General features: G+C 45.8%; 1 protein-coding gene across 1 annotated transcript; it reads left to right on the top strand.

Moving 5' to 3' along the window:
* The first annotated feature begins 48,676 nt into the window (after positions 1 to 48,676).
* Positions 48,677 to 53,360, top strand: LOC146867972 (zinc finger MYM-type protein 1-like). The gene is made up of 2 exons (XM_085623843.1): positions 48,677 to 50,830; positions 52,954 to 53,360. The coding sequence occupies exon 1, from the start codon at positions 48,677 to 48,679 to the stop codon at positions 50,789 to 50,791; it is 2,115 nt and encodes a 704-aa protein (XP_085479969.1). The 3' UTR covers positions 50,792 to 50,830; positions 52,954 to 53,360.
* The last annotated feature ends 18,729 nt before the right edge of the window (positions 53,361 to 72,089 follow it).

The raw sequence follows: 72,089 nt of genomic DNA, 5'->3' as shown, positions 1-72,089 counted from the left end.
TCCAGGGTTCAGGTAACTGCAGTACAGCCTGGAAAGCCAGCTGGATCCCATGTCCAGCTCATACCCTTCAAGGAGGCAGTCCTCTCCACATTTGATATGGGCTACCTGTTTCTAACAACACTAATGTGGTGCCAGGTAAGAATGTAATTCCTTCTCTATCTTTTTCTCTCACTAAAAGCAAACCTACAATCACTCATCCAGATCTCCCCTTCACTCATACCTACATTGTTTGTCAAATATCACATATGTATTACTCTAAAACAACATCTAACGCAAGCCCTATCAATTACTACTATTTTTATAATTATTTGTGTATTTTTATCTATTTTCCATACAGCTACTCATTCTAGCAGCTTGCTAACTTCAACTTGGGCAGAAGCCATTATAACAGCAGTACAGCACAGGGCTGGTCTTCACGCACTTTTACACACACTGGTATGTCCTCAAGCTCGCAATTGAACTAATATATTATAGGCTACTTGTATCATGTGTTTTGGTAAACCCTAATAGTATGCTCACTGGAATTTTTTTGCCTTGTAGTGTAATGTAACCTTAACAATTATATTGTTGCACTGCAATATATTCAGACTTTTCTTTTAATCTGTTTAAGGCCTTGTGATGTTGTCCAATCTACCACTTGCAACAACAACTTCTGCTGCTAGAAGTGCTTCCGAAACAGGACCAGCGCCACACAGATGGATGGTAGAGGCTGGTGAGTTACATGTCTGCTCTTTTCCCTTTGGATCTAACTGCTTTGTTAACTATTGACAGGGTACCTGTATGTCTTTTGTTACACACGTCTATTGGCAACATGCTCAATATATTACTGGTTGGTGTTAGTTATTATCTATTTTTGTTTTTAATGGGCCTTAGACGTGACAATGCAATGGTAGATAGATAGCTATTGCTTATTATTTTAGCATGTTGAAAAGCAATCTTTGTAGGCCTACAAAATATTATTGTAACCCTTTATATAGAATCTTTTTCTATGTTTTTTGGATTGCTTATTACTCTATGTATTTCTCCTGTCAGCTTTTGTCATGCAGCAGCCCCTTTTGTTCACCGTATGAACATCAATGAATGATGATATCAGAGGGCATCCTCACAGCAGATATTTTGCACTCATCCATAATACATACCCTGGAGAGCATCATGTATTTTCCAATTCCAATTGTTCTTTATTTCGGTCGCTTGGACCATAAAAGAATTACAGCATAAAAGAAATTCATATCATTGGAATACAATAAAATTTACAGTTAATTTAACAATTTGTAAAACCATCATTCGTTCAATAACTTAATACACTGGGTGCGTCTGCGCCACATTGAAGTTAAAAATTTTGCCAGTGCAAAAACAATTGGGGCAGACAGATCACTTTTCAAGATCCTGTAGGCTGGATGATAGTGCCTAAAACCCAGATTCCTCAGTATTGGAACAAGCCAGTAGTTTCTTGCTTTCCTGTATGCTGGACAGAAGAGTATTATGTGTAAGTCGCATTCCCTCCAATAGTCGCACGCTGGGCATTGGAGTGAGCTCTCAACATTTGTCCATCGTGCAGTGTGCGCTTTAAGAGGAAGGGTGCCATACCGCCACTGCAGAAAAAGTTTCCTGGAAATTGGGGGCGCAATATTGTCAAGAACATCCTCCTGCATATATAAGTCTTTTACCTCCAAGAATTTGCCAGTCAAAGATCTCTCCTCTGCATTGGTTGTGTTGGTGCGCAGTTGATATTCATAATAGACTTTTGAGAGAGACTTTCGTGAAATTCCGGGGCAGATATTTTCTGGGTCGGACCATAGATTTTGCCTGCCCAATGCCTCACATATTTGCTTGACATGTCTGAGCCAAGGAAACCGTACAGGATTGCTCAGTTTCATTATTTCCTGAAGCTCGGCTCTGAAATTAGACAGTTCTGGTACCGACCATAGTCTCTGCCAATACAATAGCGGTTTCAAACTTAATTCTTCCAAAATCGGTCTTAGGCCTAAGTCCAGTCTCAGTGGTAAAAGAGGGGTGCTAGACGGGAGCCCTGCTAGTTGTCTGATAAAATTGTTCTCAGTGACCTGGAGAGTATGGGTGGCAGAATGCCCCCATAATTCAGCACCATAAATCACTGCCCCTTTAGCTTGCATCCTGTAGATCTGTAGCCGAGAAGAAAGTGGCTGATATGTCAAACCACGGGACATCCTTGCCAGACCACCTGTCATTTGGGTTAGTTTGAGTCTAGCCTTAGTGCAATGTGAGTCTCAAGTCATAGACTCATTTAGTGTTATCCCAAGGTATTCAAATTTGGAGACCCTTTCCAGCCTGATGGGTCCTAGTGTGGGGTTGGGACGTAATTTCTTGGGGGGGTTGAAGATCATGTACTTGGTCTTCGAAGCATTGATCTCCAACCCCCGGATCGCACAGAAATTTGCGAATCCATCAAGGATCCGCTGGATGCCCATTGGAGACTTTGAGAGCAACAGGGTGTCATCTGCAAAGAGAATAGCAGGTACCCCTGTGCCTCCGAGTCTAGGAGCATCAATGTTTTCCAGCGCATTTAAATGATCGATCACCCCGTTGACAAAGAGGCAGAACAGAGTCGGCGCCAGCACACAGCCCTGTCTAACCCCCCTGTCAACGGGGAATCGGTCAGTCAAGGTGCCCCCCCTTCCAAACCTCACCCTTGCATAATTCCCCGAGTGGAGTCTTTTTAAGATGACTAATATATCGTTGGGAACCCCCATGTCATCCAGAACGCCCCAAAGTTTGTCCCGAGGGACTAAATCAAATGCGGCACGTAAGTCAACGAAAATAGTATACAAAGTGCCACCTTCTATTAAAACAGTTTTCCAATGAATACAATTTAATCTAAAAATCTGATCAATGGTGGAGACTTTCCTCCTAAAGCCAGCCTGATATGTGCTCAAGATGTTTGATTCATCTATCCACTCTTGTAAGTGATTGAGAATCAGTCTCCCAAATAATTTTTGGGAGACGTCTATGAGACTAATTGGTCTGTAGTTGGCTGGGAGCAGAGGCGAACCCTTTTTGAAAATTGGGACGATCTCTGCTCCCAGCCAAGTATCAGGAAGCTTCATGCCCTTTAGAATAGAATTAAATAAAAACACAAAATATGGTGCCCATACTTCAGGTTCCTGTTTAAACAGGTCTCCCGGAAGGCCATCCAAACCCGGTGCCTTTCCTGACGCCAGACCCATAATGGCTACTTTGACTTCTTTAAGTGAGAGGGATAGGGACGAACTCAAGGGTATACTTGTTTGTGCCTGGACAGGATCGATCACCGTCCCCTCTGATGGCATATATAGGGACTGGAAATGGTCCTGCCAGGATTTAGCTGAAATGGGGGGTTCGACCGCAGAGACCAGCTCTTCTGAGCCTGTGTTTACACAGCGCCAAAATTTCCTTAAGTCTCTGCACGCCAGAGGTTTTGTTAATTTCTCCCACTTTTCCTGTTCCCATTCTAGCTTTGCATTCTTAATTAAGAATTTGTATGCCTTCCTTTGTTCGCTAATTTCGTCCCGGTCATGTCCATTCTTTATTAGAAATAGGAGGTCACTTTTGGCCTTCCTACAGGTGGAATTGTACCAGAGGGGACCAATAGTAGTCACACGGGCCCTGTGGGGATTACTAGTTAGAATTTCTGAGACAGATGTGGTGAGATCTGCATGTAGCTCACCCAGCTCCGTGAATAGACCCATCATGCTAGTACCACTATTTAAGACTTGAGCCTTCTCTAACAAGGGGGTAACTAAGGCGTACAACTTGGGGAGCAACCCTTGTTTCGTTAGTATCGTCTCCCATTTTATTCTTCGCCTATTGTTGGAAAGAAGTAACCCAGCATCTGGAGACTCTCCATTCTTTTTCAAGGGTTCAAGACCCGCGCAAAGAAGCTCAAGCTCCAGAGCATTATGGTCACTATCCTCTCTTAGCAATATACGAAAGTCACTTAACTTTGCCCATAATGCCAGTGGGACCAGAATGTAATCGAGGTTTGATGTTATATTTCCCCTGTGAAAGGTACATTTTGGAGGTATGTCTGATGGTAACCTTCCGTTGCAGGCCCTAAGTCCGTGTTTAAAAGTAAGTGATGAGATTTGCACCGCCAGAGGAGACCAGGCTCTTGGGGCCGGTAGCTGGGAGGGGGGTATAGACCAAACAAGGTCCTCCTCCTTGGTCAAGCTATCCGATGAGCCCATAAGGGGCTCAAAATGGCAGTTAAGATCTCCTCCTATTATGTAGGGGACGCCTTCAGGGATTGTATTAAGGGCAAGATCAAGCTCATCAATAGTACTTGATTCTTTCGAAAAACTAACTGGCCTTGAATAGACATTTATTACCAAGAAACGGTACAAGTCTGGCCATTCTAGGAGTACGGCCAAAATATCCTCCGAATTTAATGTCAACGGGGCAGCCCTGCAGCCTAGGTCTGTGGCTATCCAGATTGCCAGACCGCCAGAAGGGCGGCCCTTGCCACACCATTTAGCATTCTTCGAAAAAACAGCGAAGCCAGTGCGAGTAAAATCTTCCCTCGGCCAGGTTTCTTGGAACAAACAGATGTTCCTATTCTCTATGAAGGTATTCCAAGCCGGGCAATTTAATTTGTTGGACAAACCTGCCACGTTCCAGGATAAAATATTTAAAAGGGGAACTTTGATATTCCCTAGGTTGGGAGATAGTGGTATAGTGTCCATGGGATTTACATTCGGGTTGGCAAGGGGTTGGTCTTGTGCAAGGCTCCCCAGCACCGCACCACTAGATTCAGTGGGAGACACTTCACAGGGATGCAGATTCGTTTGCGTCTGCTGGAATCCAATAATCTGGGTAGAAATGTCAGGTGGGGCAACGTGTAGTGGGGGGCTGTTGCGATTCTCCACCTCCCCCGAGTTTTGCCTATCCAGTCAATCCACTCTATCTAAATAACTAAACCTATTGTATGTTGGAAAATAGTCATCCCTCATAATTCTAGGAATAGGGTGAATTTTTTGTACAATAGATCTCCTCCTCCAGTTCCTTCTGCTAGATACAAGTTCCCATCCCTCTCCCTCTCCCTCCCCCTCACATCCCTTTGAGGGATAAAAGAAAGACAGGGGGAGTGTTTGAATTGGCGACCCCTGCGTGTTCCGGGGCCAACTACAGATATACTTAACAGTGGCAGGGTCCCTGAAGTTTATCACTACACAGTCACCCTGGATAGACTTCCTAGTGGAGCCTATCCAGGGTGTTCTTCTCACCATAAGAACCTCGCTATGTGAGCCCTCAGGCAAAGGTCTGTTAATGGACAACCAGTGTATAATTTAATTTTTTAGTGCTCCCACTGATTCTCCGGAAGAAGTGGTTAGTTCCGGAATACCTGCCAGAATCACCACGTATGGAATAGCTTGAGGTGGGAGATTAACTATCCTGTGCTGTGGGGCCAGCGTTGGTGTCTCTGGAGGGGGAGGAGCCGAGGCTTCTTGTCGAATTGTGTTAGCGCTAATTGGATTGAGTGGTAAGGATTTCCCTGATGTACATGCAGAAGGTTGTTGCGTTGGAATAGGGATAGATGGGGGTGGGTGTTCAAAATTATTTTCCCTCTCCTTGTTAGTCTTGCCATTAGAAGACTCATTCCCCTCTACTGTAGATAGTAGACCCGTGTGAATTTTCACTAGAAGTGACTCTATCTTGGAGATGCGAGCCTCCAAGGGATTAAGAATTTCCCTTAGGAGGATTCGGATATCCAAGAGAGTGGGTACCTCATTCCCTGTTGTACAATTAGAAGTGGGGGGTGGCACAGGCATATTTTTAGCAGATGATGCCCCATTTTGCCCAGGTTGCCTTAATGACTTAGATTTTGGGATCTTGTGGGACGAATCGTTTTTGGTAGAACACTTGGGAGCGTTCACCTTGCGTCCGCCGAAGGAACCAACCTTTTTTGGGGATTTCTTTTTCGGTATTGCCCCCTCCCTTGACCTCCGTGTTAAATCTGAGGTGGAGATAGGATTGTCGGTGATTATGTCACCGGTAGGGAGGGTTGGAGTCCCCTTCAAGGGAAGTGATGGCGTTCTGGCGGAAGGGAGAGGCATGATGCTTAATTCCGTGATATCGGACATCTCGCAGTCAGTGGTATTTAAAATAGGACTGCACTGCTCAGCTAAATCAGGAATAACATTTGATCCTCCGGGGTCTACCGTGTTTGGGGCAACAGATTGTTCAGGCGTGGTAGCAAGTGCCAAGGGCCCTAGCGAGGATCTTCTAACCCAGTCAATTTCCTGGGATATTCGCCGTTCAAGGATGGAAATTTCGTCAATGATTAGAGAACCAGCTTTAGCAAAGTAGGTGTCTAAGGGGCCTTTCGGCGCTCCAGCGGCCCGATTAGCTCTGCTTCTAGTTTCCCTGGCCGACATTCTCATGCAGATCTTCCAGTACTAAATGCAGGGATTGGTAGCACGGTGGGGCCTTGGCCGTACCTCGGCCGTCCTCGAACGGCCTCAAACGGCCCGCTCTTTGCCCGGTCTTCGTTCCGCACGCGTTCCGCTAGCGCGGGTGTTAGTGCGGTATATGTAGAGCTTTAATGGCCAAGGGGAGGGGCTTGGAAGAGGACCCAGCTGCGCCGCTGCTTCTCCAGGCGCTGTGAGAGCTGGTCCTCGCAGTCCCGCCCTCCTCGATGTGCTGGTCGTAGTCGTAGTCCGGCGTGGAGCAAGGTGGAAGGTGAGTCAGGGCACAGGTAGAATTACTTCGGCACAGGCAGCCCTCTAGTGTGTGGTTCCGTCCACGTTAGGCTAGCCTCCTGCTTCGTTTAACAAACTTTCACTGCTCCCGCTGCATAGCTGCTGCGTAGCCCTCCCTGCTGGGCAGCACTGCTTCTGCCTCAGTGTTTAAGCTCTTGGTAAGCTTGCTTGCTTATGCTTGCTTACGCTCTTGTGCCTACCGCAGTCTATCGCGGCTCCGAATGCCTCCCCCCCCATAATAAAAGGCCGGTCACCTCACCTCTGATGAAGGGGGGCCAGGCTGGGGGCCAGATTCACTGATTCACTGTCTGCAGGGCTCAATCCGAGGCTCAGTCCACTGTTCAGCGTTTGCAGCTGTTCTTGCTGTGCTCTCGCTGCGTTCTGCTCACGGCTCACTCTACTCTGCTCCTCTCATCAGTAGTTCTCCTCAGTACCTTTTGTGCCCTTGCGCCCATGCGTCAGAGCCCTCCCGCAGCCTCCATGGCCTCCGGAGCCTCCCGCCGCACCAACGCGGCACCAACGCAGCACCAACGCGGCACTGAACGCACCAAAGCAGCTTCACGGATTTGTGGCCTTTTGGACCGTTTTGGACCGTTTTTGCGCCTTCTCGAAACCCCCCGCGATTCTCGGGTCCCGCACTGCCGTTCCTGCACTGCCGCTGCCGATGCCGCTACTCTCCTACTCTCCCGCTCTCACTCTCGCAGCGGGTCTCACGCAAAACCATGTATTTTCCATTCCTGAATTTTACCTTCACATCTGCCCACATGGCTCCCCTCTTTGTGCAGGACAACCTACTGTCCACAACAATTGGTTATGACTGTGCAGGGGGGTTGTGTTTGGCATGGGCTAATACCACCGTCTGGGAGGATCAATTTTTCCAACAATCGTGGAATACATGAGGGGCCTGTTTGTGCGAAATAGATACCTCCCTTAAAGGCCTCCAACAAATAATTGACAGACAGACCCATGCCTTCTATAATGTTGGGAAATGTTACCAAGCTATGGCAAAGATGCACCAAGAACAGTTTAGAACTTTTATGAAAGTGACTACAAGACAAGATGCCTTGGTCATGAAGATGGTAGAGGCAATAAGCAACAAATGCCAATGTCATTCTTCACGGCCAACACATGTAGGAGATTCTACAGTAGTTCAGCATATGAGGGACACACCATCATCAAAACTTGCACCTCTACCACAACTACCTGTACCACAACAACCTGCACCACCTCTGTTTGTACCGCCTCCACCACCTAAACCTCCAACAGCACAAACTCAGTCTCAGTCATTCTCACCATCAGCATTACGTAGGCGGAGTAGTAGGAAGAAAAAACTGTGTCAAGCTTTCAACTGTGTTGAATGTTTGATATTGCATTATCTAGATAGGCAAGCGTTATGTTTGTTCTGTTCTTAGTTTACCTTGAATGTGTAATGCATTTAGAAACTGTATTCTGATACAGAAAGCATTTCTAACTAACTAAATTTCCTTTGCCTATCATACAATGCATTACAAAGTAGGTAGCAGGGGAAACAAGAATCATAGACAAACTGGGAGATGGGAACAACAGGAGGTGAAGTGGGGTGGGGAGGCAGACATAGCATTAGGCCTGCTATTAAGAAGGTTATGAGGCCATATACCATTGGGAGCTATTCAGTGACTGTCTCTTGGTATATCCGGACCAACGAAACTAAGTGCTGAATATCCCAAGGCATCACTTGCTGAACCTCTCCAATAGGACTCGGGTCCTCTTTGCAGTCAGCCATGGACACATAATCATTGGGAAATGAGTGGGCTGCACAAGAGAGGTGTAGAGCATTGGGGATAGAAGTAACCCTCAACTCTAGTTCTGGGTGGTCACCAGGAGGAGGAGATCATGCCTGGGCAGGGGGTGCAGCTATTAGCCCCGATGGAATCGGGGCTTAGTAGCTACAGAAGGTCTGGGTGCTAGCCCAGTGAGTGTGGGGCCTGCGTTTGGGACACCATGGGTTGGTCTTGCTCAAGGCTAAGAGACAACCCAATATGTTTCTCCTCTTGGCTGGTGGTGTCCACATCCACCACCCTCCCCATGGCTGACTCTTCAACCTCTGTCCATAGTCTCTTGGTGACAGATCTAGTTATTTTCCGGGTGGCTGCAGTATCCCTGCTTGTCGTTCCTTCCTTCTCTTCACTGGTGGTAGAAAGTCTTTGTTACTGCATTTCAATAAGGTTCTTGTTTCTAGTCCTGGGTCCTAATGGGATGTTCTTTGGCCAGCCCAGTCCTCTGAAAAGTAATGTAAAAAAAGATCCATTTTGAATTAATTGTGTCAATTATATATATCTACATCACATTTGCTGAAAGGGAATTTTTTTCTATAATACAAATTACTGAAAATGTGGAGTATTTAACAAACATCTCACTGTCCACTGCTTTCATATTCACATTTGTTAATTACAAACAGTTAAACAAGGACATCACAAAATATCTGTGGGAGCAGGCAACCAAGGAGGAGAAAAGAAAGGTTGTATTAATATCTGATTTCAGTAAATAATACACTTTAAGGGGTTGAAAATGTTGGTTTTCACAATGTTCCAAACATTGCTAATCATTGAGGAGAGAGTTTTAAAACAAATAATTCCAAAGTATGTCGAACTGGTGTATATGTTCTTAAACAAACATTTCACATGTTAATAAATAATTGTGTGGATTTTTAATGAAAAAGTTTACTTGTATGTGGGGGTTAGGAAGTAAGGTTAAGGCACACAATGTCAGCATCCCAAAAAAATTAAAATAGGGAAGATGGAAATGCCACTGAATTGCAAATCGCTGTTTTGTAAATATATTTCCATTATGCCAAAGTCAGTTGATTAGTCAATCGAACTTAACAAACAATAAACATTCATGTTAGCAAAGAGTCTTTCAAAACTTTCATACCACAAATAACAACGTGTTAATAACTATGAAATGGAAGGTTATACGAAAGCTCACAATAAACACATGACAAGGCACTCTCCACAAACGCATGTGCACGTAAGTGATTAAACCTAATGTACACTTACTATCTCTCTGCTGTTCAAACTCTTTTAGCTGAGCATTGCGAGTAGGTCAGGCAACTCCCAGGAGCCTCCGGTAAAGTGGTGTCATGCGGGGGAGCTGAGAATGTGGTTGGGTGGACAAACCGATAATGTCCAGGGCCTTGTTTTTGGCTGAGCAACCAACGTCCTCCCAACCCTTACAGCAGACCTTCCCCTTTAGGTTGTGGACCCTCACTGCACTACAGCATGTGGCAATGTCCTTCTAGATTTCAGTCCACATTGCATTGCTCAGCTGGATCTCTGCACCCCCATAAAGCTAAGGGTACTTGTAGACCACCACATGGCCGAATATATATAGTTCAGCCTTAGAGAAGGGGCGGCTTCTCATCATGTCCTTCAGCCATGATTGGTGCAAGTAAAAGACAAGGAGCAGCAGTGTGGAGTACAATATGTTATGGCAAAGAAAGGATTGCTCAGAATCATTGCAAAACGGCGGACTTCCTCTTCCTGTATGTAATTTCCTGTTTGCAGCAGTAGGTGGAAGCCTTCTTCCTGAGTGCAGAGTCTTTGTCCCAAATGTGGGTCAGAGACGCAACACTCGGAGCAGAGAGCGGAGCGGAGTCTCTGCATGCTGGAAGGAACCCTGCCATATGGGGGAAATACCACCACATGCAGGAGGGAAAGGCCTGTGTATAGCAGGGTGACTCATTTTTTGAAATAATAATACAAAAATGTGTACCAAAAGCGTGTGTGTTAAGTAAGGATTTAAGTATGTTTGCTCTAAAATATGATTGTGGTAAGTTTGATTTTGTATTTATGTGTTGTTAATGATGAGTGTTAAAAGTTCCTAGAAAATGAAGATTAAACTAAGTTTTATCAAAAACATAGCATGTTCGTTATTGATATTATGTGAAATAAACAGAGTTGTCTCAATGTGATCTATATCGACAGTGTGTTTAGTAGTCAACCATTCATTATTGAAAGACTGTCCAACCACATAAATGTAGCAACCAAACTAGTAGCTCAGAAAAAAAGATTTAACGAGAAGAGCCAGCACCTATATACTCGGAACTCTCTTTTGTACCTCACCATGGGTACCTGGATGTGGGTGTAGAGCAAGAACAAGGTCTATATCCAAGCCCTGTTGCATGTTGATGTTATGTGGCAAGCAACAGGCTACAACAATTTTGCACACAATGCCTGGGGACTACACCAGCACCCCCCTCGTAGCCTTAAGACATCTGAATCACGACCGAAAGTGTATTCAATAATGGCTCATGTACATATGCGTGCCCTAATATGCCTTTGTTGAGGTAGTGTGGTTGAACGTCTGCATGGCGTGAAGCAATGGGGAGAGAGAGCACACCCTGAATTCTCTGTTACAAAGACATATGAAAAGTTTCAAACCCAGCCTCTGTTTTGCATGTAATGCATCATGCCGACTAACATGCAGTGACTGTGAGGGTAATATTTGCGTATCGTGTTGTGATGATTATGTTAGAGAAGGCAGCCCCGGATGCACAGATAGCCCCAGTGTGAGATGTTATTCATCAATAATGCTCATGTCATGGAATCCCCAGCAACCAAGCGATGAGCAAGAGGTGACTGTCAGCAGATGTAGCTGTTGTATTTCCTTCCAGGAAAGGCAGAGTACACATCAGTGAAGCCGCCCTTGGCATTGGAAACAGGTTTCACATTGAGGGAGTGCCAGTGGTGACTGTTGCGGAAAAAGTGTGCTGTGTGGTGAGGTGGCAGATGTGCCACATGTGTGCAGTCAATAGCACCTACCACACGAGGTAAGTGGGTAAAGGCATAGAATTGCCTTACCACACTTTGCATTTCTGCAAGTGAGTGTGACCAAGCGATCAATTGGTTGCCTATCTTCTGTTGATGCATTTCAGTACTTGATGCAAGCATTGAGACTGGCTTGCTTGGGAGATTCCAGTTTTGTCAGAGCTGGCCCTCTGGAAAGATCCATTTGCTCTGAAATGGAGTGCAGCTAGTATTTTGACATGGGCACGGGATAGCATGGGAGCGGGCTGTAACTTCTGCTCCCAGTTTTCCTGGTCATGCCAAAGGTGTTGATCCTTTTCCTGTAAATCCTCTCTCCTCCTCCTCTATGGTTAAGTATAGGTAAAAGTAAAAAAGTTTATTCAACTTGACAAAAATTACTAAAAATAGCAACATTAATAACTTATTTAATCTTGAAATTTAATTAATTTGAATATATTTAATTAAATGACAATAATTTTTGGAAGTTTAAAATAAAATTAATCCCGCCTATAGTATAAAAAAAAATCTTTATTAAGTAACAATAATTATTAAAAGCGATGCATATTTACTCTACTTTAATTATGTTTTAATAAAACATAATGTCACTTTGATTGTTAAATTAAAAAATGGCAATTAAAATATGTTAAAATTAAAACATGTTTTATTTTTAGATAATTTGCTTTACTTGAAATTAAATTATTACATCAATTAATTTAATTTAAGCTAACCATATTTGCTTTGGGGGGGGGGTCTATTTTAAGTTCCTACTTCCATTATATTATATGGGAGGGCTTTTCAGTACCGGTGGTTGGCCATGTGTGGTGCTGGATATACTCCTACTCTGCGCTAGAGTACATTTTCTACTATTTTGGATACTTTTTTGCAGTAGAAACTATAGAAGTGTAGTTTGTGAATAGGATTGAAGCTCACTCTTTTGTAGATGGATGCATGTCTCTTCCTATACTGCTCGCTAGCCCTCGCTTAACCCCTCCTAACTCCTTCCTTAGCCCCTCCCCTTTAGTTGTAAATATTTCCCATGTTTCAGCCACTCCCCCCAAAACGCCCACATATACTACTAAAATGTATAGTTGTGTGCAGAGATTCCGGTGTCGGTGGATATCTGTAGGCAGAAAAAGCTGGGAGGGGCGGAACCTCTGTATTTAGGTTTGTGAATATCATTGTGCAGTACACTTGTAGTTGTTTTGTGCTACTACAAAATGTACTACAGCATGCAGTTTGTGAATAGGCCCCTATGTGTCTAAACTGAGTGAAGATCACCCCAAAAAACACATATAAACCCTCTGCTCTCGAGGGATCCCTGCTGGTAGGATTTTTGGTCTCTCTATTAAATTGTTTTTTGAAGTCTTGGGCACAAGATATTCAGCAAGGACCAGGGATTGGACTTCATTTCATTCAATTCGTACAAATCGCTTCCATTCCTCTGGGGACTTCACTTCTTTTTTTTTTTTCCTCATACGACCTCCGTAGCTGTACCAACCTCTCGACCTGATCCACCTCTGTTGCTAATAGCTTGGTGGATTACAGTCTCAGACGGTATTTTTTTCTCTTTTTTTTTGGAGACCACCCAAAATACTCAACCTGAGCTGACCCAGAAGTTTTAATCATTGGAGCCAAACCGTATCCCTAATATGTTCTGTCTAATCGATATATACATTATCTAACAGATTCCAAAATAACCCAGTATCCGGTCTCTCTCTATGGGTATTTACTCTCTGGTCTAAAGCTCTAAAATATCTAACAGAGTTCCACCAGGCGCTCCATGAAGGGGGAGTCTCCTGACGCCACAGCTTGCATATCTCCCTCCTAGCCAAGAGTATCAAATAAAATATTAACTTCTGTTGTGCCCAGTTTAGAATATGCACACCCCCAACTTTAGATGCTACACCAAAAAATATGAAAGTTGGGCTTACCTCCACAGCGGAACCCAGCACCCATGCGATGGTCTTACCCACTCTTCCCCAAAATTCGTGAAGCTTGGGACAGGAAGCAAATATATGGATGTCATCTGCGTTCAGAGAACCACACCTAAGACATCTCGCTTCTCCACCGCCTTTTATTCTTGAGATTTTGAGAGGGAACCAATATAACCTGTGAATTGTAAAAAAGTGGTTCTTCCTGAGTGCAGCAGATTTTATTAACGGGTAGAGAGTATCTATAGATACTTGCCATATATCATCCAACTCCTCGCTCGGCAAGTCATTTTCCCAAACTCGATTTGGCTTCTTCATCTTACTGTCTGCTGCGGAGAGGAGATAGTTATACCATAGGGCCACTTCTTTTTTCCTCGGTGTGGGGTTTTGTAGATCACTTTCCATTGAGACCTCAACCGGAGAGGGCCAGCTTTGTGCCTTACACCACGAAGAGATCTGGTAAAATTTAAACCTTGAAAGTACGCCTCTGGTGATGGTTTTCCAATATTCCCAAGGATGACATTCACTACCCGTTATAATATCTTTCCAGTACGTAACTCCGACCTCGATAAAAGGGCGGGCTAGAGCATCTTATAAACACTCTGGGGTTCCGGGGGAGTCCCACACCGGGGCCCAGTCGCTATAATAGGGAAGTCCCAAACAGCCTCGACAAACCGACCATAACTTAGCCGCCGCACGCAGAGTCTTCAAACGTACTTTCTTAAAAAATTAAGAAGACCCAAATGTATACATAAACCCAGATTCCGCTATGCCAACTAACATAGCTTTAAACATGTTCCCGATTAATGAATCGTCCGGAGTTTGTAATAGCATCCTACAGTTTTTCAGTTGGTAGGCCCATGAGTATAACTGTAGGTCCGGCAAACCCATACCTCCACTCTGCAGTTTGCGCCTTAGTTTTTTCCAAGACAGCCGGATTCCTTTACTTGCCCAGATAAAGGAGGAGATCTTACCCTGGATTTTAAGCAGTTCTACCTTTGCAAACTCTAACGGGATATTGTTAAATAAGTAGGTGAATTTTGGGAGTATACACATTTTAACGAGGTTGACTCTTCCAAAATGAGAGAGCGGTATACTCTGCCACCTTTTTAATACGACATCCACCTCTTTAGAGACCCTGTCTAGATTAGTTTTTGGAATATTATCGGGGTTTTGAGTAATTATGACTCCAAGATATCTGAGCTGTTTTGCAAAAGTGTTCCCATGGTCAGGGATATTCTAGGCCATGATCTCGGTTTTGTCTTCATTGATCTTATATCCTGAGAGTTTCCCAAAGGGCTGAGCTTCAGCCAGGAGCTCTGGGAGAGTGACATTAACATTTGAGGAGAATAAAGCCAGGTCGTCTGCATATAGAGCTACTTTCCTTTCAAACCCATTCACTACAAAAGGCACTATCTTCATATTCTGCCGTAGGCTCTGGGCAAAAGATTCAATATATAAGTCAAAAAGAATAGGAGATAGTGGGCAGCCCTGCCAGGTTCCACGACCAATTCTAACCGTGGGGGAAAGACTGCCGTTCACAAGAATCTGGGATGTAGACGACTTATACATTTTTTAAAGCACTTCTCTGAACCCCTCATCAAACTCAAAGACCTTCAAAGCCCTATCCAGAAAGACCCAGCTCACACGGTCGAAGGCTTTGGCAGCGTCAACAGTATTAATAGAAAGGGGCAGACCCTGTGAAACTGCCAAGTCCGTCGCCCCTATTAGGGTGTATACTAATTCCGACATCTGTCTACCTGGGAGAAAACCCTTCTGATCTTGATGTATAAATGAACCTACTATCTTAGACAGCCGGTTATTCAGTATTCCCGCAAAAACCTTATAATCAACGTTTAATAACGAGATTGGCCGGTATGATTGGCACTGCATTGGGTACTTCCCAGGTTTTAATATCAGTGATATAACAGCGCCACTCCAAGAAGCTGGCATAGGAGATCTTCCAGCCAGGATATCATTAAATAACACCAACCAGACAGGGACAACCTCTTCCCTCAGTAGACCTCCATCGGGATTGAGTCTGGACCTGAAGCTTTACCGTTCTTAGCTTTATCAAGCACTGTCAATATCTCACTCCCTGTTATTTCAGCTTTAAGAGATTCTTGATTATCCTCAGATAATTTCGGCAGTTGTTTAGCTATAAGCCATCTATCAATATCTAGCTCGGCAGCAACTTCTTCCTCTTGATATAGGTCTTGGAAGAACTGTGCAAAAGCCTGCTCTATTTTATCTTTGGCCTCAATTACTTGTGCATTTATTTTAATCTTCCTTATATAGTTATGAGAACTATCAATTCTAGTCTTCATAGCTAATATTTTTCCGCAGTTCTCCCCCTGCTCGAATTCTCTCATCTTGCTGACTTCCCATTTTTGAAGCAAAATCTCTTCCGACTTGAGTCTAAATTGTAACTGCAGCTCTTCCAGCCTCTTCACTAGATTTTCATACTCTTTACCGAGAGGGGTCCTAAACTTTTAATCTCCTTCAGCTGTTTTTATTTGGGCTTCTAAGTCCGCCAGATCTTTCCTCTCTGCCTTATTCCAACACGATATTGCCCCCTTTAATATTCCCCTCAACCAGGCCTTAAAGGTATCCCAGACATTATTCAGAGATGTCGACCCCACATTGTCTTTTAAGAAACAGACTGTTGCAAGCTTAAAAAAAGCTGGAGTAGATGACTGCAATAAAAATCTCCTATTTAGAGTCCACCTCCTCAGGGGAAACTCTTGGGGGAGATCCAAGATAAGGGCTACAGCACCATGGTCAGAAATAAGCATAGGCAAATATTCAATTAAACTAACTTTATCAATTTCAGAATGGTCAAAAAATATATAGAATAAATATATAGCCTAGAATAGTGTGAGTTCTTTTTACTATAAAACGAATATTCCCTGTTCTGGCCCTTTATTTCCCGCCACACATCGCTCAGGTTTAAATTCTTAAGAGTAGACACAAGATGAGCTTCAACACGTGGTGCGGAAATCTGTACCCGGAGGGAAGATCTATCTAAATTATTATCCAGAAGTACATTAAAGTCTCCTCCCATTATCAGGGGCGACTCGAAGTCTGCCAGCGCAAGGCAAAGGTTGTTTAAAGGCCCCACGTCATCCTCATTAGGACCGTAGAAGGAAACTAAGGTATATTTACAACCCTGTATTTTAATCTCGGCAATAGCCCAACGTCCTCTGTCATCCACTTGGGACTTAATAAGGTCTATCCCTGAGTTAGATTTCAGTATAATAGCAACCCCCTTCGAACAACATAGCTGATCTGAGGCTATAATCTTGTCCACCCATCCTAATCTTCCAAACATCGCTTTACACTCCGATAGCATAAGATGGGTTTCCTGTATCAAAATAATACTGGCTGAGCTATTTTTTAAATACTGAAGGACTAAACGCTGTCTTCTTCTAACTCTCAGGCCAATAACGTTCCAGGTTAGGAGCCCCAAAGCCTGTTTTGCTCCGTACTGAAGACTACCCACCATTTTTAGCCTGATCCCACTCTCTATTCTGACTACTGGAGGTTATTATGTCACATGGGTATATTACTACACTATTTTTTTTCTTTTTTTTCCAATTGCTCCCCTCCAATCCTCCCCTGGGAACCCTCCCTGTCTAACCATTGGCAATATCTATTGCCTTATGAGTCGGAGTTCTCCCGTCCTAAAAGTAAAAGAAAAACTAAACCCTCGGAGCCAAGCTCTCTCAATCTCTAGTCAGTACCTATGAACTACAAACTGGTTTTAATTTGTGCCAGGAAACTATCTACTTCCTCCGGAAACCTAAAATTATGCATCTTATTGGCCCAGAGAACCTTCAAGAAGGCTGGGAACCTCAGCTGCACCTGCGCACCCTGTTCTCTTAAGGCATCCATCCACTTCCCTAGTTCCCATCTCCTGTCTTCTGTTACCCTAGATATATCAGACCGAATTCTGACAGAGGCATCCCCAACCTGTATGGATTTAAGTTTAAGAGCAGCCCCCAGAAGTTGTTCTTTCAGAAGGTAAGACTGAATAAAGACAAGGATCTTCCTTGGTTTCTTTTGTGCAGGGTTCAACTTGAAGGGATTTCTGTGAACCCGCTGAATTTCAGTTTCAAGACTGATACTGAGGCAAACTGGGGAAATGCTTTCATCAGTATGTCTATGGTGTAGGCTTTCAAATTATCGCCTTCCAGTCCTTCTTTTAGGTCTAGTATCCTTATATTATTCCTTCTTGAGGTGTTTTCAAGTCTCTCCAGCCTCTCAGCAAGATCCCGCTCTCTCTCTTTAAGCCTCATCACTTCCTGCGAATTATCCTTAACCTCCAAGCCCAATTCTCCCACTTTATTTTCCAGTACCTCCAACTGATGTGTTAATGCTATCAAAGTCTCCTCTAGACTTGTGCAGGTCTCTTGTATCTTTCTCTGATTGGCCTCTGAAGTGGAAAAACGAACACCAATCTCTGACGATAACTGTTTTAACATTCCTTGTAGTGTAACTGGACTCTGCTCTACCCCCCAGGGCTCGATACTCTCCCATCTGGAGATGCACCCCCTATCTCTTCTACCAATACTTGATTAACCCCTCCGTCCCACAAGTCTCAGAAACCTTCTCGCTTAATACGGAAAATCTATTTGAGAGTGGAACAGCAGATCTTGAAGCCAACAATTTACCTCCCTCTGCCATGGCCTGTTTATCGTGGTCCGTCTTAGTCTGTGATTTAGCTATAAAATAAGACCTAAGTGAATGCGTTATCTTTGGGAGGGTTTGATTTTTGTCTCTCTTTCTACCTTTCACGGGGATTATTTTCCCTGGTTTGTTTGGGGGTTTCTTACAGCTATTTATTGGAGTCTCAGTGATCTGGGGGGGCTGTGCCAACTGTGTTAATTGTGAAGAATGTAAAGGGGGTTGTGGAAGAAGCTCTTTCCCCAAGAAGTTTCTTGATCTTAATTTACACCTCCTACCCTGCGTAGACTCAATAGTAGGCCCACCAGGTGGCAAGTCAATAGTGTTTAACCCTGGCAGTGACCCCTTATGCACGTTTTTCCTTAACTGCCCTTTTACTCCTCCAAGCTGATCGAATTGCTGTCCTATGTGCGGGTTTTCTACCTCCATGTGATGATGGAAAAAAATCATTCCCTAAACTGACTGCAGTGTCTGACTGGCCCCTGTAGATGGCCGAGTTCCCCCAAAATCTAATTAGCCCCTGGATTGTTTTTACTTTAACCTCAGAACTATAATCAGGGGTATAGTTGGGCTGAAGATTAGGGGGGGCTGCAGTCTCAAATAGCAGGGCCGGCTGCTTTCAGGGGAAACCCACTAAGACAAGCCTACATATGACCAGGGCGCTGGAGGTACTCAAATCTCTGCGCACGCCGACATTCAGCTAGTGCCCCCGCTGCCCTTGGAAAAGATACCGCAGTCCCTCCGCACATTCAGGCTGGTGGTGTAGCAGGCAAACCAAAAAAGAAAAAAAAACTCCTCTAGCCCCACCAACCCCCCTAACCGGCAGTCCCACCTCACTGGTACACCACGACTCAAGCCAGACCCGGACCTGACCCTGATGCTCTCCCTCGATGCAACCGCGGATTATTCCACCGGATCAGCGCTAGCAGGAGTTCCAGACACCAGGCCAGATCTTGCAAGGCTCCAGAAAGCAGAATCGGAGCCTGGTCAGCTGATCACAGTAGACGGGAGCCGAGCCCGAGGCAAAGCGAAACAGCTCTTCCGGACGGCAGACGCCGGGCACCGGCAATCACTGTCAAAAAGGTAGGAAAAACGTAGGAGTAATCGGGCCAAAACCCAGCAAAATTCAATAAAAGAGAAAGATTATCGCTCCGATATTAGTTTCCAGTTAGTCCCAGTAAAGACTCGCAGGCGGCATCGGCTCCGATATAGAAATCAGCGGACGGGAGAACGGCCGACTTGCGACCTGCTGCTAACTGGCCGCCATGTTCCCCCACTAGTCTTGGGACTTCACTTCTGGCTGTTCTAGCAACTGTAGGGTGCCTATTTTAATCTCTATTTCTTAAAAAGATACCATAGCTTGTTGACTACTTGCAAGCCAATTACATTAATTGATAAAAGAGCAAAGTGTTTTGGTAAAGGTATCCTCAATAGACTCAATAGTTGCTGAAAGAGAATGCATGTATATAAAATGTACAATCTGGATTCTGGCCAGGCATGGACACTATAGAACAGACTTCTGAATGGTATGTGATTGAGAAGATTACCCCTTGTCTAGGTCTATAGCAGTGATACTCAATGTACAGCCCAGGGGCCACCTGTGGCCCTCCCGACCTTTACATGCGGCCCCCTGATCAACAGCAGCACTGGGCTGCTGTTCACTGAACTCAGCACTAACACTAAAAAGATGTTAAAAATACAGGGAACCCTTTATTTAAAGGTTAATTGAAGTTCAAAAAAGTAAGTAACTAGGTTGAGCTGCTCCACATAACTATCGGAAAACCTTGATTTACAAAGCTATCTTGCAGCAAAAGTGTAAAAATATGATAACGTCTCTTCAAAATTCAAAAAATGTATTTCATTCCACACAGTTTGGTAAAGTGGGGAAGCTGAGATTAATCTCAGGCTTTCTGGGTTCACATTGTGCAATTCAGTCACTAGATGTATATGCTTCACTTTCCCTTTACCCACCTTTCCGTACCCCCTCCCCCCAAATAGCCACCCTGCTAGCATCGAGGAGGCCCTTGTCACACCACAGACCAAACTTTGTGGCCCTTGAGAAAATGATTGCGAGTACCCATGATCTATAGTATGTATGGACAAGGCTGTGGCGCAAATTAGTAAGAGCTATTGAAGTCAAGGTTTAATACGTTTCTATTGGTTTTAGAGCCAGTAGAGTAACATTACCACCTTTTAAAACATATCCATTCGCAATACGGTACCACTGTTCTACCCCCCCTTTTTCCTCTCAAACCCTTTACCCCATAGCCTGTGAGCACTTTCCCCTATCCAAAAGTTCTCATGACATCCATTTGATTATGCAACCCTTTTGCCTAGGATTACTGAGCTCATGTTGAGTGCCTTGCGGTGACCCTGTCATTGCTACGCTTTGCTAAGTACCCCAAGCAATCAGGGACATTGCAAATGTCTGTACTCCTAGGCCAAACACCATATAACATATCCCCACTGTTTACAGATGTCTCCTTGCTGCCCTTGTGCAAACTTGACCAATTTGTCTAAAGCCAGGAACCACCTTAACCTTTGCATCCATGTGACACCTGGGGGCAATGAGCGTGATCCATGCAGGGCCAATATAAAGTGGTCTACTACCTATGTCAGGTGCACCATTCCCTTTCCCTTTTTGGAGTGTATTAGTTACATACTCAATGAGGGCCTCCCCAGTAGAATGACATCTAGGCAAGCTGCCAAGGCTGACCCTGTAACTGACCCGTTACACTGAGCACCCCCTCAATATAATGTTTGAGGACTTGAGATGACTTCAATCCATGCCCGAGCATATCCGCCCCACCCTCATATCCTCTCCAGCACAAGCTACTTCTGGTTGTATCAATAGCGTACAGCCTCTCTAGTGCAAGATACCACCCAGGCAATATCTTCTATATTGTGTCCCTCTCCTTGGTGGTGAGGCAAAGTTGTTTGTGGTGTATATAATGTCTGCTCAGTGCTATTGATCACAGTGTAGTCCCATTTGCCATTGCTGAGCTGTATTGAAGGGGAGGAGCTTGATTGTGTTGTTTGGTATTGAGGATGCAGTAGATTTGGAAGATGGCATGGTCTTCCTCCATTGGGCTAATAAGTGCACCTTACCTCATCTGCACAGATGAGGTAAGTGTATGTTTGGTTGAAGTCCAGTATCTGTCCTGCAAGTAGCAGAGCCGCTCTAGTTCTCTTTAGTCATAATCATTTTCATTTGCCTAGAAGACTGAGTGACACCCTTCAAATGATTCCCCTAAAGTCATAGATCCCCTCATCTCTCCTCATCTTTCAAAGACCCAGAAGTGTTCATATTAATCTCTCACAAGAAGACCACATTACCTAAAAGGTTTGTGGATACTGGCATGAAGGCTGTCAGTCCATGCCAATTGCTATTGTGATCTCATGTTCTCATATTAGCTCTGGTGATCGGTGAGATGTATAATCTTAGGTTCCTCTGTTCCCTGGTTAATGAGGGTACATGTAGCTGTGTACTGATACCTCTGGATCTCTGCAGTAGGTACCTTACTTCCTGAACATGGTTGACGTCAGGCACCGCAACTCGGAGAGCTGAGCCGAGCAGCGAGCTGCGAGCGAGTAAGCGGAGAGGAGTGGAGGGGGCATCCCGGCCCTCCAAACCTAGCAGCGTTCACAAGGAGCTGGACCTCGCAAGGATCTTGACCGCACCGGAAAGGTGCGGGAGCCCAGCCGCCTTGCTGCCCTGCCACTCTGCTGCCCTGCCGCGCTGGGAGACGCTTTGAATCACGCTCGGTGCTGGGAGACGCCTTGCTCTTGATGCCCTGGTCCCCTGTGGTGAGAGTGGTGAGGGGCCGTGATTGCCAACAGAGGGTAGGCGCAGAGGGGCGATTCAAGGTCATCTTGATGCAGCCAGCGCTTAATTACCCTCAGCTCTACTAAGCATTAGCAGTGTGGCGCAATCGGTAAATTGTGGCTGCTTTAACAACACGCTGCTCTAGGTCGCAACAATACCAAAACACTACGAATGGTCTCGATTTCTGTGAACTTAAGACTGCATTATGGACGGTCAGTGAAAGTCCAGGAGGTAGGAGACTTGCATGCTGCTGACCACAAGGAACAAATCCTCAAGTACAGTTATCATGTTGCTCGTGCTGCTCTGAACCTCAGTCGCCATCGAAGCAGAAGTTCCAGGGAGTCCAGCGGCCCCAAGAGAGTGCCCCTTGACAGCCCTACGGATGTGGCCCAGACAGTCTGGGTGCAGCTTGTGGGGGCTAGGGGCAACCCGCTTCTGCCCTATTGTTGTCTTCTCTTCAAGTCAGTCCTTCACCCAGCCTTATTATTTCAACAGCTTTAGTACAAAGCAAACGTACAGCCAACAGGCAAATTACATTCAACCTCAGCAAAAACTTTGGCGTGTGCTGTCTCACCGGACCCGAATGGTCAGAAGGGGCTGTTCAGTGAAGTTGGTGGGAGCAAGAAGCGCACAAGGAAGGGAGCGAAAAGAAAGGGTGACAAAACCCCAATACCCTGTCCACTCGGGAGCTGAAGAAGAATGCTCAAAAGGAAACCGAACTGTCAAAGGGGGATGGAAGCAGATGAGAGCACACTCATATGTTCCACAATAAGGGTTACAAGAAGTACGGCCCAGCTCCTTAATCAGGAGCCGAAAACAGTGAGCTCTCCCCAACAAGGGCTCATTACTCATTATTTCCAAGCATCAGGTAGCCTACCATCCCTGGAAAAGTCCTCTGAAGGGGTTGATGAGGCTACAGTGCTCAACCCCCAAGCACTGGAGCCCAACCTGGAGCACATGGAACCGTCCCTCACTGGAAACTCCACTCTTGGGCAAGGAACCTGCATGCTTTCCGGTGACGGGGACCAGGAACAGGATGCACGGGAACAGAAAGCACTGGCCCAGCCCCCTCTCTAAGCGAGCGTCAAGTAGCAAATGAGGTAAAGAATCGTAAACTCTGCTATGAAAGGACCAATGAAACTGTGCCCAGGAGGCCTCCGCAGTATACAGAATCTGTAGAAATCGACAGGAAGCCAAACAGCCTTTTATTGGCCGAAGTCCTTATTCACTGGCATCAGGATGAGGACAAGGCCGAGGACAATGAGGGTAAAGAATCAGCGTGAACCACCCCGCGATCGGTTACAACTACCTCATCCAATGATTGCCGACAATCCGACTCACTGGAGACAGAAGACCTCACCGATTCCTTTCTACAAAAATTAGAACTAACAATAGAAGGACCTTACCCCAAAACTCATTGAGAGAAGGGAAGAGGCAAAAGACCTTCGAGCGTGGGGGGCGGCTATCAACAGGCCAGGAAGACCAAGAAGATGACCCCCATTTGAAAACCCTCAGAGAAGCACAAAAGTCAATAGCCAAGGCTCTGATTTGGCAATCCACAAAAATGGAGGTCCAAATCGAACTTGTACAATGAATAGCCCAATGCCTAGCGAACCAGGGCAACACGCTGGCAAAATTGGAGGCAACAATCATCAACAATCAGGCCATGATAGCCCGCACAAGCTCATGTGCTGATATTATAGAAAAGTGGGCAGAGCATGCGTAAATATTGGGGGACATAGTAGCGTTAGCCAAGAGCAAGGGGGATCCATTAAAAACACATGGATTCCTCGAACCGATGGTAAGGGACAAACACCCAATGGCACTTAAAGGAGAACATAGCCCAGCCATGAGCCCACATGAGCCCAGAATCAAAAGTCTCAGAGGATGAGAGAAGAAGCTCGAAGATCATGGCATCCCCAATCAGGAGCAACAGTAAGGAAATCCCGGAAAGTCCGGACACAAAGGAAGGAGTAGAGTTAAATGAGAACACCGAAGGGGCAGATGGAGGGCAAAGAAAAAGCTGAAAAAACAGATGAAGAGCTCGAAAATGAAAAGAAGGTCAATCCTGCTGGCAATGCAGAATAGTCACAGACCTGAGGGGAAAAGCAACTTAAGGCCACTTTACCCAAACTTTAACTTTAAACAGCAGAACAGGACCCGGGGAACCTCGGAAGACAAAGCTGAAGAAACAGATGGTCCAACGCAACAAAGCAGGCATCAGGCGGCCCAACAACCAACAGGGCTAATACCAGACCCTGGCCAGGTTCAGCCTGGGAAAGGAGGACGCCCGCACACAAACAAGGTCTCAGGACCCATTGAGACCGGAGGCTCAGAAAGGACCGAAGAAGTACACCATACTCCCTTTGAAGGAGCAGAAGCAAACAGAATGTTGGGCTGGAAGCACAAACAGGCCGGGTGGTGAACAACAGTGGCAAATTCCCAACAGTCCCCCCCCCCCAAGCCTCAGTCCATGTAGCATGAGCTCTGGGGGGGCCACGCAAACACGGGTTGCACAACACCCCAAGGAAATGTCCACTATACATGAGGTGGTGCTCACCCCCAGGTATTATATCGAAGGCCCTTACGACATCCTAAACAGATCCAACATCCTCCGACTTTTGGACATATTGTGTCATTGTCCCAGATCACATCGGAAAACCTGAAGTGGGTAAAGTTCTAAAGGACACACGGAGATAGCCACGGCGACTCAACTCTCCTGGGATTTAGTGAACAAATCCTCCAAAGGGCAGTTCTTGGTGAAGCTCAACAACTAGCTAGCTTGGGCATAGACGTAAAAGAACCCAACCAACCAAAATACCCATGCGTCCTCATACCTCATAATGAGGGGCAGCATCATTTTTGAAAAGTACAAACCACTACAGAAAGTGGGGGTAAAACACTATAGAACGTCCAAGTATACCAATAAACATTTCCATCTCTCATAGAGATAATCTGCGGAGACTGCTAATGGGTCAAACTACGCAGGCTACAAGAGTGGATCACTGGCAACAGCGATCCTAGCCAGAGACAAATCTTTGGCTGTGTAGGAAGGAAAATGGTGGGGAGAGAAGATCAACACCAACCACCAAATACTGACCTCCACCAAGAATTAACCCTTATTTCATGGAACATTGCAGGGCTAAGTAAAAGAGCAGGGAACAAGGAAACACAGGACTACCTGGCAAAAGGGGATATTATATGCTGCCAAGATACTTGGACAATGACATTAAGCCTCATAGCCGGCTTCCACGAACATCGGGTAAATGCCACAAAAAAACATCTTCGGACGGCCATCAGGGGGTCTGTTGATCTTTATAAGTCATGCCCGTAAACTTAAAATCACAGAAATAAGAGTAAATTCTCCAGACCTGCAAGCAATGACAATTGACAGGCTAAGTGCCAGTCGTCAGCCGTGTCGCCTACTGTTAATAAACTGCTATATCAATCCAGCACTGACACAAGCTAGTATGGAATTACTCATCACCACACTGTAAGAAATATTAATCAAATATGAGCATCATAATGTGATCATCGCCGGTGACTTCATCTCGAGAGGACTGTAAGGGGCCTCATGCAAGCGAAACAAAGGACACAATGCTGTCCCGCTGCTCTCTTTTCTTAAAAACTTTAAACTCCACTCAACTTATCACACAAAGAAACTACGCTCACCCACGTGGTGCCCTAAACTGACCTTTAGGAATATATCCACCATTGACTATATTCTAACCACTGAGAAATTGGGCAATAAGTTGAGTGATTTCATCGGTCACGACAGAGGGCAAGGCCTCACAACGCAACCTTCAACTTGGGAATGGAATCTGCAGACCTCCAGAAAGTAATGGGTGAACCCACAGGAGACAAACGCTTTAGAGCAGTTAAAAGAATAAAATGGACAAAACTCGGAACTAAAATTCAGGTGTGGGCATCACGTGGCAAGCTTGCTTGTCGAGGGAGGCCCACCCGAAGGTGATAGGACATTGGGAAACCCTGGCGGATATTCTATGGCAGAAACTAGGGTAAAACCATTGCAAAAAAAATGCTTTCCAACAAGGTATCAACCCCCAAGAAGCCACAAGTACAGAAGTGCTTGAGTCAATGTAAACACGCCCTCATGAAGGCACTCAGGGCAAAAAAGAAAAGAGGAACATCGCAAGAGCGGTTTCCATAGCCGTACTGAGATCAGCCTACAGGAAAAAAGCAGGCAAGTACAAGAGAAAGGAAACGGAACAGAAATGGCTCACAGTATTCGCCTTGATAAAGGAAAAGAACAACGCCAACCTATGGAGATACATCAACCGTCTGAACTTCCATTCTACGAGAAAGGAGAATAATATCTCAAGCAACGATTGGGAAGCATATGTAAAGGGATTATACACCAGAGACTTACCAGCTGCCGAGTATGCCCTTCCCAAGAAGACCCCGGAAATAAGTTATGACACGGAGCACCTCTCTAAGAGCAAACAGGAAGTAGGACCAAGGACGATTGAGGGCAATGCTTTCTCAGAACCAGAGATAACAAGGATGATCAGGACAATGAGAAACGATGGGGCTCCAGGACCCAATGGGATTCCAGCCCTGGCATTTAAATCAGTTCAAGTATTCTTTGCCTCAATTCTAACCCCTCTATATAAACACGCTTATTCAATGACAATAATTCCGCAAGCATGGAAAGGATCAGTTCTTTTTCCCATCCAAAAAAAAGATGATCACTCTAATCCTGCCAACTATATGCTAGTGGCCCTGCTTGATGTACAAGCCAAAGCCTATGCGAAATTACTACTGAAAGAGTTGGAGGTTTGGGCAAATAACAACAAAATTCTCCCATTCTTCCAGACCGTGTTCAGGTCAAACTGCTCAACAATGGATAACATCATGGCCCTGGCCTACCTCTCTAAACAAGCTGTCAAAGACAGGCACTCACCGCTATTTTGCTGTTTCATAGATTACAGCACAGCCTTTGACAGAGTTAATAGAGGCAGACTTTGGGGAGAATTGATAGCCTGGGGGATTTCATCAAAGCTTTTGAAAGCAATCATAGCTCTCTATGAGGGCACCTGGGTCCAAGTCAAGATAAGCCCCACAGCCTTATCATCAAGAGTCGAAACCAACAATGACCTGAAGCAGGGTTGCGTCCTGGCCCCATTATTATTCAATCTTTATACTGCAGATATGGGGAGTGCCCTGAAAGAGGCCAGTCTAGTTCCCCAGAGATTGGGCACAGTGAGACTGGCAATCCTCCAGTATGCTGACAACGATACAGTAGTGATGGATCACACCAGGGTGGGTCTCCAAAGAGCTTTAAAGGAGCTGGGAGAGTACAACAAGGAAAACTGCTTGACAGTCAATCAGAGCAAAACAAAGATAATGGTATTTGGTAGATATCCCCACAAAAAGCAAGCTACTTGGAAACTGGGATACCATCAAATTGGAACAACAGCAGCCTATAACTACCTTGGTGTTAGGATATCTGAGAGGGCTACTCCGGCAATACACACAAAACATCTAATCGCCCAAACCAACTGAGTAACCCTTACACTGAGACGCGTAAGCCAACGCCTGTCAAACCCGACAGCAGATCCTATGCCGAGGGTCCTCAAGGGAAAACTAATACCGGCCATTAACTATGGCGACCTGGCCTTCCCAGGAGCTTTAGACAAATTCATAGCAGCCGCTCAGGTCAAAGCCTACAAGACTGTGCAGCAAGTACCCAAGCATGCAAAGAACACCAGGCTACGACTGGAATTAAGGCTTTGCAGACCAGATTGGGCCCTTCAGGGGGATTTAATAAAGTATTGCATCAGGGTCCTCAAAGCCTCGAATAACACCCTTAAACATCACTTGGAAACAATCTTCAGGGAAGCGGACTCCCCTTGGCACATTAAGCTGGGCAAAGCACTAGGGACCCTAAACATTGAAGCTGATAGTTTGTCTCTACCTGACACTCCGCAAAAGGCCTGGTTAAATGCCATGAAGCGGCAAGTCCGCGCCATCTCGTATGAAAAGGATCGAGCTGCACTCTGCTACTACACCATCACAACGGCACTGGATGAATCCTATACTCTGGGGATAGCCCAACAGTACCTACGGGAAACATTAGGGGTCCAAGCTTGCAGGAAAATTCTTTTTATGAGACTTTTATTCAGACTTTAACCCAGCATAGGCGCGAGAAGACGGCGCAGTCTCCTGTCAGCTATGCAATTATCAAAGGGAATCCTGGCTTCACCTATTATGCTGCTGCCCTAAACTGGTCACCGAACGACAAAGGTTGCTTCACCCCATTTTAAGGGACCTTGGCATACGGTCGTGTAAGGAGGCGTCAGACTGGTGTCTCTCGGAAACAAACACATATATTCTCGCAAGAGTGGCAAAGTTTATATATTTAATTAGACATGTTTTAGAAGCTAGTTTATAAATGTCCTATCACATACAACGGCTGTGCAAACTCATGTGCTCTTAGAACTTCAGAGACTGTTTTTCGTACTAAAAGGAACTGGCAATCACATCAATGGGCAAAGAAGAGACAGTCACTTTTAATGGGTTTTATTGTAATACTGGTGTAACATGAAACCAACACCCCGCTCAACTGCAAAAGGGATCTCACCACAAAAGATTGACTGTCGGAAACAGGGGTCCAGGCAGAAGGATGGCCCGAGGAGAGGAAGGCATGGGGGGTGGGCACTGATTTTAATTGATTTTACTGTAAAGATTTTAAATAATCGAACGGTCAATAATTTACTTACTTACTTACTAATGGGGGTACTTCCCACAAATGCCTACTGCTTGGTGTGTGGTATTTCATGCACCAGTCCTCATTATCTTGTGCCTAGCGCAGGTGATAAGCTGGCACAAGAGGGATACCTGGTGACATTTCAAAGGGCCTGAGGCCACCAGTCCCCCGCTTAGGTCTGTAGCATGGTTTGCCTTTTTCTTCTCCCGGCCCATGACCCTTGCCAGATAAATTCAAAGCAACACCTTCTTTGTCTGTAATTCCTTGTCTGCACTGAGGAACAATTACACAAGTTTCTGGAACACATACAGGGCCAGCTCTATCAAAGGTTCTGTGTCGCCCTTGAGCCATGCAACAGGACGCAGGGTGACACAAAACCTAGAAAGAGATGTACCAAACCACACAAGGCCACCTTGCGTGGCACTGCGTGGCTTGGTAAATCTGGAGTAACGCAAGGCAGCGCAAGCACTACTTTTCGTTACACTTTACCAGGAAGACAATTCATGGGTGGAGAGTGGGTGTTCCCATGCATCCACCCATGGATTTTGTTGCATTCCCAGATTTACCAGGAGTGGTAGACTTGGGAATGCGTTAAAATAGCTTTGCCTGCCCAGGGGAGGCGTAACAAGGAGAAATATCTTTATTTTCCTCTTTCTATGTGTGCTGCATTCTAGCCTCAAACAATTGTTTTTGTGCAGGAAGGTTTCCCTTTCTGCTTAAAAACAATCCTGCCCGCAACACCACAGGCACCCTTGCATCATGCTGAAAGGGAGCCTGATTTGGCGCCCACAGCCAAAAGTGTGCCAACGCAAGGAGAGAGCAGGAATGCACCATATCTTGATAGATATGGTGCATTCCTGCCCGCTCCCTTTTACGCAGCACAGCACAATTATAAATATGGCCCAGTGTCTCCTTAGTAAAACAGCCATTTTGAAGTTTGCTATCCTACCCAGCCAAGCAAGAATGCATTGTTATCAGATTGTCTACTCTTGATCATTTTTAAGAAAGACTCATATTAACATCTCATGTAACTGATACGGAGGTTGCCAATTGATTTCCAGGTATCAAATTGTCGACTCTGACCACCGGAACAGGGTTCAGCTTGCTAGCGAGATGCTGAGGTCCATCTGATTTGCTTAGGTTAATGTTAAGCTCTGAGTTCCGCTGATATCGATGCAGCACGTCTTTCAGCGGGAAAAATCACCAGGTCCATGAGTGTCACAATCCAGTTTAACTCCTGTGATGTACTTGTCTGCCCCTAGAATTCGAGCTTGCAGCTCGAGGGTGAGGGCAAACCATGAGGGGAAAGTGGGCATCCTTGCCGGGTACCTCTTTGTATCAGTATCAATCCCGATGTGCTACCATTCACTCTCACCTGAGTCATCATCTGATAACCTGCCACTGCCCCACCAAGAAACCCCTCCTCACTCCCAAGCTAGTGGGTACTGCGTGTAAGTAGTCCCAGTCTACTCTGCTGAATGGCCGCTTGGTGACCAAAGACAGAAGTACTGTTTGCAAACCTCTTCTCTGGGCCACATCTATCAAATTGAAGACCTTTTTAGTGTTATCTCCCGCCTGCCTGCATAGAAAGAACAGAGTTGACCCTGGTCTCTATCACTCCTCGTAGCCTGGAGGCTACAATGGACGCCAGCAGCTTAGCATCTAGATTAAGTAGTGTGATCGGCCTATATGAGGTGTTACCTAATGGATAATGGATTCTGGTTAGTATTAGGGAGCTAATGGCCTCAGCCATGGGAGAGATGATGAGTGCCTGGTGTGTCATAGTATTAAATATTTTAAGGCGGATGGGGGATCAATTAAGACTGATGTTTTTAAATAAAAGTTGGTTAACAGCCCGACTTGGCCTGGTGCTATTGAGGATTTAAATTCCTTGATGGCCAGTAATATTTCTTCTTTAGTAATGGATGCATCAAGAGAAATCCTCTCTACGTCAGATAATAAGAGCTAAGAAGCTATCCTAATGTTGCCCACCACCCTCACCATTTCATCTGTTCTCTTCTGGGTATATATTTCAGTGAAAATACCGGTTAAGTAGAAAGAGGGGTTTCCTTGTGCACGTGTCCTAAGCTAAAAATTGTGGCACCGTAAATTACCCCTTCAGATTAAGAGGTGGATTACGATGCCTTTCGGAAAGGCTCCGAATCGTATTCGGGTCTTCTGAATCAGATTCGGACTCTGTATTTCCGACTGATTCGGAAAGGTTTCCGTACGACCGATTACAATATTCTTAAAGTGTTCGGACTTTCCGACTCGGTTCCAGATGGCATGTGGAGGAACAGAGTCGTTAGGAGCCGACTCATACAAATCTACGTAACACGTTTCCGACCGAGAGATAACGATTAACGATGCCATATTCGGACAGCCTTTCCAAATTGGTTGTTCTGACTCTGATCGGCTGTCGGAATCTGACTTTGGGGGCCCGTAGCAGGCACCCCTTCAACCGGACCTTCCGAATGGGGCCCCTGGGGGTGCCCAAGGGACCCCCCTTTCCAACAATGCACAGTGTGGCAGGCACCAAGGGGTGCCCACCACAGGGTGCACGATTTTCCCAAGCCACCCATTTCTTGAATGGGAGCCTGTGTATGCGGTTAGAACACAGGCTCTCATTGAAGTCAATGGGAGTCCAACAGAATCGTATCCGGCAGCATCGTAATCGGTCGGTCGGACTCCCCGGATGGATTCAGTCAGAAACCATTCCGAGACCGATTTGGTCGGAATGCTTTCCAACTGCCATTGTAATCGACCCCTAAGAGTCTAATTTAGAATTTGGTGAATGGATGCGCCGCCACAGAAATGACGGATATCTCATCTGACTTATTACAAGTGTATAATATCCTAAGGCACTTGTAATAAGGCTGATGGGATATCTGCCACATTTGTGATGTGGTACCTGTCCACCAAAACTTTAAACCAGGTTCTAAATCTCCTTGAGCATAGTGGGTATACAAAACCAAAGGGGACAAGCTGAAGTTCTCAGCTCACTTTATTATTAGTTACCTGTGGGAAACATGGACAAAAGAAACAATGCGAATGCAGGATATTTTAGCATGCGATCATCCAGCAGTAAAACTGAATGAAAGAGGGAGATTGACTGAAGGTCTGGTTCTTTGACATCACTGAAATGGGAGCTGAGAGTTACCCACAGGGAAATCATGGCAGACTTCATTCAGGTTATGGGGCTCGTATAGGGAAAAAAACAAGTTCCTGCCCCTTTAAATTGACACTGTACAACATGTTCATTACTAAGTCGTTATAGGAAAAGACTGGCCCCAAAAACCATAACAGAGTTTCAATGATGTACGCTATCCTTTTAATTTGAATTTTGATTAATCTGATGGAATTGATACACCCAGGGGTATTCCCGCGAGGATTTTTATTGAAAAATAAAAAAACTGTCCCTAAAGTACAGTATCATTCTGGAAGTTACTTAATGTGCTATCTCTGTGAAGAGCAAACGGAAAAGTTATGCCAGATAAATCGGCTAACTCGTACATTAGCCATAGAAAAGCAGGGACCTACTTGATTATACATTGATTTAAGAATAAAGAAGCAACAGTTAATAAAACATATAAGGTAATCATAAAGAGGGATTCTGTTACTGAGGCTAAAATGAATGACAAACCAACAACCATCTACTAAAATATAAAATACTAACAAAATTGTAAACATATACACACAGTTTAACATTATAAAAACAAAAATTCATAGAACAATTACAAAATAAATTAAATTTATTTAAGTCATTTTTAATTACACAATTAAATACCAATTAAAAATGAACTGCCATTAAAATATAATAATATATAATTTAATTGACTTCCCACCCTACTCCCCTACAAAGCATACAACCTGCTAATAAAATATAAATTACATTAAAAAAGAAATACATGTAAATCTACTGTCAATTGTTTTTTTTAAAAAACAAGAATTAAAAAATAAAACAATTTCTACAATAAATAATAAATAAATAATAAGCAAATAACATTAATTAGCATCAATATAAATCATTAGTAATTAAAACAAATCTCACGCTACTCCCCACTACCAACCAACAACCCACTACTACAATAAAAATAATTAATCGAAATGTAAAAATTTAAATATACATTAAAAATTAAACATAATAGCATAAAATAACTATCTAAGCAATTAAATCATTTAAATAATTATAAATCCTTAATTTACAATACACAATTAATTACCAATAACATTTAGTGAATTATAAATAGGGCTCCCGGTTTTATGGTATTTATTTTTTTGCCATTTCCGTCTGTATTTATCCATATTTATTTTTCGGGCTTTTTTTCTGTATTTATCCACATTTACTTTTGCCACAAGCAAAAGACGACGCTACAGCTAGTATTTTTCCACATTTTTTAAAATTGACAGTGTACAAATGCGCTCAGTACTCTCCATCTTACTCCCCTAAAAATCCAACAGCTCTCTAGTATATCTATAAATAACTCACTTAATTAAGAAAAAGAAACATTTTAAATTGAAAACTATATGTGAAAAAATAACTACAATTATTTTAACCATGCTAACAGCTGAAATTAATATTATACCATATATTAAATGACACCAAAAACATTTTTACAGCTATATTTAAGAAAACCATCTTTAAAAAGTGGTATTATTTTTTAAACTGTTTGATAGTGTTGCCAACGATATTCTGTGACTTGATATTTCTGCACTAATAATACTTTTGACATTATGTTTTTGCATCAGAACACTAAATACTTTATACACAAGTTAGGTCACTCCTAACCAGAACGCCAACAAGCCGTAAGGGATTCAAACCGGTGTGTTGAAGGTGTCGAGGCTCTGCAATTGCCCTCTCCCCAGCACAGCAATGTTAACTGTAAGCCCTATTTACAGGCTAATGACATGGTAAGCAAAAGGCAGGCCCGAGGGAACACTTTCATATTATCCCAGTCTTTCTAAAGGCCGCCTGTGTCAGCTGCTCTGTTACTTTTACTTGCTGGTGTCTGATGTCAGCAGTGGATTTACTTTGCTGCATGCTGCCTTGCTGTGGTGACCTCTGGAAGAGAAGTTAAGTGTGAACAAAATGATTGATGGTCTCATTAACAATCATACACAAATTAAAGAGGGAACCCAACCTGTCCACCGACCTGGGCAGGACATCGCTGCCATGGGGCAGGCTGGAACTTCTCGTGCGACCAAAACAGAAGTTCCCAATATGGGTATTGTGTTGCGAGGGGTCTCTCGAGCACAGGCCCATGTGTCACCTATTCTGTCAACTGTTGTTGTAGGTCGCAAGATGAGTGATGTGGGTGACTTTAACAACAAATGAATGTAATTGAATAGGATCATTTCTACAATCTTGGAATCACAGAGTGCTTCTTACCCTGGATGACCTTACAAAAAGATTGGAACCTAAGGATTTCAAGAACCATCAATATACTGACCATGCACAACTTTATTTGAAAATCACCAACACTCGTGGCGGTCAGCAAGTCAAAACTTGCCTGGTCCTCATACACAATTGGAGGCCCAGCGCCCATCTTTCTCTTGTTTATCAATAGCAAGAGACAACCACAAATTCCAACCGAGCTCTTTGAAATGAACTGGAAGGCTTCATTCTCCAGATGACACACAATGCAATATTACTTTGATTCACCATTAAGAGTGACCTGCGCCTTTAAAGAACACGGCAAAAAGAAAACCAGGACTTCATGGTACCAACTCTTCCTCCTTATTAAAGTGAAATCTTTCCTCCTTGAACCTGACTTCAGAAAAAAAACTGTTCATGATTATGACTTTGTCAGTGTAGGAGCGGGGCGGCACTCCACCTTCCGCTCCCACAGCGCCAAACTCCACCATCGAGCGCCTGCAGCATTACAAACTGTAATCCAGGTGGGCGGTCCTGCGGCGGCTGGCCCATGCCCCTGCCTTTCAAAGGCTCATAGGAGAGCCTTAGAAAGTCAGAGCCGTTGGACCGCCACTGCGCGTTCCAGCACGTCATGGACTGCAACGTCCATGCCATGCAGGTACTGGGGGAGCACAAAGACAGCTGCACTGCCAGCATATTGTGGCCTCAGATCATGGAACGCTGGAGGTTGCAGCGGTCCTATGGCGGTCTGACGGCCACAGTCAAAATATGGCAGTCAGACCGCAGGTGCGGTGGTTGCTGCATGCCACCGTAGGTTTGGTGGTCCATTGGACCACCAAACTCATAATCAAGACCTTACTTCTCTAGCATTTGGGTCCAGGCAACACCCTACTCCATGCAGCACATCTCATCAAAAGTCTAAACTAGCTTGATCACAGCAACCAAACACAGAAGGATCCCTAGTGGCTCTCATTAAAAGCCCTAATTACATTTGAGAAGTGTTTTAGCACGTAGAAGACCACCAGAAACAGCATACATGGAGGAGAAATTAACTGCCTTTAGTAAACAGTGACCTTACAGACAGACTGGGAAACTGTTGCTTTTTGATGTATATCCCGCAACCACCAATTGCGTGAAAGGGATAGAGCAGAATAGCGCCATAACTATTAAGATATGTCACTTTTTTCCTCTGCTGTCAGACTATAGGTTGCCATGAACCAACGCATGCATCTTTGCGCCATAGTGCAAGGGTGTGTGGGTTCTGTAAGGAATAGTTTTTGTACTGGAAGGAGACCCTTCCAGTATAAAAACTATCCTTTAACACTTTTCCTGCTTTGTACGTGTGCTGCACAATGCAGCACACATGCATAGTAGGACAAGTGAAAGAAATAAAAAACATTTATTTATCTTCGTTAAGCCTGCCTCGAGGAGGCATAGGATTTAGAAAAAAGCCTGTTTATGGATGTCTGTAGATAATTTGTAGAATGTTTGTAGATTTGCGTTGGATAGTAAATCCCTTCCTAACAGTTTATATCAGGTTTGCGATCAAAAATTGATGCAAAGCTTTATAAATCAGGGCCTTGGTATGGATATACTTCGAACGGCATTTTGTTTCTTTTAATTTTTGTGGTTGTATAGGAGCACATTGTCTCCTGGCTGTAAGTTGACCTTGGCTGTGAGTGGTTCTTAGCTGAGTGTTTATTCTTTATGCTGCTTCATTTATTTTCTTTCCTTTCTTTATTTTCATTGCAGCATCTTACAGCCGTCTCAACAAACATATTTAGGGAACTGTTATTTCTCTCTTATTGGTTCCTTAGTGATCCATTGGTCACTTTCTGTGCTAATTCAACTGGTTTTACTTTTTGGGAGAAGCAATTCAAATTAGTTAGGCTTATTTGCAGCGGCAGTCAGCACAGGTAAGTACAGTGGGACGGGGCAGGGCACGGCGGGGGGAAGTCGACTGAATAGATATTATTTATTTATTTAACTATACCTATTCTGTCGTCTGCCAAATTACCCCCTCCCACCCTGCCCGCCCCTGTCCCGCCTCACCACCCTACCGCATTTACCTGTGCTGGCCGCCGCTGCTTCCTTGTGAATGTTAACTCTATGGGGCCGATTCCGATCTCGTTCGAAAAGTATACTGACCGACTCGGTTCTGGAATGCTGTCCGTACGATTAGGGGAGTCCAACCAAACGAGAACGATGCATCTGTATGCATCCGAATACAATCCGGTCAGACTCCCATTGACTTCAATGGGAGCCTGTGTTCCGAACGTGAACACAGGCTCCCATTGAAGAAAGAAGTGGCTGGGCAAAATCATGCACCCTGTGGCTGGCACCTCATGGTGCCTGCCACACTGTGCATGGTTGGGAATAGGGGACCCATGGGTACCCCCACTGGCCTGATTCAAAGGGCTACGGAGGGCCTGCTGCGGGCCGCCAAAAACCGATCGCAGCAGCCGTTTTGTTCTGGGCAAATCAAATCGGAGAGGCTGTCCGAATCGGTCATCGTACTTCCTCCCTTGGAAACCGAGTCCATAGAGCTGTACGAATGGGATCTGGAAAGGCTTGACCTGTCCGAAGGCCTTCCGGAACTGAATTGGTCAGCCCTAGCGATGTCCAGGCATCGTACTTGGTCTTTCGGAACAGGGAACTAGTCAGTTGGAAACAAGGGCTCCGGATCGGTTTCGGCAAAGCCGAATCCGATTCTGTACCCTTCAATCAATCAATCAATCACTGCATTTGTAAAGCGCGCTACATACCCGAGAGGGTCTCAAGGCGCTGGGGATGGGGGGTGCTACTGGTCGAAGAGCCAGGTCTTGAGGATTCTTCTGAAGGCCAGCAGGTCCTGGGTCTGTCGTAGGATGGCGGCGAGGTAGGAGAAGGATCTGCCGCCGGCGGTGGTTTTTCGGATGTGAGGGACTGTGGCGAGGGCGAGGTTGGCTGAGCGGAGGCTTCGGGTGGGGGTGTGGAAGCTGAGTCGGTTGTTGAGGTAGGTAGGTCCGGTGTTGTGCAGTGCTTTGTGTGCGTGGATCAGGAGCTTGAAGGTGATCCTTTTGTTGACGGGGAGCCAGTGCAGGCCTCTCAGGTGGAGTGTGATGTGGCTGCGGCGGGGGACGTCCAGGATGAGTCGGGCCGAGGCGTTCTGGATGCGTTGGAGTCGTCTCAGGAGCTTGTTTGTAGTTCCTGAGTAGAGGGCGTTCCCGTAGTCGAGTCTGTTGGTGATGAGGGCCTGGGTAACGTTTTTTCTCGTGTCGAGGGGGATCCATTTGAAGATCCTGCGGAGCATACGGATGGTGTTGAAGCAGGACGCGGAGACGGCTTTTGACTTGCCTGGCCATGGAGAGAGTGGAGTCGAGGATGACCCCCAGGTTGCGTGCGTGGTCCGTGGGTTCCGGGGCTGTGCCTAGTGACGTGGGCCACCAAGAGTCGTCCCAGGCTGATGGGGTGGGTCCGAGAATGAGGACCTCTGTCTTGTCTGAGTTCAGCTTCAGTCTGCTGTCCTTCATCCAGTTGGCTACAGCCTTCATTCCTCTGTGGAGGTTAGCTTTGGCGGTGTGGGGATCTTCGGTGAGGGATATGATCAGCTGGGTGTCGTCGGCGTAGGAGATGATGTTGAGGTTGTGTTGTCGTGCGACGTGGGCGAGCGGGGCCATGTAGATATTGAACAGTGTCGGGCTGAGGGAGGATCCCTGTCGGACGCCGCAGATGATCTCGGTGGTTTTGGAGCGGAAGGGTGGGAGGCGGACGCTCTGGGTTCTGCCGGAGAGGAAGGATGTGGTCCAGGCCAGGGCCTTCTCTTGGATGCCGGGGTCATGGAGGCGTGCTGATAGGGTGCGGTGGCAGACCGTGTCAAAGGCTGCTGATAGGTCCAGGAGGATGAGGGCGGCTGTTTCTCCTTTGTCCATCAGGGTCCGGATGTCGTCAGTGGCGGCGATGAGGGCGGTCTCGGTGCTGTGGTTGCTGCGAAAACCGGATTGGGAAGGGTCCAGGATGCTGTTAACTTCGAGGTAGCGGGTCAGCTGTTTGTTGACAATCTTCTCGGTCACTTTTGCCGGGAAAGGGAGCAGGGAGATGGGCCAGAAGTTCTTGAGGTCCTTGGGGTCCGCCTTGGGCTTCTTCAGAAGGGCGTTGATCTCGGTGTGCTTCCAGCTTTCTGGGAAGGTTGCTGTCTCAAAGGAACAGTTGATTGTTTTCCGGAGGTGGGGCGCGATGGTTGCGCTGGCTTTGTCGAAGACGTGGTGAGGGCAGGGGTCCGATGGGGATCCAGAGTGGATGGAGTTCATGGTTTTGATGGTGCCTTCGTCGCTGATGCTGGGCCAGACGGTCAGGCGACTGGTGCGAGTGGTAGTCGCAGGGGTGGTGGACTCGGTGGTGGGTACGGGGGAGTCGGAGTTGAAGCTGTCGTGGATGTCAGTGATCTTGCGATGGAAGAAGGTGGCCAGGGAGTCGCACAGGTCTTGAGATGGCGGGATGTCGTTGGTGTTGGAGAGTTCTTTCACGATGCTGAAGAGCTCTTTGGTGTTGTGTGCGTTGTTGTCTAGGCGGTCCTTGAAGGCGGTCTTCTTGGCGGTCCTGATGAGTTGGTGGTGTCTGCGAGTGGCGCTCTTGAGGGCTGTGTGGTTGTCTGGTGTTCGGTTGTGGAGCCATTTCTTCTCCAGCTACGGACAGGTGTGCTTGGAGATCCGGAGGTCCTCGGTGAACCAGGTGGCTTTCTTGTTGGTGTGGTTGGTTGTAGAGGTCTTGAGAGGGGCGAGGGTGTTGGCGCAGTCGTTGATCCACTGTGTGAGGTTGGTCGCGGCGGTGTCTGGGTCAGTGGGGTCGGTGGGTGGTCTCAGGGCGAGGGCGGTAGTCAGTTGGTCCTCGGTGACCTTGCCCCAGCAGCGGCGTGGTAGCTGTTGGGTGCGGTGGTGTGTGGTGGGTTTTCTGAAGGTGAAGTGGATGCATCTGTTGTCGGTCCAGTGTGGTTCGGTGGTGTGGTTGAAGGAGACGTGGGGGCTTGCGGAGAAGATGGGGTCGAGCGTGTGTCCAGCGGCGTGAGTAGGTGTCGTTATGAGCTGTTTGAGTCCGAGGTTGGCGAGGTTGTCGATCAGGGCGGTGGAGTTGGCGTCGTTGTTGTTCTCGAGGTGGAAGTTCAGGTCCCCGAGCAGGATGTAGTCTGTGGAAGCGAGGGCGTGGGTGCTAATGAGGTCGGCGATGGTGTCTCTGAACTGTGGGCGGGGTCCGGGAGGTCTGTAGATGAGAGTTCCTCTGAGGGTGGTGTTGGGGTCGGTGTGGATCTGGAAGTGCATGTGCTCGGCGGTGGTGAGGGTGTCATCGGTCACCCTTCCAAATGAGATCGTAATCAGCCCCAATATGTGCATTACACTCTTTTGTCAAACACGTGCTTGTGGGCTCCGAAGCACCAATATGTTCTCCAGTTCATGCCATGTTTTTGTTTTGTCGAACTTGTTGTACAATTTAGAGGCAGTTGGCTTGCAACGTTTTCTTTATCGTTTCGTTTGTGATAGCTGTTTTTGGAATGTCATGAATTAGCCCTCTTGTGTTTGTTTGGTGCATTTCTCTGCCATCTTACTCATATATTGCATTTAGATGTCAAGAAAGGAAATCTGCTGGATTAGTTGCTCCAGGTTTCTAGACACATTTCTATTCATGTTGCTGTACGTTCATGGCACGCCTTCCTATTAAAGCTTGTGGCATTGAGTTTAAATCATTGAAGATGTACGCAAATATTTTATGGTCTCTGATTACTATACATATTTTCCCAGTGAGTCAAAGCTTGAAGTGGCCACATGCCAACACTTCTCTTTCTGTTTGATTAATTGTATTTATTTTTACTGGCTACTCAATGTGTCTCGTAAACCGACAGACAGTCTGGACTGTCACTTTGCACAAGCACCTTCTCCCAACGCAGAACACCACAGAATTTAATTAAAATCCTAAAATATGCATAACACAAAACAAATTACTTCAAAACTTCACTGATAGAAGACAGACATATTGTTTAAAAACTAGTTCTTTGGCTGTGCCATTATAGATGTGATGTAGACTCCATTTCCCACCTTCTCCTGTTCGTCCTCTTCTTCCTGGTCCTCCTTCTCCTTCTAGTACTTCTGCTCTCCCTCATCATCCTCCTCCTTATCTTCCTCCCCCTCCTGAACCTTCTCTTTCTCCTCCTCTTCAGTATCCTCCTCCTCATTGTGGTTCCGCCCCCTTCTTTCTCATGCTCCTAGTCTTCTTCCTCCTCCTCTTGACTTTCCACCCTGGTACCCGAACGGGTTCTGGCACTGCCCTGGTTCTACGTGCCTTCCTCGTACAGGTCCTTCTCTTGTCCCTCCTAGTCCTGATTGCAGGTTTTCTGTTCCTTCGCATCCAGGCTCCCCTTGCCCTAGTCCTCCCCTCTTCTTTCTAGTTCTCTTTATCCTGATCTGGTCCTACTCCTCATCCTCCTCATCTGCCTCCTTGTCCAACTCCTGGTCCTTCTCCTGTTAGTGATCCTGAGCCTCCTAGTCCTCCCCCTTCTTCTACTTGTAAACATGTGATCTTGGTTCTCTAGGTACTGGTCCTCCTAGTCTTCCTTGTCCTTTCCTCTTGAACTTCATGACCATGCTCCTTCTAAGTTTGGTTTTGCTCCTGGCCCTGTTCCTTATTGTTTTTCTTTTTTTGCACTGGGTCCTGGGCACCAGGTTCTTGGTCTTCCTGGCTCGGATCCTCAACCTCCTGGTACCCCTTTTCCTTCAGGTCCTAGTCCTCCCGCCCTGGGTCCTCCTAGTACTGGTAATTTTAGTCTCAGTTCTCCAGACCCACTCTCTCCTTTGCTTTGATTCTGCAGGTCCTGATGCATCTGTTTTAGCCCTTTGGTCTCTGGTCCCATGGTCATTGCCCTCTTGGTCCTGGTTCTTTTGGTCTTTTTGGTCTTTCTGGTCTTCGGCCTCACGACTCTGGTCCTCCTAGCCCTAATCCTTTTGATCTTCATGGGCCTGGTCCTCATGGGTTCATTCCTCCTTTTAAACGCAAAAATGTAGTTCTTATTGTGTGCTATGTAAACGGTCAAATCAAATCAAATCAAAAATCACTTTATTCGGTTTTGCAAAGAAGACCATAAAAGTTCATAGAAATACATTTCATACATTAGTTCAATTTAAAAAGACTGTTAAAAAATCATGAGTTTAAAATGCATTTTGTAAAATCATTAAAAGAAGAGGTTAGACTCTTACTACCAACCCTTGTAGTCTCTTCATACATTTGATTTTCAGAGATTAGACCTATGGCGTATGCAAAATTTCAAAAAACGTACAGTTGCTTTTGCTATCAATTCATTTTCTAGATATTGTAACGCCAGATAGGCTGGGCGACATTGGCGTAGACCCCAATATTTAAATATGGGCAATAGCCATTGTCTGCGGGGTGCCTCAAAAAATGTACAAAATAAGACTGTATGTATTGTCGACTGCTTTGATTGGGTGTCACAAGGGCACAATGACATTTTTGATGACCAATCATTTTGTGTGGGAAAGCAGACCATTAAGTGGAACATGTTGAACCTGAAGCGTGTCAGAAGTAGTTTTTCAAATTGGGTCATGTTATACAGCAAATAGGGTTCAATGGATGATACTGTTTGGACTAATAGACTTTGTTGTACAGAGGATTTATGGATTTCTTTTAGCAGACGTGTTTGATGCAGGTGTGATAGACATGCTTTCCTCAGATCTCTTTTGGAAATACTGTATAAAGATGATGGATCTGTAAAATAATGACTGTGTCCCATATCTGTAAGAAAGGCTTTTACATAGGCTGTCCATTTCATCCGCCCGTAGTGCTCCAGCGTCTGAATGTCTTGAATGATGAGTCTGGTTAAATTGCATTGTTCAGTGACCCAAATTCTTCTCCAGAGCATTATAGGTTGTGTTCTTATAATGTCCTCTAGGTGGTCTATGCCCAGCTCTTCGTGACAGGCGTATGTTGAAGAATTTTTCGGCAGCCCCAATAAGAATCTTAAGAAGGCATTTTCTATTTTTTGTAATTCAGTCACGTTTGCGTAGCCCCATATCCCTGCCCCATAGATAGCAGTACTGACACATTTTGCCTTGTAGATTTTTAAGGTTTCTAGAGGGGGCTTGTGACCCAGTTTTTGGACAAATGTTCTCAAGGCCGCTGTTGTTTTTAGAAATGATAGTTTTCTCGCCGAAATTGCCGCTTTCCACTTAAATTTATCGTCAATGACAATTCCCAAGTATTGGTAAGTGGGTGTTCTTTCCAGGACTTCCCCTTTCACAAATAGTCTTTTAGGTTTCATGTTTTTCCTCCCCGCATGCATAGTAAAAGTTTTTTTGACATTTAAAAACAAGTTCAAACTTAACATGAATTCACAGTATCTATCCAATTCTCGCTGCAGTTCCACAGATGTTCTCGCTAAAATGACCGCGTCGTCGGCATATAGCAACGCGGGTATATGCCGACGACCGACCGATGGGAGGTCTCTACTTCCCTCAAGCAGTGCTGTCTCAAGGCCATTTGTGTAGAGGGTGAATAGAAAGGGGGCCAGTACGCATCCCTCTCTGACCCCCTTTTCTACCCAAAAGCTATCTGACAGTTGACCCTTTGTCCCGAATCGCACTCTGCCTGTTGTTCCAGTATAGAGTTCTCGTAGGAAATCTACAATAGGGGGATCTACTCCCATATTCAACAGGATCGTCCACAGCCTTGAATGTATAACACAATCGAAGGCTGCGGATAGGTCCACATACACCATGTGAAAGGCACTCCCCTTGGCCTCTAAGTATTTTCCTGCCAATAGGGTCAAGTTTAGTGCTTGATCCACAGTGCCTAGGCCTTCGCGAAAACCATATTGTATGTCTGATATGACATTGTTAGTGACTGCCCACTCCTGGAGTCTCTCGAGAATTATCCGACCAGCGACCTTCCCGAGATAGTCCTGGAGGGAGATAGGCCTATAACAAGTTGGTGAGTTTCGGTCTCCCCTTTTAAAGATCGGGACGAGTACAGAGGTCTTCCATGATTTAATCAGGCCTTCTTCTAGGGAAGCGTTTAAGACATTTGTCAGGAGCGGGGACCAGAGTTCTTCCTCGTATTTATAGATGTCAACGGGAACCCCGTCGGGCCCCGGGGCTTTGCCTAATTTAGTGGATCTTAATGCTTTCTGTACCTCGTCATGCGTAAACTGCAGGTTTAGCGGATAGATAACTTGCTTCAGCAAGTCCGTTGTTTCCATATTATCTGATGGACTTAAACCAAAAACATTTGAGTAATGTTTTACCCATTCAGTGTTGGAGATCGCGACGTCAATAGAGGGTATATCCTCCTTCCCTGTGAGGTATAGTGACCTTACTATTTTCCAGAACTCAACACTATCTTTGAGTTCTGTACTTTTTTTTAGACACTCCCAGAGGTCAGTTTTTATCTCATGTTTTCTGTTTTTAATTGCTAAGGCATAGTCTCTCCTTAGAGCGATAATTTTCACCCTGTCTCTATACTTACTGGCCAATGCTTTTTTTAGTTTTACGTGTGCTTTCGTACAAGCTGAATTGAACCAGCCTTTCTTATCGTGGTTAATCTGTTTGCGGGATCTAGTTAAAGCCTTTTTTATTTTATCTGTGATAATATTGAAGCTAGCTATTATCTTGGAGCTTTCTGCCTCATGGTCTAGACAAAGTGATATCTCATTTTTACATGCTGTAACAATTGTTGAAGTGGTCGCTTTTTTATCAACGTTTCCCAGCCGCGGTGCGTCCATTGGGGCGTAGGGGCGTAGCCCCACCAGCCCTGGACCCGCGTTAAAGAATTAAAATAAATGTTAAACAGAAACGCGAAATAATTACCATTTAATTACTTATTCGGCGCCGGGCAGCACCCGACTTTATCGGGAGTGTGCAGGGGGGGGGGGGGGCGGGCCGGGCTGGCTGGTGTCTGTGTTTAAAAAAACGTTTATCCCCGCATGCATGCTTCGGGCAGCAACTTGCCCGAGCATGCGCACCCAGGCCGGCCCCATTAGCTAGTAGGGGGGGGGGGGTGCAGGACCTGCTGGCGGCAGCGCTGGCAGCAAAAGGCCGACAGGGCGAGGAGTCACTGTGCCCTCCAAGCCAATCCTGGTGCTGCATGCAGCGCCACTGCGCCAGGATTGGCCGGTCACCGCAGGGGCGGGCAATCCATATTGGATGCCGAGCGCGTGACGTAAGTAACGGTCGGGTTCACTTCTTCACTCTGTCTCGACTGACTCGTGCGCGTCGCTGCCTGAGCCCAGCCTCGTGGTCGTGAGGGACGGTGTGTGTGTGGCTACTGCTTGCGCAGGACCTTCATTAGTTCCCCAGGTAAGATACAACTTATTTTTATTTATGGCCTGGGAGAGAGTGAAAATGAGCCGTGAGGGGTGCTGTCCGGACCGGATGATAGAAGTATGAGGCGGTGAAGGCAGGTTGGTTATAGGCCTGTGAAGGGACGGTGGCACGTGGCATGGGTGAGAGCCTGAGGTCTGCCAAGGGGGTGAAGCCGGGATGAGAGGCCTAACGGGGGGTGAAAGCATTGGACTGGCATAATTATGCCAGTCCAATCAGCAGTATTGCATTGCATGTCCGGAGCTCATTTGCATTAGCGCGAGCTTTGTCTTTCACACTGTGATACTAATTGAATGAGACTGTGACATCAAACATTTCAATCGACCCCTGGTGCCGGGGTCAGGCAGTTTTGCCCTTCCACTCTATTAGCACTCCAGTGTAATTGTGTTTGGCGGCCGCTTCACTAGTACCTGGTCACGGGTGAATGCAGATTTTGCCTTGAGATGGTCAATTGCAGATCACTCTGGAGTGGACCGGGCCGGCTGGGATAAAGCCTTGTTCTTCAAAGATGTGAAGTGACGTGTGATATCCTGAGATCGTGGGGGACGTTCCCAGAGGAGAGGAAGAGGTTAACAAGAACTCTGGCTGAGTGTACCACTTTAACTAGGTGCATCCCTAGGAGATTTACACAGGAGCATAAAATGTAAAATGCCAGTTTGTCTTCATAATCCAGCCAGTACACAACCGGAAAGGCACTTGCTTCTTGTGTTTTATCCTTTAAAATGGATTTTAGAATGTATTAGTTGCGGCTTAAAGTAGTAATAGCTTTTACCTATTTTTACAGCATGGCCTTTCTAAAAATACCAACTCAGTCAGCCCAAACTTTGCACTTCTACCCATTATATTGTTCTAATCCAGGTAACTATTTTGAATACACCTCAATTGTTAAATCAGTGCATACACTGTGCTACATTAATTTGTTAACAGTTGTTGTCAATGCCATTAAGATGTGTTGCTCTTTTTTTCTCTGCCAAAAAAAAACCTCTGTTTACCAAGTATTTGTGTTGGCAACAATGGTGCTGTAAAATGCCTCAAAGATAGCATCGCCCCCCAGATCAACACAGTATACCAGACCTGCTACTGTCCCACGTTTCAATTTTTCAACTAAATGTCAAAACAACATGGTGATGGAAGAAATGCTTGAATGTATCTCAGCCACTAGCCAGGACTTGATGCCGCATTACAGACCCTCGCTTTTCACCCACTGTGCCACCCTAGATACACCCGCCATTTTTTAAAAGTTGAACACAGTCTCTGATGTGCACAAGCACATGTATGCAAAGCAGTACAGTTATCCAGATCTCAACTGATTGATAAGGGGAAGACCAAGAACTACTTATATTTAGTGCAAATTGGAGAATGACAGTTGGATGGATAGATGCTCGTATTGGGCAAAATAACATATCACCAAGAGCTGTGAATTCTCATCTCCATGGCAACTATTGTAAGTGATCATACATTGGGATGATTGTATGTCTCTGTAATTGATCATGTCAGAGATGGGGTTGTTCTCGCAAAAGAAGAAAGATGACTTCAGAGAAATTTACAAAACATAACTATATGAAATTGGGTTACTGGCTGGGTTAAGGGCTTGAACCTCAACTCAGGCAGAAACCAACCTTCCTGTCAGGGCAAAGTCACAAGCAACCCCAAATTAACCTGTGCCTAACCTTCTGTTAGCTTGGCACAAAGCAGTCAGGCTTAACTTAATAAAGTATTAATGCAGCACTTCAAACAGCTATAACTGAAAACAAAGCACCAGAAAAATACCACACCAATTCAGAAAAAGAGAATAACATTTAATAAATTATCTAAGACCAAAACAACAAAAATTCAATCAGTAGAACTTGAGATTTAAGTGAAAATAGTGCTTAAAAGCACAAAGCACCAGCTGCGATGGACCGGGACAAACTCACAAGTTTAGGCTGACCACGATCAAGCACAGGCCAGATACAGTGACTAAGTTAGGCCCGCTGAACAAAGTACCTAAAATCAGGGTTGCTAAGCTTTGCAAAATCTCACATGGAGGATGCGCCATGCAGTGGTGGTTCCGCAGGGCTATGAGGCAAGGTCCTGCATCAAGGGTGTGCCACGCAGCAGTGATTCCGGGGTGATGCAGGGCTGAAATATGAGGTCTTGTATCGAAGATGCACAGCGGCAGTTTCAAGGCTGCGATGTAAGGTCCTGCATCAAGGAGGTTTCAGGCAGCGGTGCGTCCGAAAAGATGTGGGTTCCTTCGTTGGGGATACAGGGCTGCGAGGTGATGCGGCACGCTTCAGCAGTTCTGCATGGATCACAGCTGGGCTGGCTAAGCAACTTCTGGCCCACTTTCAAGGGTCCAGGAGTGGGGTGGCAACCCTTGGGGGGGGGGGGGGAGACTCAGCAGACAGAGTCCAGCTGTTGGGTTCAAGGTGGTTGGAGCCTTTTCTATACACAAAGCTATGAGCAGAAGGCCAGCCGACTAGCCCTTGGAGTCACTCTGGTGATCAAGATACAGGTCCAATCCATCTCACTCAGACAACAGAGTAGCAAGGCAGCAGAGTAGCAGTCCTTCTTGCAGCAGAGCAGCACAGCATTCCCTCTCAGTCTTCCACAGATCCAGAGGTGTACTGAAACGTTAGGTCTGATGGTCCAATATTTATACTTGGTGCCAGCTTTGAAGTAGGAGAAGGTCCTGGAGTTTTCCACCCCCAGTGGTGTTGGGTTCCTACTTCACTGCCCTGGCCCCAGCTTGACTGGGGGCACATAGGACTAGTGTAAAACCCTTTGTGAGTGTGCTTACGCAGATCCTTTGTGATGTAAAAGTGTGGAAGATGGCAGCTCCAATCCCTCCCCAATCAAGTCAGAGATGTCCCATCCTGCCAACACCGATTTCTCTTTTATTGTACTGTCTGGGAGCAATACACAAAGACCAAATGCCAGCTATACCTAGTCATGTGACCTAGGATACAGGCTACAGACACCAAATGGTCTGGACAAGAAAATCCTACCTTTCTAAAAGTGCCATTATCAGAATTGCGATTTAAATGTAACTTCACCATTAAAGAAGGTTTTAAATTATAATTCTTAAGACACCAAACTCGATATTCCCACCTGCTCCCAATTGAAAGTCAACACTCATTAAATATCATCCTTTTTTTCACTATTAGGACATGTAAAAGTAAAAAGTACATGTCCAACTTTTTAAATGCACTCAACCATGCCCTATGGCCTATTTAAGGCCTACCCTAGCGGTGTCTTGTATGTATTTAAAAGGAAGGCTTAGGTCTGGCAAAAGTTATATTTTGCCAGGTTTAAGTGGCAGTTTAAACTGCACACACTGACATCAATGGCAGGCCTGAGAAATGTTTGAAAGGCTACTAAAGCAGGTGGTGCAATAAGTGCTGCAGGCCCACCAGTAATATTTAATTTACAGGCCCAGGGTACAGATAGTACCACTTTACTAGGGACTTACAAATAAATTAAATGTGCCTTTTACCAGCTCTTTCATGAATAATTCAGGAGCCGCTCTCAAAACTTCAAACAAGCAGATCGTAGGCAGGGAAATGTCAAGGCTCATTAATTCACCACCGTGTGCTGACGTCCAAAAACATGCGGATAGCTAAATAAAAGTTTTAACTTTTGAATGTACACTGGTGAATATTTAATCTGATTCAAATGAAATCTGTGAATTTCCCAGTGCGTTGCGAGCCTGCCTTTATTGTTTTGTGAATTGTAATGGGTATTGTTAATATTAATGCTTATTGGAGCGTTATGTTTTTTCCCCACAGTCTTTGTTTCATTACCCTACTGTTTCAAAAATAAATTGTTATCTTTTCATTTTCAGCACCTGACAACCTGAAACATTACCGCATTTTGGGGCAATTTTCCAGCAAACAACAAGAGGACCCCAACCTCCTTTGCTGCTCTCTCACCCGACCCCGGCTACAACCCAGCAAACACCAGTGTTAAAGGTAAGGCAACTGATGCTATATATTTTTTTACATCGTAGTTAGAGCATGTATGTCATGTGGTCACTCTCAAGGCCCTCAAGCAGTGTCTTTCAGTGCCTCCAGCAACACTATGGCACAGAGAGGCAGGAGGCAGTACGGCTCTATTTTTAGCAGTCATTTGAGATGTATTAGGATAATGCACAATATATATGTATAATGTATTTATACTGAAATTTGATATTATTGCACTGCACCTTATACGTTGTACTTTGATTATTGACAGGTTTCTTTAATATATATATATATATATATATTGGTAAGGCCAGCAACACCCGACACCCCATCATGAATACAGTACAAGAGCTGATTACAAAGTCATTCCAGTCACGGCCACTTGAACAAAAACTGAAGTTAAAAGAATTGGGACCTCATCAGCCTGAAATAAACCTACAGCAAACTACCCAGGACAGAGGAAAAATGTCAAAACGTACATTCTCAAATGCCTGGTACACAAAAGCTGATTGGCTTACAGGCTGCCCTATACGCAATTCTCTGTTCTGCTTCCCCTGCTTGCTGTTTGGCGGTGACTTTTCTTGGACACGGCAAGGAATGGTCGACCTGAAGCACATCGCTGAAAAAATAAAGAAGCATGCGCTCACAAGAAATCATCTGGAAAACCTGACAAGACTGGGAATGTTGGGGGAAGACGCACCAATTGAGCAGCAGATAAATGATGCGTATCGCAAATCCATTCAAAAACACAATGAAGCTGTGGATAAGAACAGACAAAATCTATCCAAGATCATTGATTGCATTCGTTTCTGTGGTGCTTTCGAACTGGCATTGCGAGGCCATGATGAATCGGAAACTTCCTCAAAACCTGGGATCTTCCGAGGCCTAGTGGATTTAATGTCAACCATAGACCAGGATTTGGAAAGACATTTAGCACATGCTACAGTCTTTAAGGGCACCTCTAATACAATACAAAATGAACTCCTTGACTGTATGCTCGAAATTATAAGAAGCCATATTGTGCAAGAGTTGCGAAACACAGACTTTGTGGCTATTCAGGCTGATGACACCACTGATGTGTCCACTCAAACACAGTCCGTGTTAGTGTTTCGGTACCTTGACAGTGACAGAAACATTGTGGAAAGATTTTATGGCTTCACGCATTTAAGTGACTCTAGTGCAGCAACCATCACTGAAGCAATACTGTGTCAACTGGACTTAATTTTCCCGGACCTGCCTCAAAAACAAAAGCTTATCGCACAAAGCTATGACGGTGCATCCGTAATGAGTGGGAGCCTTAGTGGAGTTCAGAAGAGAATTCGAGATGTGTACCCTAATGCTCATTTTGTGCACTGTTACGCCCACCAACTCAATCTTATTATGCAACAGGCGGTATCAAAGATCAGAGAGACACGAGTCTTCTTTCAGGATATCGGAGGCATAGCAGCATTCTTCACACGTTCCCCCAAAAGAACAGAAGCCCTTCATGAGATTGTGGACAAAAGCGTACCAAGGGGATCCTCAACTCGTTGGAACTTTCACATTCGTACAGTCAACTTAATCTTTGAACAGAGGGAGGGCCTTGAGAAATGTTTTGTCGCCATAGCATCCAGAGCAGACTTTGATCACACAAGTCAGAATGAAGCCCATGGCTTTATTAGAACACTACAAGACAAAGAGTTTCAGTTCTTACTGTTTTTATTTCATGACATAATGATTCCTGTTGATGTGTTATACGATCAGTTGCAAAGAAAAGACCTAGATACTGTCTCTGTGAAAGCCAATACATCTGCATTTGTACAACAGATTATGAAAGTGAGAGATGGGGTTGAAGATTTAGAGAGCAAACTGCCGCAGCATTCTGTTTTTGCAAACCGCAGACAAAACATCACCTCTCTGGTTCGAATTGGAAAGGAGATATGTGACATTGTAATTGTGCAGGCGAAAGAACGCTTTTCGTTCACAAAACATTTGGTGAGTGCGACTTTATTGCAAGGTAAAGAGTTTGCACAATATGATGAATCCTTCCCTGAGCGTGCTCTGAATCAGGCTGTGGAAGCGTATCCTATGCTCAAAAAAGAGCAGCTGAGAACTGAGTTAACTGTACTCTACGGAATGCCTGTGTACCGGAAGGCCACAAGCGCCTTGACTTTGCTGAGTTTAATTCATAAACTGCATATGGAAAACTCACTTACAGAGACAGTGACTTTACTAAAAATTGTGATTACGACTCCAATGACAACAGTAGAAGCTGAACGATGTTTTTCAGCCTTAAAGCGCATAAAGACATTCCTCAGGAACACCATGCTAGAGGAAAGACTAAATGCTTTGGCGATGCTATCTGTAGAGAGCAAGCTAGTCCAAAAGATACCGGACTTCAACATGAAAGTAATTGACAAGTTTGCTACACTGAAAGAGAGACGTGCGGATTTCATCTACAAAAAGTGAATGCTGCTACTTGTTTGAATACAAAAAATTCTGATTGAGGTAAGAAATGCATTGTTATCTCTGTTTTTAAAAGTTTTGTAGTGTTTGTTCTATTTGGAGACTACACAGATTTGCTCACCTTTGTTCACTGGCCTGACCTGTCTCCCGCAGGGTGAACGATTCGTTGCTTGTGTTGCCTATCAAACCTTTCCCCTTGGCAAATTGCGAAAACCTTTATACCAGTGGTTCCCAAACTGTTTACTCCTGAGGACCCCAATTGAGTCACCACTGGAAGCCGGGGAACCCCAAGCAATTTGTATGACTTAAATTTCAAACATTAAAACAGTAATTCGAAAACAATAAACACACGTGTGCACACAAAACGGATACTCGAATTACTAAGGATTTTAGTATTTTATATTGAAAGAATTTGCAAAAAACAGGAGGGTTAGCGCTGCATCTCCATGACTAACTTTTAAATGGTTGGTTTTATTTCGCAGTATGAGACTCCTGCCAGGGCCAGACTGGAAACCCAAAGCAGCCCAGGCAAATGTTTTCAGACCAGTCCCCATACAGTGCACACCTAGTGCAGTGAGTGCGCCTGACCACTACAAAGGGGGCTTTGGGAGGCTCTCCCCCCAAGACAATTTAGGAAACAATGGTGCAGTCTACAACAAATGTATCATTATATATTGAATTGTATCAGCTTTTAAAGAGTAGTAAATGATGACCTTACTATGCACCAGGATATGACAATCTTTGTTGGGGTTCTTCAATGATTCCCATATTATCCTCCTCCAACAGTGCCTCTCATCTCTCCATAGCCCCTCTGTCACATGTATTTAATTTGTTTTATAACATCTCTCATACCATTGAAGGATGTCAGAGCACCTTAAATCACACACATATAGGGGCTGATTTACAAGCCCCTTGCGCCACAGGTGCGTCACAAAAAGTGATGCACCAGTGACGCATTTTAGTGCCCCATATTTCCAAGGCAGGAAAAGCAACCCTGCGTGACTTTTACTGGTCTTGTAAATATGGCCCAATTGCACACAGCACTTTACGTGAAAGGGACGTTCCATGAGTGTTGCTGTGGGTGTTCCCACGCATAACCCATGGAACCAGACACATTTCCAGATTTACGAGGAATCGTACATCTGGAAATGTGTCTGAATGCTACGCCACCCCAGGGGAGGCGTAGGGAGGGGCAACTTGGAGAAATGTATTAATTTCTCCTCTTTCTATGCATGTTGCATTCTGCAGCACGCATAGAAACAGGATATTACCTCTGGTGATTGTTTATGTACAGGAAGGTGTCCCTTCCTGCACATAAACAATCAGTAAAACAATGACGTTTTGCAAGTTCTATGTGTGCTAATGCAGCACACTTAGAAGTTGAAAAACGCCATTTCTGATTGTTTACATGCAGGAAGGGTTACTTCCTGCACATAAACAATCTCCCCACGACACAGGCATCCTTGCACCATGGTGCAAATGTGCCTGTGCAGGCGTATGGCAGCAGTTTGTGCGCCAGCACAGGGGGAAGCACAGAGATGCAACATATTGTTGTAAATATGTCGCATCCCTGTGCTTCGAAAGTGACTCAGTGCGGCGCAGCCAAATGGCTTGCGACACACACAGTCAATTTTCTTGCAAATCTGCCCCATGGAGACAATTATTCATACGTGTAAATCAGTGTATAGAAAATGTTACATAAGGCAAATGCGACTACAGGGTGTAGGATTCACATGTTATTCATACTGGTAGGCATTTTTAAAGAGTGCTTGGTCTGGAGAAGCACAAACTCAGGATTCAGAACATAACAGTGGTTAGCATTGACTTTAACAATAAAAATGTATTTCCACCCAAATAAACCTTTTTAGCAGGATTAGGATAATGAAAGACTTGAAACAAACATATGTTTCTAACTTGTATCATGCAGCTTGCAAGCAGCTCTTTGATGACAGTTTATAGGTCACTGTGCTAGATTACTATTGTCACTTATGAACTGCACAGTAACAAAAGAATCTGTGACTAAAGCAGTAACCCACTAACCTAGGCACATAAAAAATGTTTTTCAAAATGCATGGTACACGTTCTTTGCAGTAGGCATATTAACCCTCTGTGCTACATTAGATAAGTCAAAGCTGCCACTTGACACAACTCTCATCTCTCTCCAGCAGGTACATTAATCACCGACGTAATCTTGACACTTTTATTGTTGCTGGAAAACTGCTGATTCTACAAGGAACTTTTTTGTGCTTTTAAAATTACTGCCTGAGGACCCCCCTGGGAATGTGACCACAGTTTGGGAAACACTGCTTTATACCATTTATATTTGGGGTACTTGCGTGGACCTATGTGAAGTGTGTGTACAAAGTTCAGCTCAACCAGAATCACGGTAACAGCGCATTGCGCTGCCTCTTTTATATTCAGTATATTGTAAGACTGTTTTTCTTCCCCCGCCTTTCCTTGTTTTGTTTCCCTGTTTTCCCCTTGCTTGCCATTCGTTACTCTAGAGTCTAATATTCAGTATGTTGTAAGACTGTTTTTCTTCCCCCGCCTTTCCTTGTTTTGTTTCCCTGTTTTCCCCTTGCGTGCCATTCGTTACTCTAGAGTCTATTCTAATAGAGTCGGAAGGCCGTAGGGGAAGACTGTGGACTTTTCTTCAAGTTCCTGACGCTCCTGCGGAACGAGCCTGGCAACCATTACACTGCTGTGCAACTTCTTCTACTCTTAGAGCTGAGATTTCCATGAGTCTTATAGTCTGAATTCAGCACCTGAGCAAAATAGGACAGAAAGTATGAAGCTCTGTGGTAATACTGAATAAGCAGCTACCTATGTTATGCCATCTATTAATGTAATAACTGCACTTTCACAATTGCTGCTTTAACCTTCCTGCTTTCTCAAATTTGCTTGAAAATGCACGATTTTTCTTCTTTTTTTCCAAAATTTTCTTGGGGGGGGTAACCCCCCCAAACCCCCCTTTTGGGGTTCGGGCTCGCTCGCAGTGCTCGCTCGCTACGGTGCTGTATGCTAATTCGGTTGCGCCCCACCACTTTCAAATCTCACCCACCGCCCCTGACGTTTCCCCATTTTAGGGTGTAGCCATTAAGAGACCCCATCTCTAAATTTTGTTGATGCAGTAGAGAAAAAGTATCAAAGTCTTTTTGTTTTCTTTGTTCTCTTAGGGTGATTACAATCGGAAAGTGGTCACTTAAAGGATTTTTGGTTACTTCGAATAATTCTATAGTTGGACCTTTATGTGCTGAGATCATAACGTAGTCTATCAGACTCGTCAGTCCCCTGCCATTAAAGGTTGGGGAAAAAGGTACTTGAGGAGTTTTTAGTTCGTTTGCAAAACCCAGTTCTAGTTCAGTTACAGCCTCATTCATTTTTTCACCTTCATGTGAATGAGTAAAGTGAGTGATCATATTTCCATCATCTTCTACTATCCCACATTTATCAGTATTATTGTTGTCACATAGATGGATGTTAAAGTCTCCACCCCATAGTATGGTGCATGTTTTATTAATAAATTTCTCTTTTAGGTTTTGTAAAGTACCAGAGATTTCTTGAAGAAGGTTAATTAGGTCGTCTAGTTTTTTGTTATTGTAAAAGTTTACAATAATGTATACTGTCTGTTTAGTTGTCTTCAAAATTACTATTTGGTAATTCTCATGTAGTTTAACTGGAATGATCTCTTCATGTAGTAGGGTGTTGGCTATATAGATAATTAGACCGCCACTGTTTCTGCCAGAAGAAGATTTTTTTGCTGAAGAAAGGAAAGTCTTATATCCCATTATATGCAGTGGGTCGATAGCCCAAGTTTCCTGAAGACAGATGATACTGCTCGCAGTTACTTGGTTTAAAAAGTTAGGATTTGTTACTTTAGCCAGCAAGCCTGCTATATTCCAGAAAGTTAAAATTATTAAGGAAGTGCTTTTGTTATTGCAGTTTGAAATTTTCTTGATTAATGAGTTTCCATGATGTTGGTGGCTAATTTTTGATTGAGCTAAGTTAATTTCATCATTAGGTCCTATTTGATTTTGAGTATTTAAGGTATTCTCTGGTATTATGTTCTGCATGTCTAATCCATAAGTATTAGGGGGGCTTTCTGACGTCTGGCCTGCTAGGTTTAATGTATGGTTCACTGAGTCTACAGGGTAGATATTTTCTTGTCAATCGTTAAAGTCAAGAGTAGAAAGTGCAGCAAACCTGTTTTGAGTTGGAATACTATAAAGGTTACCAGGTGCTGCGGCAACATGTTGCCAACGAGGGTCCCTGTATTCTTTGTTTGGCATTGTAGACAAATAAGGGTGAGATGTGAAATGAGGATGAACCTGTGGATGATGTCTATGCATGTGAATGTTTGGATATGTAAATTTGGGATACTGCTGTAAAAAGGGGGAGTTGTTTGCAAATATTGAATGATGATCGAAGAAAGGTGTGGCTAGGTTAGATTCTGTTGTTGGTACATCAGTGATCAGATGCCTATAGAAATACCCCAGTGGGAGTAGGGTAGTATTAAATTCCCATACGGAAGGTGGAGGGGCTCTGGCCAGAGTTTTCTCGGCCCACTGTGGATTCTTGAAACTAATAGATACACAATCACCTTCAAATTTCTTTTTTAAAGGACCTATCCATCCTACTCTCTGTACGTTGTTTATTTCTGCTGTGCATTCTATCGGATAGTTACAGTTTGCTATCAACCAATGCAGGATCTTATTTTTCAAGGATGAGTGAGTTTCCTCTTGATCATTCCTAAGCCTAGGCACATTCACTAAAATCAATACATAAGCACCACATTCGGGGGGAAGATTGATTCTCGAAGGGATCTGCCTTGAATTATATGGTGGATCGTGTGTTAACCGGGGTTTTTGAGAGTTTGTGATAGTGGATGTTGAATTATTTTGACTCTTTTTTTGTTCTTGAGATGATGTGGTCGTCTTTCCTGGAGTAGTGTTTACCGCCTGAGTACTAGTGGTTGTGCTTGAAGTTGGGCCACTTCCTGTGGTAGAGTTGTTTGTAGGCTTATTTTTGCTCACTAGAATGGATAAGTTTGGTTGCGGTTTTGTTGTACTAGTTACAGTCGATGTAGGTTTTTCTGTCTGTTTTATAGTAGTAGTTTTACCGGTGTTTGGTTTTCCTGCTGTATTAGTAGGTACAATGTCTCTAGTGAGAGTCTTTTTATTAACAGCGATGAGTTCCTCAAGTTTCTTTTCAATTCTAGTCAGTCTAGATTCGATTGGTGAGATGTAAATTGCCAGGAGATTGCCGACGCTTTCTATCAGTTGATCATCTTTTATTAGCTTTACTGATGCGTCAAGGTTATTTACATACTCCTGGACCTTTTCCTGCATGGCTTCAGTTGAAGGGCCAGGTTGTTTAAATGTTCCGTTGGCTATGGGATACTTGATTGTGGTTTTTCTAGATTGAACTTTGAATTTTTTGCGTAATTTACCCACGGAAGGGATACTTATTGTTGGTTGTTGAGTCTGTTTACGAATGGCGCCCTCTTCGGTGGGTCTTATTAGTATGGGACTGTTTGGTTCTATGTTTTCCGGAGTAAGGTTTATGTTTAGATCTGGTGTCTTTTCGAGATCATTGCTCGTGTCAGAGTCGCACTCTATCAGTGGGTCTGTGGCCGATAAATTAATTTCATTAGGAATGGTGTGAATATCAGGCCGTGTTTCTTGCAGGCAGCCTGGTTGTTGTTCATATTGTTTGACAGGAGTTTTTGCCAACAAAATGTCGCCAAGGGAGGAACGTTTAGTTGTTAATAGTTCATATGAGGCCCTACGCTTGGCAGCTTCTAAATCTTGTGAGACTCTTCTTTCAAGGAGAGAGATACTTAAATCAATCGCGTCATGGGTTCTCGTGATAAAGTTGTCAATGGGGCCGATGATGGATGTACTATTTGCAGCAGCAGTTTTGCTTCTACTTCCCCTGGTAGACATTGCGATATAATTGTGGGCCGGGTGTGATGGCAAGCAGTGATAGGTGAAACCAGAGATCTCTCAATCAATCTGATGCAGGGGAACTCAATGTCATACAAGCAGTTTTGACTTAATATACTAAGGAGCGAGGGAGGAATTTTAGACACGTGTAGGTAATAATAGAAAAGTACCTGGAATAACGTAGGGCACAGATGATGATAGAGGGGTGTACCCAACCCAACCTCCTCGACCTCAGAGGGCCTCAGAGGGCCCGCCCTTTGCCCGGGCTTCGCCCGGCGTCCCGCGAGACGGGGATGATGGTTAATTTATGCGCCTCCTGGCGCCGAAATATCGCGGTATGTACCGCTAGGCCTGCTGGGTGTTGTAGTCCTGTGCCTGCACCACGCCCACACTCCGCTCGTCAGCCGGACTCCCGAGATGGCAGAAGGGGTCCCACGGCGAGAGGCGGGAGGCAGGAGGCGGGCGGGCGGGCAGGGTCTTGGAGAGTGTCCCAAGCGGTGTCCCAGGGCAGAAGACAGGCAGTGAAGGATTCAGTTGCAGCGTAGAGCCGGCGCGTTCCACTCTCGCTGAACACGTTAACCAGAAAACAAACAACGGCGTAATCCGAGCCTTTCAGTCGGCTCTCCAAAGAGCGGATGCTCTTACTGCTAGGTCTGTCAATAATTGCGCTCCGCGAGCACCATGAATACCCGCAATGGAGTCAAAACACTAACCGGACCGGGGGCTCACCACGGCGTGTTCTTTGGCCGCTGGTACGGGAGAAGATTGCGAGCACAGAGACGCCCGCAGCGTGCAGCGCACGTCGGGCAGAGGAGAGCTTGGAGACCAAGGAAGCAACAAGAGCTGAATCGAAGAATCAGGAACGGAACTCAGGAGATACGCGTTCAGAGCTCGATTTCAACATGTCTTGCTGGTTAGTCCCCGTTCTTGTTATTGTTATTCAGCGCGCGCTGGTTTCACACTTGCTTTGGAGTGTGAAGACTTTTCCAACAGACCTGCTCTGTATCTGTAAACGGTCATAAATGCGATATTCCCAGAAAAATACAACGTGCTTAACAAAGTCTGAAAACAATTCCTTTCAGCCAGGACTAAACCAGACAAAGCAACTTGATCATCAGTTGAGGGAGGAACTTCCACCCACCAGAGGCTTCTCAAGAGCACACAAAGAACGGTTTCAAACGCTAATACTATGTGCCGCCCCAAAACTTGCGAAGTTCGTAAATCCACCCCCCTTCTGCCCAAGGTGTGGGCTGATAGAAGCGGATGATATCCATATATTCTATGAATGTTTGATAATTAGACCCTTTTGGAGCAGAGTGGAGCGGGCTATAGAGAGTATTTTTAAATTAAAGCTCTGTTTGAATCCAGCTAGAGTTATGTTTGGGCTGGATGCAGAACTCATTATTGAACTAGGGGAGCCACAAGCTGAATTATTTTTGTGTTTTATTCTGGCTGCTCGCAGAGAAATTTGTAAGTCATGGAAGGATCCCAACCCCCCCATTATATGATAATTGGTTACGAGCTACACTTAGAATTGCACGCTTAGAAACACTTTTAACTCTTAAAAAAAAAAACAGTACCATCTGGTAACCATTTATTGAATGGGGAATTGCATTGAGGCTGTAACAACAATGGTCCAATGATTAACACCATGCCTTGGTATAAAAAGGCAGGCCGGGGTGGCCCCAGGCGAAAGCAAGAACTCTGGCTCAGGGCGCTCAGGTTAAGATTGGGCCATAGGAGCTAATTTGCATTCGTTAGTGGTGAGATGAGGCATGAAAAAAAAAAATAATAATACTATGTGCCGCCCCATTGTTGTCTCTCTGCGCCAGGACACAAATGGGATAATATTTTGGGACCAGCGTGGAATCCGGAGCACAGCTGTCTCAACCAGAATCCAGCTAGATCCTCCTCCATTTCAGTACTGGCCAACAAATCCTGGTTTATGCAATTTTGTATCAACAAAATCCATATGCTACACACATGTATGTACAACATCCTAGATTTGAGGAGGTTGGGCTGCAAAATCATTCACCATATAGGGTTCTGCTGCTTCTTGCCGGAGATTCTCACATTAAAATATTTAAAATGTAATTACAAAAATATCTGCATTCTCAAATTCTCTCAAGTTACTCCTATGCCACGAGTTTCAGTGCCCCTACATGCTCTGCGAATGCACTTTTTTAAAATATGTTTACCTATAGAACAGGCTGAAGATCCTGTGGCCTTTTATTCAATTTATTTCAAACTTGTACAGTAAAATGTAAAAATTGGCAATACGTTTTCATCGTTTTCTCAATTGAGAAGTCCTATTGTCCTGTGGGGGCTGATCGGCTCGTTTCTTGGATGTAGTTCAATTCTGAAAGTTCACTGGCAGTCACTGGATTAGTAGAATTTTTCGGACAAGGCTTTTAATACCCTGCGGTAGACTGTCCAACGTTCACAGCTTTGCAGTCTTTGGCTCAGAAGTGTACAGACTTTAAAAGGAAAGCATGTCTTTTAAAAGAACTCCAAATTGAAACGCAACTCATGATAAAATGTAGGTATACAATGAAAGAATATTTTTGGGACTTTTTTTATAGCACTAACCTAGCTATGTAAAGCAGTGAAGCACTTTGTATGCTTATGTGTATGTACTAGAATTTACCTAGATCAAACCTTAGACTGGAAACAGCGGCGAGCTGCACATAGTGGAGAATAATTTTAGATAATGAACATAGAAAGGCATGAAGAGAGTCCATTTCGATTCATACCAATGGACATGAGGAGCCTAGGGGCACCATAACAGGACCATAAAAGAGATGCTCCTTGAAGCGCTGCATTTTATGCTCTGTTGTGGGTGGAAGAGCAAAGCAGTGGTTCTCATCTCTGGAGGGATACTCTTCCAGACCCTTGGTGCCTGGATCAAGAATGTTTGCCGTTTATATCTTCCTTTTTACATCCCTTGAATTTCCAGTTTGGCGATATTATGGTTTGGAGCAGAAGTTCTTTACCTTGGGGCTTATTCAGGCGGTCCGCAACTGAAAAAATAAAATAATAGTAGCAGATTAATAAAAACTATATGGACAAAAAAAGGGAAAATTGAAAATTTTAAAACACTCCATAAATGTGAGGGAATTTGAAATCGGAGGCTAAGTATTAAGTTGGAATCCTTAGCTGGATTTCTAGGAGCAGGACAAATACAGCAAACTGAATCTAGAATGGGCTATTGGTGGCCTCTGCTGAAGCTTTGTTATGTGCCGACAGAACAAGAGCATGCATTAGGAGCAAAAAAGTCAGTAACAGATTCTAGCATATTGCTTCATTGGCTAGAAATAAAAGCCAAATTTTGAAAAGCTCGAACTTTCCCATTGAAATTAAAATTTCGATATTTGTGTATTTTTTTTATTAAGTAAATATTACATTCTTTGTGTTTTATGTTAATGTGTTTCTATAGTTTTGTTTATTATTTTGAGATTCAAATTGTGGAAATTGCTGTGGCTGGGGTGTCCAGCTCCATTTGTGATTCAGAGGGGATCCACAGAAATCCAAAGGTTAAGAACTACTGGCTTAGGGCCATATTATCAAGAACGGCGATACCAATATCGCCGGTTTAGCGGCAGTAAACTGCCACTAAAGCGGTGATAAGGGGCTTGATACTATGCCCTTGTGAATTCTAATAGAAGCCCAGGTTTGATGTCCTTGACACCAGAAACTGGGCTTCTATTGGAATTCACAAGGACATATTATCAAGCCCCTTATCGCCGCCGCTAAACCGGCGATAATGGGATCGCCGTTCTTGATAATATGGCCCTTAGAGTGTTGCGTTGGCCTCATGAGTTGGTGATTTGTTTCAGTCAGGTATGCTGACATCCTGGTAGATAACTTCTTCGCAGATTTAGGCAGCAGGTTTTAATGATGATGCAGGCATCTAGATGAAGCCAGCGTAGGTTTTCTAGGGTGTGGATCATGTCATCCTACTTTTCTCGATCTTCAGTAAGTTAGACTGTAGCATTCGAGATGCCCTTTAGTAGTACCGCGGAGAAGTCAGGGACACCACTGACAATTATGCACCCATTCAGGTGGGAGAGGACAAAGGCTTGTACACTACTTTTAAAATCTGCTTTGGTAAGGTGTTGATTTATAATGTAGAGAAAGGCTACACAGTACCAGGTAACCTGATTTTAAATTTCATTTTGATGTGGGCAAGGTTGCATGTGGTGATGGTTTTGTAAATGCAACTAATTGCAGTGGGACATTCTAGTTTGGTTTTGGTGAATCACTGATGGATTGAGTGATTCACCAGTGATGCCAACAGCTATTTTTGAGCTGTTGGCAACAAGAATTAATTCAGTCTTGGTTGGAGGTCAGTTTCAGATAGGTAGCATGAACCTGATTGAACTACCTTAAGCCGTTGCTTATAAAGATCTTTACAAAGAGTTGTTTGTCTTCAGCGTATTTGGAATTTTGATGCTAGTTAGTAAGGTGTACTTCAAGATTCTACATTAATAGGCTGAAGATCACAGGTGAAGGTTGGCACTCTGCATGCCACCTGTATATGTAGAAATCGGGAGGAATGCATCTAAACAAGTTGATGTTGATTGGAGGAAATTGAGGTGACATTAGTGCTGTGTGGTTTAATCTAATCCCATGCTTACTGATAGCGTGTTTTGAGGGAATAAAGGATAACAGTGTTGAAGGCTGCCAAGAGAAAGATGTGCACCAAAGGCAGTGTTGGTCATTGAGGAACAGGGCCCCATTGAAGATTTTGATGATGATTGCTGTTTCTGTATTGGATGCTGGTCTAAAGCCGAGTTTATAGATGTTTAAAAGAGAGTTGCTGTTGGTTTGACGGATAGATGATACGGCATTGATTGATTGATTGATTGATTGATGTACTTATAGAGCGCAGCTATCACCCTACGGGCATCTTGGCGCTTGCATTGGGAACCCGTCCTGGTTTTTCCCTGTAAGATAACCCATACTGGGCATCCCCAAGGTGAAAGCCAGGCATCCCGCCACGGGGGGCCGTTGTGGAGATTAAGCAGGCTACCGACGGGGAACATGGCAGATCAGAAAAGTAGGCATTTATCCTTTTATCATGTGTAAATAAGGATGCTATGGGGATTCCTAGTGTTGGAAACAGCCCCACTCCCACTCCGCAGGGTGGTGGTGGACCTTCCCAACACAATGGGGTAGCTTGGCTCGAGTGGTCAGGAAACAGGCACAGTGCTAAGCATACAATATACCCATACAATAACCATGCGTGCATCCGTTCCAAAAACGACTCTACACCGTAAAAATTATGAAAATATTCTTTCTTTATCTTTTTCTCTTAGTTGCTGATTGGAAAAATAAATAGGTCAATCACAATATACAAGTTTCAATTAGTGCAGGTCAAATAAATATTGGCTGTTTGATGAAATAAATAGGGGTGATCATAAATAACAGGGCATAAATACAAGGGCAATATATACAGACAATTAAATACTTTGAGGCAATAAATACTGTATCAATAAATATTGTACACCAACAAGTCCTGTGGACCTATAAATATAGTGCAGCAATAAATAGGTAAAAACTCAATAAATACAGTATCCCCAATAAATAATTACAAGTATACAGCAACCCTCATATAATCAGATGACACTTCACTTCTTAAGGGCTGATTTGGCCCAGGCACAGCTTGTAGGGTTGTGGAAGGCTTGAGGGGGGAGGCTACTCCCTGGCTGGGACAAGGCTGAGGCCTAAACTGAGGTAGATCAAAGGGGGGAATACCAATGCCCTGGCTTCCCTTCTCCACACAACCTCTCTAGGTCAGTCCCAGTTCACCCCAGGCACAGTCAGGTGGGTTTCAGCACCTCCCTAGCCCCTTAGAGCAGTCTCTCAGGTCTCCACAGGGCCTTAGGCGCCCTCTACTCCACTTACTGCCCTTTTTCTGATGTTCCGACGCCGCTGGAGTCGGGTCGACGCCGTGAGGCGGTTCCGGTTCGGTCTCGGCGGCCTCGGCACAATGTCAGTTCTTTGACGACGCCGGTAGGCGGTTCCGGTCCGATGTCGGCGGCCTCGGTTCGATCCCTACCTCCGATTCGACGACGTCGGGCAGTCTCTTCACGATGTCGACTTCGGGCGGCTCCGGTCCGATGGCGCTCTCGACTCCGATGACGTCGGCCGGCCTGGCCTCGATGTCGACTTCCGGCGACTCCGGGGTGCGATCCTCACCCCCGACCTCCGGTGCTCCTCCTCTCAGGTTCCGGGCGACTCCGGAGTGCGATCCTCACTCCCGACCTCCGGTTCACCTCTACCTCGGTCTCCGACGACTCCGGAGGGCGGACTTCACTCCTCCGATGACGCCGCTCGCTCGACCTCGGTTCACTTCCTCCTCGACCTCTGGTATTCCTCTCGACCCCCGTCGGCGCCCTCTCACGACCTCAGGCGGCTCCGGGTACGACGTCTGCTACTTCAGTCAGCGCCGCTTCTCCACCTCGGGCTCCAGGTCTTCAGGCTACTCGACGCCGGACTCCAGGGAAACCAGTTCTCAGGTCAGAATCTTGCTGTTTTCTTGGTTCTAAGGCCTGTTCCTGCTGTCCAGGTCCTTAGGATGGTTTTCTTCTGTCTTCTTCCCACACAGGGCTATAGGCTGGGATCCATCAGTAGGGACAAGTATCAAGGGTGGGTTTATGGACCCCACTCCAGGCACAAGTTTCCACCCCTGCTGCTTCACTCCTTCCTCCTTCACTGTTGTGCTCCTCTCTCTTCACCAGTCAGGTGCCAACTGCCAGCTCCAACTGCCAACTGCCTCTCTTGTCCTCCCAACATTCTAAACCGCCTCCAACGGTCACAGGGTTCTGGAAGCTCCTGGAATGTTCTGGAAGGTGCTGGTAGGTTCCAGTGGATGCTGGTGATGTCACAGGTGGCCACCATTTTGTGCTCCAGGCCCTCAGACAGAAGTTTCAGGGGTAGCTAAAATGGCTCCCTGAATCTGTAGCAACACGAAAAAGTCTGGTGGTTCCCAAAAAGGAAAAATTCAAACAGGGTTTGAGGCAAAAGTGGGACAAAATAAATAATGATGAGGAGGGACCACCCAAAGGGCTGACAGGTCTAACACGCGTCCCCCCCAGCTGAAAGTGGGGAGAGCTACCCAACCCCTTGGGAGTTCTCATCACTAAGGCGGAAGTACCTTGAGAGACCGTCTGCATTGGCGTGGTCCACTCCAGGCCGATGTTCCACCTGAAAGTCCATCCCCTGTAGGGAAATAGACCACCTCAACAACTTGGGATTCTCCCCCTTCATTTGCATCAGCCAACGAAGGGGTCTGTGGTCGGTCTGAACGAGGAAGTGCGATCCAAACAGGTATGGCCGCAACTTCTTCAGAGCCCATACCACTGCAAAGGCTTCGCGCTCTATTGCACTCCACTTCTGTTCCCTGGGAAGTAGTCTCCGGGATAGGAAGACCACGGGTTGATCCAGACCCTCTTCGTTGAGTTGCGATAACACTGCCCCAATGCCATGTTCTGATGCATCTGTCTGGACAATGAACTTCTTGGAAAAGTCTGGGGCCCTTAAGACCGGGGCCTCGCACATGGCTTTCTTCAATCTCTCAAAGGCTTGCTGACAAGCCTCCGTCCAGACTACCCGTCGAGGTTGTTTCTTGGACGTGAGCTCCGTGAGAGGGGCTACGATGGTACCGTACCCCTTCACGAAGCGGCGATAGTATCCCGTGAGGCCCAAAAATGCTCGGACCTCAGTCTGTGTCTTGGGGGGTTCCCAGGCCATGATGGCCTCGATCTTCGCCTGGAGGGGTTGCACCGTTCCCCTACCCACCAAGTGTCCAAGGTACACTACCGACCCCTGCCCGATCTGGCACTTGCTGGCCTTGATCGTCAATCCAGCTTGTCTCAGGGCCTGGAGAACAGCTTGCAGGTGACGCAAGTGATCCTCCCAGCTGTTACTGAAGACGGCTATGTCATCCAGATAAGCAGCAGAGAAACTCTCCATTCCGGTGAGGATCTGGTTTACCAGGCGCTGAAACGTGGCAGGTGCGTTCTTGAGCCCAAAGGGCATCACACAGAACTGGTAGTGGCCATTGGGCGTGGAGAAGGCTGACCTTTCCCTTGCTCCATCAGTCAACGAGATCTGCCAGTACCCTGAAGTAAGGTCAAAGGTACTTAGATATTGGGCAGCTCCCAGCCGGTCAATTAATTCATCCGCCCTAGGGATCGGATGTGCATCAGTCTTTGTCACTGAATTCAGTCCCCGGTAGTCCACACAGAACCTCAGTTCTGGTTGGGCCCCCGGTGGTGCAGCTTTCGGTACTAACACCACCGGACTAGACCAGGGGCTGCTAGAAGGTTCAATCACTCCTAGCTCCAGCATCTTAGTGACTTCACTATGAATGCTGGCCTTCACCTTGTCTGACATCCGGTAGATCTTGGACTTCACAGGTGGGCTGTCCCCTGTGTCCACGTCATGGACGCACAGGTGAGTCCTACCCGGGACAAGGGAGAACAACGAAGAGTACTGCCCCAGGACCTGGCGACAGTCCTCCTGCTGTTCAGGAGTTAGAGATGGGGAGAGAATCACTCCCTCCACCGACCCATCCTTTTCTTGAGACGCAAACAGATCAGGGAGAGGCTCGCTTTCCACGTCCTCTCCTCCGTCAGTCACCATCATCAAGATGACTTCGGGCCTCTCGTGGTGGGGTTTGAGGCGGTTGGCATGCAGCACCCGCAGGGGCTGACGAGGGGTCTTCAGGTCCACCAAGTAGGTAGCCTTACCCTTCTTCTCCAACACCTCAAAGGGTCCTGACCAGCGATCCTGGAGGGCACTAAGCTCTCCGGGTTCGATCACCCACACCTTCTGGCCAGGCTCCAACTCCACCGGGTGAGCATTGTGGTCATACCACGCCTTCATTACTGCTTGGCTGGCTTCCAGGTTGTCAGAAGCTTGCTTCCACAACTTAGCCATTTGGCTCCGGAAGGCCAGCATGTAGCTCACCACATCCTGGGGAAGCTTTCTGGGAGTTCTTTCCCATCCGTCTCTCACCAGGTTGAGAGGTCCACGTACAGGGTGCCCATACAGAAGCTCGAAGGGGCTGAAGCCCACTCCCTTCTGTGGCACTTCCCTGTAGGAAAAAAGTAAACAGGGTAGGAGGACGTCCCATTTCCTCCGCAGGCTTTCAGGCAGACTTCTGATCATGCCCTTCAAGGTTTTGTTAAACCTCTCCACCAGACCATTGGTCTGGGGGTGGTAAGGAGTGGTGAACCGGTAGGTCACTCCACACTCCTTCCACATTGCCCGCATATACGCTGACATGAAGTTGGTCCCCCTGTCGGACACAACTTCCTTGGGAAAACCCACTCGGGTAAAGATTCCCATCAGGGCCCTAGCCACAACAGGTGCTGTTATGGTCCTCAGAGGTATTGCCTCTGGGTACCGTGTGGCATGATCCACCAGGACTAGGATAAACCTGTGACCAGCTGATGTTGGTGGATCTAACGGACCCACAATGTCGATGCCCACCCTTTCAAAGGGGGTGCTAACGACAGGAAGTGGTTCCAGGGGAGCCTTCAGCTTCACCCCTGTTTTCCCACTGGCTTGGCAAGACACACATGTCCGGCAGTAGGTATCGGACGACACTTTCATCTGAGGCCAATAAAAGTGTGGGACAAGACGGGCGAAGGTCTTGTCTTGCCCCAGGTGTCCTGCCAAGGGGATCTCGTGAGCCAACTCTAAAAGGAAGGCTCGATAACGTTGAGGAACTACCAAGGCTCGTGACGATCCATGTAGGGGTGCCTTGGGTTCACTGTAGAGGAGGCCATCCTCCCAGTAAACACTGTAGTTCCCTTCAACGTTCCCTGCTGCCTGGGCTTCGGCCTGTCGCCTCAGCCCCTCAAGGGTAGGGCACTCCCTCTGGCCCTGGCAGAATTCCTCCCTGGACGGGCCTCCCTCCACGTGCCACTCGGCCGGGATGGGTAGGTCCTCCAGGTTGGTAACGTCCCCCTCCGCAGACTCCTGGTCCACCACCTCCGGTGGCCTATCCGTCCTACGGGGTGGAGACGCCGAGGCAGGCTCCTCCTGTCCTCGGTTCTTCCCTTGACTGGCAGCTGGCTGGGCCTTTGTTCCAGGCTCCAGCCGGAATGAACTCCCTCTTCGGGTAGTCACGGACCTTGTGCTAACACAGGCCCAGTCAGGTGTACCCAGCATCTCGGTATGAGTCCGGTATTCCACCTCCTTCCAAGCGTTGTGCTCCATGTCATTGCCCAGCAGACAATCGACTGGCACGGCAGGGCTTACGGCAACTCGAAGTGAACCTGCAACCCCCCCCCATTCAAAGGGAACCTCGGCCACTGGATAGTGACCTGTTCTGCCGTCAGCCATCGCGGCTGGGTGGAGTACATCGGGAATTACCTGCTCTGGAGACACCAGCTGGCTACGCACCATAGTCATACTGGCTCCTGTGTCTCTCAGAGCCTCCCCTCTTTGGCCGTTGATGGTGATCCACTGCCCATACTTTGCGGTATTTGCGGGCACCTGGATCTTAGGAACCATCTCCCGTTCTCCCAGGGACACTAAAGTGACACCCGCCCACTCCCTTCCCTTAGTTAAGGGCATCTCCTCCCCGAGCACTACACTAGCTACCCCGGGGGGCTTCCCTCCAGTGGGAGGGGGTGATCGTTTCTGACACTTCGGATCTCCTTTATAGTGTCCAACGCCACCGCACTCGTAGCAATGGACAACCCTTGGCTGCTGACTCTGGCCAGGATTAGGGTTTCTGGGTGGGTTAGCCTTAGAGGGGAATCCTGTTCCCTTCCCTTGGAAGTTATTTTGGGGGCCTTTGGAGAACTCCTTTTTCTTTTCCCCTCCTTCTTTCTTCTGGGGGGCGCCCTGTCCGGCCTTTTGAGTATCCCCTCCAGTCCCCCTTGTGGACACCCGGGTACTAGCCCAAATGTCCGCCTCCTCAGCAAGCTTCCGGGGGCTGGTCAGCTTGCTATCCACCAGGTGTTGCCGCAGTTCAGGGAAACATTTCTCGAGTAGGTGTTCCTTCAGTACTAGGTCAAACAGCTCCTCGTAGTTCCTTACTTCACTGCCCTGAATCCAACCTTCCAGTGCCTTCTTTGCATAGTCCAGGAAGTCCACCCAATTCTGTGTGCCCAGCTTGTGACTACCCCTGAACTTCTGTCTGTACTTTTCAGGTGTTAGTCCAAACTTTCTGATGAGCGCCAGTTTCATGGTGGGGTAGTGGGTCTGCTCATCCTCTTCGAGGGCCAATAAAGCATCCCTACCAGCTGGAGGCATGTACTTATACAATCCCCCTCCCCAGTACTTCACTGGAACCCCATGGGCCCTCAACGAGACCTCATAGGCTGCTAGCCACTTGGCGATGTCGTCTCCCGCCCCATAGCTAGCTACTATGTCCTTTGGCAGGTAAGGTTTGGATTCCCTGGTGACCTCTTGGTTTTGGCTGCCACCATTAGGAACAGGTTGTGCCCCTATTCTTAGGATCTGAAGCTCTATCTCTTTCAGTCTTATCTCATGAGCCATCCTCTCTTTCTCCGTCTCATGAGCCAACCTCTGTTCCTCCTTCTCCTTCTCCAGCTTTGCTAAATCCCATGTGAGCTGTCTCTTCTCTCTCCGATCTGCTAACTCCACGCTGGATAAGCCCCCACTAGAGACAGTGCTGCCCTTCCTAGAAAGTGTCCTGGGCCCTGCTGACAGGTTCCCCACCTCAGGTTGGTCCATCTCAGCCCCCTCGGGGTTAGGCTCTCCATCCCTGTCTTCCTCCTCAGCCTTGCTTTCTCGGCGTGCCTCCCCCCAAGCCCTTAAGCTGGTTTGGAGTGCACCCTTCTTTGCTCCTGGGGGACAGTACACCCCCTCCCGCTGGCAAAACTCCCTGAGTTGGGCCACAGTGTACGTTTCTAAATCTTCCAGTACAAACTCCATCTTGCCCACTCAGGTTAGAGGACAGGTTTTGTGCAGTAACAATGCAGGGGGGTACCTTTAGTAATACCTCCTCCCACCACCAGAGTAAATTTGGAAAAAACAAAAACCCACAATTTGGAAGGCCGCTGTGAGAAAACTCCCGGTGTAGGCCTATGGACTACCCACAGTTATTGTTGAGTATATGTAGGCACAGCTCTATCCCACCACTGAACACCAATTTATGTTGGAAACAGCCCCACTCCCACTCCGCAGGGTGGTGGTGGACCTTCCCAACACAATGGGGTAGCTTGGCTCGAGTGGTCAGGAAACAGGCACAGTGCTAAGCATACAATATACCCATACAATAACCATGCGTGCATCCGTTCCAAAAACGACTCTACACCGTAAAAATTATGAAAATATTCTTTCTTTATCTTTTTCTCTTAGTTGCTGATTGGAAAAATAAATAGGTCAATCACAATATACAAGTTTCAATTAGTGCAGGTCAAATAAATATTGGCTGTTTGATGAAATAAATAGGGGTGATCATAAATAACAGGGCATAAATACAAGGGCAATATATACAGACAATTAAATACTTTGAGGCAATAAATACTGTATCAATAAATATTGTACACCAACAAGTCCTGTGGACCTATAAATATAGTGCAGCAATAAATAGGTAAAAACTCAATAAATACAGTATCCCCAATAAATAATTACAAGTATACAGCAACCCTCATATAATCAGATGACACTTCACTTCTTAAGGGCTGATTTGGCCCAGGCACAGCTTGTAGGGTTGTGGAAGGCTTGAGGGGGGAGGCTACTCCCTGGCTGGGACAAGGCTGAGGCCTAAACTGAGGTAGATCAAAGGGGGGAATACCAATGCCCTGGCTTCCCTTCTCCACACAACCTCTCTAGGTCAGTCCCAGTTCACCCCAGGCACAGTCAGGTGGGTTTCAGCACCTCCCTAGCCCCTTAGAGCAGTCTCTCAGGTCTCCACAGGGCCTTAGGCGCCCTCTACTCCACTTACTGCCCTTTTTCTGATGTTCCGACGCCGCTGGAGTCGGGTCGACGCCGTGAGGCGGTTCCGGTTCGGTCTCGGCGGCCTCGGCACAATGTCAGTTCTTTGACGACGCCGGTAGGCGGTTCCGGTCCGATGTCGGCGGCCTCGGTTCGATCCCTACCTCCGATTCGACGACGTCGGGCAGTCTCTTCACGATGTCGACTTCGGGCGGCTCCGGTCCGATGGCGCTCTCGACTCCGATGACGTCGGCCGGCCTGGCCTCGATGTCGACTTCCGGCGACTCCGGGGTGCGATCCTCACCCCCGACCTCCGGTGCTCCTCCTCTCAGGTTCCGGGCGACTCCGGAGTGCGATCCTCACTCCCGACCTCCGGTTCACCTCTACCTCGGTCTCCGACGACTCCGGAGGGCGGACTTCACTCCTCCGATGACGCCGCTCGCTCGACCTCGGTTCACTTCCTCCTCGACCTCTGGTATTCCTCTCGACCCCCGTCGGCGCCCTCTCACGACCTCAGGCGGCTCCGGGTACGACGTCTGCTACTTCAGTCAGCGCCGCTTCTCCACCTCGGGCTCCAGGTCTTCAGGCTACTCGACGCCGGACTCCAGGGAAACCAGTTCTCAGGTCAGAATCTTGCTGTTTTCTTGGTTCTAAGGCCTGTTCCTGCTGTCCAGGTCCTTAGGATGGTTTTCTTCTGTCTTCTTCCCACACAGGGCTATAGGCTGGGATCCATCAGTAGGGACAAGTATCAAGGGTGGGTTTATGGACCCCACTCCAGGCACAAGTTTCCACCCCTGCTGCTTCACTCCTTCCTCCTTCACTGTTGTGCTCCTCTCTCTTCACCAGTCAGGTGCCAACTGCCAGCTCCAACTGCCAACTGCCTCTCTTGTCCTCCCAACATTCTAAACCGCCTCCAACGGTCACAGGGTTCTGGAAGCTCCTGGAATGTTCTGGAAGGTGCTGGTAGGTTCCAGTGGATGCTGGTGATGTCACAGGTGGCCACCATTTTGTGCTCCAGGCCCTCAGACAGAAGTTTCAGGGGTAGCTAAAATGGCTCCCTGAATCTGTAGCAACACGAAAAAGTCTGGTGGTTCCCAAAAAGGAAAAATTCAAACAGGGTTTGAGGCAAAAGTGGGACAAAATAAATAATGATGAGGAGGGACCACCCAAAGGGCTGACAGGTCTAACACCTAGCACCTAATAAAAGTGGAGTAGAGGAAGAACACACTAGTTCCGTTGAAGAATTTTCTCAACCCTGAGGAAGTCCTGTTGGACGAAACACGTTGGCTGGGCTGATGTACGCATGTCATTTAAAACTACAAAGTGAAATTGGAAACAGACAGACCAAGACTCCTTGTTCTATATTTCTGAATCTTATGGATCTGTGATCCTGATTGTATTTTACAACTGGACTGAATACAATTGTATGCTCTTTTTCATTTTGTGTCTTGGTTTGTCGTGTAGTTGAACAGCAACAGTTATCTTTATTAACTTTGCAGTAGAGAGGAAGAATGTGATAAACTAGTAAATTGGTAGGTCATCAGAGTCTAGGTTTGTTTTTTTCAGAGTGGGAGGATATCTCATGTTTTGAGTACATTATGGAAAATGTCTTGTGTGACAAGGTGCATACAATGTTGGGGAATGGTGTGAGGGCTTCTTATGGATGGATGGATGTTGTTTCGTGGGTGTAGGCTTTGGCGTCATTTAGAATGACAGAAAGCTTTTTGAATGTGAACAATTAAGATTGATCCTATTGCTTTGTTGCAAGGAGAGATCAGAAGGAAGGTGGCCAATTTGCTAGTATATAATGTATTAATTTTTTCAGTGATAAAGTGGTGATGGCGTTGCTCTTATTATTTGGTATTGTGTGGTTGTTGTTGGATTGATGCAGAATTTGATGTCTTTGAGAAGTACTCAGCTTCTGTTGGAAGCTTTGGGATAGTTGAGTTGTAAAGGTGGCTTTTGCTGTAGATACTGTGACGGAGTGTGTAGTTTTTAGTCTTGCATGGGCTTTGTAGAGTTTGATTTTGCACCATTTCTTTGATGGTTTACGGTTAGGTTCTTTACAGTCTGTGAGTTATTGGGTGTACCGGGATGCAAAGGGCTTTAGCATTAATTGTGGGCATGGGTGTCTAACAATATTTTTAGGGCGCTCTTTATGGGGGTTAGTAATGAGTCAATGTTAGTTGTTCAGACAATTGTGGTTGCCAAGATTGTGAGATCATTATGGGGGGAGTTGATAGAGAGCTGAATCTTTTTCTAGTGAGTTTTGTTTGGCAGTGTATGAGGATCATGAATGTGGTGTGGCCAGACCAGTCCACAGGCATCCAGCTGTGGCAGATGAGCGTCTGCCTGAAGGTGAAGATGCATTTTGTGTGCCTTGTTTTGGTCTCACGTTATTTCATGTTTACTTCCCTAAGGAGGCCAAT

This window comes from Triturus cristatus, chromosome 1_2 (genome assembly GCF_964204655.1).
Source record: "Triturus cristatus chromosome 1_2, aTriCri1.1, whole genome shotgun sequence".
Lineage (NCBI taxonomy): Eukaryota > Metazoa > Chordata > Amphibia > Caudata > Salamandridae > Triturus > Triturus cristatus.
This window is presented reverse-complemented; position numbering and strand designations above follow the sequence as displayed.

Bases quoted from the DNA above. Each gene is read 5' to 3' on its own strand.
- LOC146867972 (XM_085623843.1), top strand. From the start codon at position 48,677: ATGAATACAGTACAAGAGCTGATTACAAAGTCATTCCAGTCACGGCCA.